This window comes from Medicago truncatula, chromosome 2 (genome assembly GCF_003473485.1).
Source record: "Medicago truncatula cultivar Jemalong A17 chromosome 2, MtrunA17r5.0-ANR, whole genome shotgun sequence".
Classification (NCBI taxonomy): Eukaryota; Viridiplantae; Streptophyta; class Magnoliopsida; order Fabales; family Fabaceae; genus Medicago; species Medicago truncatula.
In genome coordinates, this window is record NC_053043.1 from 46140041 (window position 1) to 46190994 (window position 50954).

At 33.1% G+C, this 50954-nt stretch overlaps 7 protein-coding genes across 12 annotated transcripts; 4 read left to right on the forward strand and 3 right to left on the reverse strand.

The window, feature by feature from the left end:
- Positions 1-6589: 6589 nt before the first annotated feature.
- Positions 6590-9324, forward strand: LOC11416076 (zinc finger protein BALDIBIS). Of its 2 annotated transcripts, none has more exons than XM_024775883.2 (4): positions 6590-6941; positions 7067-7209; positions 7370-7769; positions 8450-9324. In XM_024775883.2, exons 2-4 carry the CDS (start codon positions 7086-7088, stop codon positions 9168-9170), a joined length of 1245 nt encoding a protein of 414 aa, XP_024631651.1. In that variant the 5' UTR covers positions 6590-6941; positions 7067-7085; the 3' UTR covers positions 9171-9324. The 2 variants fall into 2 exon arrangements, with proteins under 2 accessions (XP_024631651.1, XP_039686759.1); XM_039830825.1 differs by having other exon boundaries at positions 6593-6958.
- Positions 9325-11581: 2257 nt separating this feature from the next.
- LOC11413997 (fasciclin-like arabinogalactan protein 12) lies at positions 11582-12698 on the reverse strand. Its single transcript, XM_003597162.4, has one exon. The coding sequence runs from the start codon at positions 12632-12634 to the stop codon at positions 11753-11755; it is 882 nt and encodes a 293-aa protein (XP_003597210.2). The 5' UTR covers positions 12635-12698; the 3' UTR covers positions 11582-11752.
- Positions 12699-14477: 1779 nt separating this feature from the next.
- Positions 14478-15608, reverse strand: LOC11436386 (fasciclin-like arabinogalactan protein 11). Its single transcript, XM_003597163.4, has one exon. It carries the CDS (start codon positions 15525-15527, stop codon positions 14673-14675), a length of 855 nt encoding a protein of 284 aa, XP_003597211.2. The 5' UTR covers positions 15528-15608; the 3' UTR covers positions 14478-14672.
- Positions 15609-16858: 1250 nt separating this feature from the next.
- LOC11411453 (fasciclin-like arabinogalactan protein 12) lies at positions 16859-17982 on the reverse strand. Its single transcript, XM_003597164.4, has one exon. The coding sequence runs from the start codon at positions 17920-17922 to the stop codon at positions 17170-17172; it is 753 nt and encodes a 250-aa protein (XP_003597212.2). The 5' UTR covers positions 17923-17982; the 3' UTR covers positions 16859-17169.
- A 5624-nt stretch (positions 17983-23606) lies between these two features.
- Positions 23607-31149, forward strand: LOC11414756 (beta-galactosidase 8). 3 transcript variants are annotated; one of them, XM_039830826.1, is made up of 19 exons: positions 23607-23730; positions 25967-26062; positions 26477-26589; positions 26667-26733; positions 26813-26905; positions 27010-27153; positions 27286-27374; positions 27467-27572; positions 27693-27780; positions 27979-28097; positions 28299-28460; positions 28664-28866; positions 28954-29048; positions 29298-29407; positions 29516-29632; positions 29727-29828; positions 29949-30160; positions 30254-30590; positions 30742-31149. In XM_039830826.1, exons 1-19 carry the CDS (start codon positions 23623-23625, stop codon positions 30865-30867), a joined length of 2487 nt encoding a protein of 828 aa, XP_039686760.1. In that variant the 5' UTR covers positions 23607-23622; the 3' UTR covers positions 30868-31149. The 3 variants fall into 3 exon arrangements, with proteins under 3 accessions (XP_039686760.1, XP_003597215.2, XP_039686761.1); XM_003597167.4 differs by lacking the exon at positions 23607-23730 and adding an exon at positions 25602-25891; XM_039830827.1 differs by lacking the exon at positions 23607-23730 and adding an exon at positions 25785-25835.
- Positions 31150-33244: 2095 nt separating this feature from the next.
- On the forward strand, positions 33245-35235 carry LOC120578264 (uncharacterized). The gene is made up of 2 exons (XM_039830830.1): positions 33245-33961; positions 34210-35235. The coding sequence occupies exon 1, from the start codon at positions 33252-33254 to the stop codon at positions 33879-33881; it is 630 nt and encodes a 209-aa protein (XP_039686764.1). The 5' UTR covers positions 33245-33251; the 3' UTR covers positions 33882-33961; positions 34210-35235.
- Positions 35236-43501: 8266 nt separating this feature from the next.
- Positions 43502-49954, forward strand: LOC11412797 (beta-galactosidase 8). Of its 3 annotated transcripts, none has more exons than XM_039830829.1 (19): positions 43502-43700; positions 43994-44089; positions 44558-44670; positions 44746-44812; positions 44891-44983; positions 45101-45244; positions 45353-45441; positions 45588-45693; positions 45818-45905; positions 46102-46220; positions 46444-46605; positions 46810-47000; positions 47087-47181; positions 47621-47730; positions 47864-47980; positions 48076-48177; positions 48299-48510; positions 48603-48939; positions 49431-49954. In XM_039830829.1, exons 2-19 carry the CDS (start codon positions 43994-43996, stop codon positions 49536-49538), a joined length of 2349 nt encoding a protein of 782 aa, XP_039686763.1. In that variant the 5' UTR covers positions 43502-43700; the 3' UTR covers positions 49539-49954. The 3 variants fall into 3 exon arrangements, with proteins under 3 accessions (XP_039686763.1, XP_003597217.1, XP_039686762.1); XM_003597169.4 differs by having other exon boundaries at positions 43508-43904; XM_039830828.1 differs by lacking the exon at positions 43502-43700 and adding an exon at positions 43708-43848.
- Positions 49955-50954: the final 1000 nt, after the last annotated feature.

Genomic DNA, 50954 nt, shown 5'->3' on the forward strand with positions numbered 1-50954 from the left:
AGGACCTGGAGCATAAGCACTTTTAAAGAGTGCTTTCCAAAAGAGCATGAAAAATTTGTCCAAGGAATTCTTCACCAGAAATTAGGCCACCAACTAAAAGACTGCTGAAAACTTAGTTTATATAGCTGCATCTCAGAAGACTATGGAGAATCATCAAGGCCAAATCCAAAAAGTTGTATGTGAAAGGCATGTTGGTTCTCTACCTAGTAAACTTGGGTAGGCATCTTCCTAGGATAAGAAGAAAGAAGAGCCAGTCAATGCAACTAGGCTCATGAATGGTAAGGAGATTGATAATGCTGAGAAGGAAAGGGAATTGACTGTCAAGCAAAGCCCCGCAACTAGAGAAGAAGATAGTCTTGATGTAGAGTTGTTCTATATGTGGAATCTAATGTGGTCAAGCTCTCTGTGATCTAGGGAATTGGCCAAGCCAAGCCTATTGATGTTAATCTTCGACTTGTGTTAACGAGTTCTTCGTCTTTTCTTATACTCCTTTTATCCCTTCAGTTTTTCGTGGTATTCGTACCATATTAGAGTGGTATTTATAACATATTGAGGGTGTTAATTCTTGAACGATTATCTATGTGCAGTAGGTAATCAGACAATTCGAACTAGGTTGTTTTAAATTTATCCTCAAGGTGGTGCGATTGATATAGTCTACCTTGCACAACTTTGGATAGTGCTGTGAAACATCTTAAAGAGAACGATTTAGTCGTGACTTATATTGGTAAACTCTTTGGTGGTAAAATCTCTTTTAAGGTACTTTTCTAAATTGAAAACCAACAGTTTTAAAATGTTTCGAAAATCACCATGATTGCCGAATAAATTACCGTTTCTGGTTCATCTGTTGACTTCAATAAGCCGTTTCAGTTTCAAGGTAATCACTTCAAACGCTGGCAACAAAAGATGTTGTTTTTCTTATCAACGAAAAAAGTTCTCAACGTCTTGAAGGAAGACATACATGTGATATCGGTGAGTTCGATTCCATCCGGATTGAATATTAATGGCAAAACAACAATGTATTCAGATATATCTGATCGTTCACGGAAAAACAAGTTGAGAAGGAAAAACAAGCCGCTAAAGAAATATCCCTCTAGAAATATAATTATTATCTTTGAAATTTTTTTATCTTAAATGGACTAACAAATTATTTATATATATGATTACTACATACTCTGTGATATTGCTAAACAGGCAACTAGACAAAAATTATGATACCAAGGAAGTTGGAGCCAAAAAGTATGTTGTCAACCGCTACCTGAAGTACCAGATGACTGATGACAAATCTGTGGAAGCCCAATCTCATGAAATTCAAAACATAGCTTACAAAATTGTGAATGAAGGTATGATATTAGATGAACAATTTCAAATTGCTGTTATCATTGACAAACTGCCACCTACCTAGAAAGGCTTCAAGAATCTCCATAGGCATAATACTAAGGAGCTATTTCTTGAAAGTTTGATTACCCACCTTCGAATTGAAGAAGAAGCGAGGAAATAAGATCTAAAAGAATAGGTGTTTGTTGTCATGAACAACAACACTAAAAAGAAATTTAAAGGTGTTGTTATGAAGCCTAATGACAAACAATTTAAGAATCAGTATCTTCCTGTGAATAAGAATTTCAATCGGAATAAGAATGAGAATCCCCAAAGGACCCAAAATCAACAACCACCAAAGAACTACTCTGTTCCGCAATTCAACTGTTACAATTGCGGATTACCATGTCGTATGGCACACAAGTGCAGGAATAGATCAAACAAACCAGCTCAGGTTCACCTTTCAACTAAAGATTCGTTCACGACTATGATAACTGAAGTCAACCTCGTTGGCGGATCTGATAGATGGTGGATGGACACTAGAACCTCTCTCCATGTCTACTTTGATCGTGTTATGTTCAAAACATACACTGCCACTGAAGATTAGAAAGTGTTGTTAGGAGACTCTCACACCACTGATGCTGCTGGAATCGTAGACGTGGAGTTGAAGTTCACCTCCGGAAAGACTCTAATATTGAAGGATGTGATACATTTTCCAAAAATTAGAAAGAATCTTGTTTCTGCTTTTCTTTTAAATAAGAAAGGGTTTACTTAATCTATAGGGTAAGCCACCGATGGCATGTTTAAAAATGGTATCTTTGTTGGAAAAGGGTATGCCACTGATGACATGTTTAAATTGAACATTGATATGAATAAAATTTATCCTTCTGCTTATATGTTGTGTTTTTTTTTTTTTTTTTTAATATTTGGCATGCAAAATTCTATCGCGTAAACAAACAAATTATTTCTAATATGAGCGGATTATGATTAGTTCCGAAAATATCAATTTTGTAGTCAAGCTAAAATAACACAATATTTGCATAAAATCAGTAACTAGAGAAAGTGAACCTTTTTATTTAATACACTATGATATATGTGAACTAGATGAAAACTTGACTACAAACGGAAAAATCTATTTTATCACTATTATTGATGACTACTCTGACTACACTTTTGTGTATCTAATGAAAAAATAAAAGTGATGTGCTTGATATGTTCAAACAGTTTATTAAAGAAATTGAAAATCAATTCAATAAAAGAATCAAGCAAGCGTATTCGTAGTGACAGAGGCACTGAATATGGATCAAACACATTCAATGAGTATTGTAAAAGCGCTCGGAATCATTCATGATACAAGTCCTTCATATTCTCCTGAAATGAAAGGTAGAGCTGAAAGAAAAAATAGAACCTTTACCGAATTAGTAGTTGTTATCATGCTTAATTTCAGTGCATCGCCTCATTGGTCGGGAGAAATTTTATTGATTGTTTTCCATGTGCTAAACAGAGTACCCAAAACTAGGAACAAAATTTCTCCCTATGAAATTTAGAAGAAAAGACAACCAAAATTCTCATATTTTTGAACTTGGGGTTGCCTGACCTATGTTAGGATTCCAGACCCTAAGAGAGTTAAACTCGATAGTAGAGCCTATGGATGTGTATTCATCGGGTATGTTTTAAATAGCAAAGCATATAAGGTTTATGACATAAATTCTAAAGTGATCATATAATCAAATGATGCTGATTTCTATGAAAATAAATTCCCCTTTAAATCAAGAAATCATGGGGGCGCTAGTAGGAACATTACACATAATCACATTTCTGTAATCAGAGATAGTGATGAAAACATTGGAAGAGATGTTAAAGAACCTTGAAGAGTTAAGAGAGCAAAAATTGCTAGAGTATGGACCGGATTATGTGACCTATACATTAGAAGAGGATCCATCTGGCCTCAAAGAAGCCTTATCTTCTTTGGATGCTTACTTATGGCAAGAAGCTATAAATGACGAAATGGATTCTCTACAGTCTAACGCAATGTGACACTTAGTTGACTTGCCTCCAGGTTGCAAACCAATAGGTTGTAAATGTATTATGAGAAAGAAACTGAAATCCGATGGAACAGTTGATAAATACAAGGGTCGCCTTGTAGCCAAAGGTTTCAGACAAAGATAAAATATAGAATATAGATTTTTTTGACACCTATTCACCGGTCACTAAAATCACATCCACAAGGGTACTAATTTCCTTAGCTACTATTCATAACTTAATAGTACACCAAATGAATGTGAAAACTGCATTTTTAAATGGTGAACTAGAAGAATAAATCTATATGGAACAACCTGAAGGTTTTGTGATCCATGGACAAGAAAACAAGGCCTATAAGTTAGACAAATCTCTATTTCGTCTAAACCAAGCCCCTAAACAATGGCATGAAAATTTTGCAAAAAAAAAAAAAAAAAATCATAATAGTATAAGAATCTCTTAAAAAAAATAAAAATTTTTCACAAAAAATAAATTTAATATGAATTTTTATATTTTTTACGGTTAAAAATTCATATTTAATTTATGTTTTGTTAAATTTTTTTATTTTTTTATTTTTACAATATTCTACATATTTCTGTACAATTTGATTAAAAAATACAAAAGTTAACTTAAAAATAGGGATCAAAAGTAGTGATTGGAAATTGGTTTTTTCTAGATTACCTTTGAAGAATAGTGGGTAATTTACCCACCAACCAATGAAAATGACCAATTTGTTGGTGGGGTCAAGATAGTTCATAGATACCACTTAAAAATGTGCTTATGTGGTTAATGTGTATTGGTTGAGGTAAATTACCCATCATTTTTCATGGGTACCCTAGTTGTCACCTTGTAAATTTTATAAGGACTAAAAGTTGAAGGAAAATTTTTATAGGGACGAAAAATATATTTAATCCAATAGATTTATTGCCGCCTATGAGTTTTTTTTTTTGGTTTTTTTAGTTAAGAGTTATTGCCTACGAGTCTATTTCCCAATAAATCTATTGTAGTTTGACCTTCACCTGTTGTGAAATAGGATTAATTCTAAAATTTTGCGTCATTTGATAGATTATTATTGGTAAAATTTAATGTTGGTATTTCTCTTTTAGATCACACACATATATATATATATATGAGATGTGGCTTTTTTAATTTAAAACTTTTTTATAAGAAAATGAATGGGAAGCAAAATTGATTCTGTACCAGTCAGTCATCTCGTCTCGTGTGTGTCTTTGTAGTTCTCAAACTTTCTTTCTCTGAGCTGACAATATTCGTTTTGTGGGCTCCACACTCCCAACCAGCATTGCCTCACGGTCACGGGACGGCATCAACCCCACTCTTCTCTCCCCCCATCATTTTCATGCTACTATTCCATTAATAATACAATTATGGCGTAATCATTTTCATAATTGGCTGCATAAGCCCCCTCCAAAACCTACTTGTGATGCTCCGATTGTAGGATTATAACACCAAATTAAATTTATATCTTAAATATCTTGAGGGTGCTTCTAAAACAAATAGACTTCAAAAACTGAAGTATTTATCTTTTTTATTGTGGAGTACCTATGTTGGTTTGGTTATGGTTTTTCATCTTTAATTTACTGGTTTAGTTTGTATTTGTTATTAACCATGATCGGGAAACAACATTTTATATTTTGGGTTGTTTTCCATTGGCTTATATTGAGTTTCTTTCTTTTGTTACCCTATTGTGTGTTCTTTTTCTTGTGCTTTTCTTTTTTGTAATGGGCTTGAGTATCTCATGTACTCATTTCTCAATTACATAATATTCAATTTGTCATTAACAAAATTATTGTTCAACAAACTAAAATATTTTAAAATTTTGACTATCTTTGAATATTGAGAGAGTTATATATTAATTATCAACAAAATATTTTAAGTATTTCATTCATTTCTTTGATACTATATTTTTTTATTATCATCAATCATTTACATCCATCAATCATAACAGTTCAATCATTAAAAAAGTATGCAAACTGTTGTTTGTGATTGATTGGAAGTGTAAAATTTTACACAAAACAATGCATCAAAATTATTTTCATTCCTTAATACTCCTAAATCATTGCCTAGTAAAACATGTGATAGATATGGAAGAGGCTCATCAAATGTAATAAGATGGTTTGAGCTATTAATTATCAACTTAACAAGGATATTAACGCAATATTACACAACTTAGTGCATAACTTTTAATTCCCATTCCGATGCTTTATTAAATAATATTAGGGAATATACTAACATGTGCTCTTAAAGTATTATTTAACGAATAAAATGAAAAGGTAACCGTTGTATAGAAAATGATAAATTTATAACTCGTATTTCAAAACAAATTTTCTTTAATGGGATATTTTACGAATACATTTAGATCACTTATTAACATGATTCGTATATACTTTCTTATCATTTCCATGTAGGCACATTAATACGATCTCTATTGCATAGATCATGTGAACTTGCTATAAGACTAATTCTCACTTTTTTTTCTTACAAAAATAAACGATATCCATTCATTCATATTGATAAAGTACATCGATACAATAAAAATTCAAAGTCATTAAAAACAAAAATGATGAATCTACGAACAAACTCACAACGTCCATGTTAATAGCATAAAATTACAAGGTACATATGCTTATAAATATGGTTATATTAAAGCCATCGAAATAGTCATGTTTCCGGATCTGCAACGTTGATGATGCAAAAGTCATTGATTGAATCTGCACTTGATCAATACTAATTTTTCAACCTGAATAAAATAAACACCGCACTAAGACGGAAAATAAAAAAACACATTGTACAAAGACGGAAAATCAAAATAAACAAAATCGTGCTAGACGATGAAATCACATAATAAACGAAAGAAAACAATTTGGAGGGGTGATTTCAGGTCAAAATTGACCCTACATCACCGATCTAAAAGAAGGAAAGTTGTGACAGCTAGGGTTTAAGAAAGGAAAAGAGAGAGAGAGAGAATATGAGATTAATCCTCACTTAATAGCTTGACATCAGTTTATTGTTTTTGTTTTTTTACAGAGGTATCTAACATAATCTCTACCATAGATTACAAGGTAATTTTGGGCAAGGTGAAGCAATGGTCCATTAACTTAGAAAGATACACTATGCATGAAATTAAGTAAGAACTTGAACCAATATATGCATGCAAGTGCTGGTCAGTCTAACTGAAACAACAGTAGCAGCTCATTTGATAGACTTGGTACGTAGAATTACACTGTTAATTTAGTTAGCTTATAGCTAGGTCCCTTCAAAAAAGGAAGAAGTTTATAGCTAGGTATACTAATAGTATACTATTTTTAGAGTAAGAAAGCGAGAGATAGAGAGAGAAAGAAAGATGGTATACGTGGTCCATCATACTATACTAGTCTATGGCTGACTGACAGTACTCACAGTCACAGCAGCCGCGTTGATAATTATCAGAGAAAGAAAGAAAGAAGTTTGTTCTATCATCATCTTCTCTCTTTTCTACCTCCTTCTCTCTTTGCTTGCTTGCTACATCAATATACTCTCAACTATATCCAGTTATATCTTCACCTATTTAGGCTCTCAAGTCTCAAGGCTTCTTCTTGTGCTACATAGCTGTCAGCTCTATTCACGTGTAACACCTATTTCAATAATATATAGTACTTTTGTCTCAAATAGCAAAATTGAATATATATTTATAGATATAATTCTACTAATTAATTTGTTATTCTGTTTTAATCAGTGGAGTTTCCATTTCAAAGATGATGTCTGAAGAAGCAGTTTCTGATACTTCCAACTTCAGAGGCACCTCAAACTCAAACCCTAATCCTCCTAACCCTAATTCAAATTCAGTTAAGAGAAAAAGAAGTCTACCAGGAACACCAGGCAAGTTGTTCACCTTCTTTTTTCTCAACTCACTTCATCTAGACGCATAATTTGTTTATGTATATAGTCTAAATATATTATCATAGATTTTTAATATTAAATTTTGTGAAAAACATTGATGAATTCCTTTCTAATTAACAAATAAATGACCATTTTGCAGATCCGGATTCAGAAGTGATTGCTCTATCACCAAAATCACTGATGACATCCAACCGTTTCATCTGCGAAGTATGCAACAAGGGTTTTAAGAGAGACCAAAACCTACAGCTACATCGACGAGGACACAATCTTCCATGGAAGCTTAAGCAAAGAAACAAGCTGGAGGTGATAAGGAAGAAAGTGTATGTTTGTCCAGAAAAGAGCTGCGTGCACCATGACCCTAGTAGAGCTCTAGGAGACCTGACAGGGATAAAAAAGCACTTTAGTAGAAAGCACGGTGAGAAGAAGTGGAAGTGTGATAAGTGTTCTAAGAAATATGCAGTTCAATCTGATTGGAAGGCTCATAGTAAGATTTGTGGCACTAAAGAGTACAGATGTGATTGTGGCACACTATTCTCCAGGTATAGAAGCATGATGCACTGTTTAGTGTTTGTTTGATATCACATAAAGTTTGTTACGAAATCACAGTGAGCCACCTTGATTCTGTAAAAGCTACACTTTTGTAACTTTCAGAAAATTAGGGTGTCAGATTGACGGTAATACTAAACATGCGTATATTTGGAAATAACAACATTGAATAGTAAAATATTGTTGATACTTCTGTAAAAAACGATCATTGTCGATCTAAACATGCATTTAAGAGGTCTATTGCACGATTTAATCAGGGTGTCAAATGATCATTGTCGATCTAAACATGCACTTAAGAGGTCTATTGCACGATAATTTTACAATAACTTTACAATCTATATTTCATTCCATTTTTTTTCCTCATGTCAATTAATGAAGTAGGATTAGATTATATAACATATTTAATTATTGCCTTTGCATTAATTAATCTCATTCTAAGTCAATTTATTAACAGATTTTTTGGTATAAATAAATTGAGATTCGCACGCAACTAGTTGCATGTTTTGAATCAAGCTGAGTTCGATTTGTTGACGCGCAAAAATGCATTTATTTTCTTTCAAAATTACAGTGACACACCGTGATTATGTATAGGGAATTCTTGCACTCTAGACATGTAATAATTTGAGAGTATGATAGGAGTTAATTATTTTTTGTGTGATGATTGACAAATCAGGAAAGACAGCTTCTTAACTCACAGAGCCTTTTGTGAATCCTTGGTGGAAGGAAGTGCAAGAATAGGTTCAGTTCCAGCAGTTATATCCAACTTTGGAAACAATCTTTTGATAAACACTCAAGCACCAAGAAATATTCCTCATGGTTTATTTGGGCTTAATCCGGAATATGGTGGATCAGGTCAAGAAACATTCATGGGAAATTTTCCCAATAATAACATCCCTCATCATAGTTATCTTCCAAATTCTAGTGCATTCTCATCATCAGGAGCAAACTCTGATTTAGAATTAGTACACACTTTTGGTTTATTACCACAAGGACAATGGATGAATTACAGATACAATGATCAACATGCAGAAACATCATTTACAAGTAGTGGGGTTCTAAAGTTAGAACAACAACAACAAGAAGACAAAATGCATGATTTGTCTCATTTGTATTCTCAGAACCAATTACAAGGATGTCCAAGTCACGTGTCAACAATGCAAAATACAACTACAAAGGTTATCAATGGTAATAATATTGTTGAAGTTAAGAAATTATTCAACCATGGAAACCATGCTACAAATTTCAATGAAGATCAGCTGAGCTTAACTAGAGATTTCCTTGGTGTTGGTGATGACTCATTGAAGAGAACCTTGTTGCAACAAGAGATGATTCCTAGGTTCAATCCAATAGGATCTGTCACGAACTTGCAAAGTGAGTTTGGTGGACACTATTGATAGTGAAGTTGTGTACAATAGATATATTATTATTACTTTGTTAGCAGCAGCAGATAAATAGAAAACATTGTGATGACTTATGTGGCATGCACCACTTGTACACTCAGATATAATTGTGACATGTTCATATAGTCTACACACACGAAAAAACTCATATTTATTGTCTTTCGCACACTCTCACATGAGGTGATACAATGTTTGTATGGAAAAAAAAAAAAAAATTGTTTAAGAAACATTATCCGATATTTAATCACTAAGCTAGAACTTAAAACGATATAATAGATAGTGTTATATATTGTTAACTCGGATTCTGAGGCATGCACAATATATATTGAGATATCATTATCAAGTCACGTGATATTCATAGAGAGACATCCCGTGATGGAGGTAGGGGCCATTGCATATCGGTCGTAAAAAACAAATAATATACAATCTCTCCTTTTATTTCTTAAATTATCTCTTCGTGTATAATTATATTTTATTTATTTATATATACACTATACAATTAATAATTATAATGTAGGGCCTCTAAGAAAAAAATTATAATGTAGGGCATATAACTTGAAACAGAAATAACGCGGTTTTCCTCCATGCTTTACAGTTTGTATAACTTGACAGACATGGGGCACTGGCCTACTTCATTTGTTTTTAGCCATTTAGATTGGTAAATTATGCTTTCTACCTAGCTTGCTTTAATTACATATATGAGATGCTAATATATATCACAAGAGTTGGCGATGGATATTTAGCAAGTGGATCAAATCCTTTTGAAGTAATATAATAAATAAGTTTCTATCCATATGGATTCTTAACCTCTACTTTGCAATTATAATGTGTTATTAGGGATGTAAAATTAGGGGTATATAGTTTGAATCACCAGAAAATAAATTACTTTGGATAAAAATCAGGAATTAAAAGGTGATTAGGGACCTGTTTGATTTAGTTTTTAAAAACTGTTTTCTGATTTTTAAAAATTAAAGAAGTGAAAACACATAGATCAATTTCCAAAACATTAATTTTATGGATTGAACATTTGTCTTTGATCAATTTCCAAAATTAGGGTTAATAATCATTTGTTTCTTAAAATCAAATCACAAATTCGTCAACTATAGAAATCATTAAACACATAGATAACCGAATAATTAGGTTTGCGATTGCATATATAAATGGTATCATTTGGCCTTAATAATGCAATCAATATTTTTTTTTGAGGTAGCCTAGAGGCTAGAATTCACTTTATAAGGTGAATTCCCCTCCCTATCCGTTTCTTGATCCCTCATTCCACGAATTCGTTGTTACTGATTCATTCAAGGACTGAAAGCTTTTAGTTTTATGAAAAGGCATAGACTCCCCACTTCTTTGTCTTATTAGCGCAGGTCTTCGTCAATGATGAAAGCCGCTGAACTTCAGACTCGAGTTGATAAAGAGGGCTAGGCCAAGGATAGGAGGGCTTTCAGGGACTGGGGAAGACGGGTGGATTATAGAGCGATCAGAGGTTTGTCCATTGGGATTGGGCATGGACGAGCCTCGACTGGGCCAGCATTGATGAAAAAAAACTTATCCCATCGCATCATTAACCGGTGTAGGATTAAAGATCAGGTCCGGGATTCGAGTCAAATCGACCTTCCCTCTCATCTCAGGGTGAGGCAAGGTAGCTTGCTCGTTCGTTGTTCAATATCTCGGCTGCTCAAGAAGTTGGACTAGCAGCTCCTCCGACCCGGAGTGGATTCTAGGGGAAGGGCAGAGCCTCACCTTGCAGTAAGTAGGAAGGTCTTCGTTGCTGGGACGGGTTAAAACTGGGGTTCGAACCCCGACCCCTGCATATAATAATACATTGTCCTTACCAACTGAGCTATGCTCAAGGGACATTGCAATAAAGATTTTAATAAAACTAAATGGTATCATGCAGAATTAAGAAAATATAGTATTTGAATCATAAAATAAGTAATAAATAATATTATTTGATGTTAGTAAAAAAATAAGGTAAAATTACACAATTCATCTCTTAACTTTATAATACTTTCATCCTTTATCTATTTTCTGTCTTGATTTAGTCCTTTATATTATAAAATATCAACATAGTTATCTTTTTGTATAAAAAATAATAATCAACAACTCGAAAAAGAAAGAAAAAAAAACTCATCAACTCATAAACAAACTCAGATCTTCATCATACAAACCCAGAAAATCAAATTTCATTAAAAAAAAATCTCATAAAAAATAATAAGATATTGTCATTTTATGTTATTTGATATTAATAAAAAATAAATTCACGCTACAACAACAATTTAAAACCACATTTGAACCGTTTTTTCATATTAGGGAAATCCAAAAATGCAAGGTAGGTTGAAGATGCTTTAAGCTAAAAAATATTTAGATTACCAAATTATAGCTAGCTACACGAACATGCATTTGAATCAAATATTAAGACTCTTTTATATATTAGAATGAATTCATACAAGAAATACAAATATTCCCATAATTTCACTTTCCATGCACAATAATAAACACTCAAACATCAATGTAACATAGTGTAGCTTGTTTAATATTGGTATATATTTAGACATAGATCATACGACCTATTAGTTTTTGTTGTAAAAACCTCCGATGAAGACAATTCCAACAACAAGTGCCACCCAACTTCCACACATGTCAATCCTCATAGCACTAGAAGTCACAGCAGGAACAACCTGCGAAGTTGTTGAATCTTCAGATGATGATGGTTTTTCTTTTTCAGGCGTCGGCGCCTTAGCATCAGCAATAGCTGGTGCTGGCGCCAAAGCCGGAACCTCAGCAACAATTTTCTTAGCAGGAGAAAATTCTGATGGAATAAGCACTTTACCAACTTTATAAATAGCAAGATGTTTATCGGTATATATGATTCCATTAATCGTTGTGTTAACACTTCCGGTTGAAATGTTCACATTTCCACCATAACTAATCACGTTAAGTTCAACTTTTCCAGGTTTGTTACCAGCAAGTGTTCTCACAGGGTTGGTTAATGTATCAAAGTTAGAGCTAGATACAAAATCAGAAATAACATGGAATTGAAGTAGTTCAAGTTTTTTTTCATTGGAGAGTGAGTTGAGGAACCCTGGTTTGAGTTCTGAGAAAGCTGAATCGTCGGGTGCGAGGATCGTTAAGCCGCCGGATTTTATGGTTAGGAGCTGTGAGTTGAGCTGGTTGATTAGTTGAGTTGTTTTCATGAGACGGAGGAAAATGTTGAATGAATTGGCTTGTTTTAGGATTTGAACTATGTCTGTTGTGGGGGTGGGAGTTTCAGGGGTAGTATTGTCATTTGGTGGAAATGTGGGGACTAAGGGTTTTGTTGGGGATGAAATTGGTTGGGTAGGGGGAGATTGAATTGGTGACGTGGCAGGAGATAATGCTGCTAAAGTGTTGGAACAAAAGAGGGAAATGACTAGTAGGGTTAGTGAGATGCATTGTTTTTTATTTGTCAACATTTTGGGCTATATTGAAATGATTGAATTGTGCTTGTAAAATGAGTGAAGGGTTGATGAATTTTAGAGACATGGATTATGTTGTTTTATATTGAGTTTTGTGGACAATTATTGGCTGGTGAGTGGTTTGGTTAATTGTGATTTATGAACTTAATAATATTGTTATATGATTGGTATATTTTGGTGTTGAGTCTACTAAGATTGATAGGTAGAGTGAGGTGCAGAGATCCATTAGATGTGAGAAAAATTGGATGTGTGCAATGTGATTTTGTTGTGTATATCTCTTTATTTGGTAAGGATATTAAGATGGCTCATCATTGAAGATTGAATCAGTGGAGCTATTTTAGTTTTATTTACTATTTTTGCTTGTGAGTGTACTCCATTTAGGGAAAATAGAGTGGGAGGTCAATTTGATGTAGGGGTGAGATGATAAAATATGAGTTAGATAGATGCATGCATGTGTTGCTTTTATTTAAAAGTTTATAAATCATTCTAAAATTCAATTACTTTTAAAGTTCTTTTTAATATTTATCAACGTAGTATAAAACATCATCTAAAACTCACACACACAATTGTGAGGTTTTAGGTGAAGATCTCAAACTTAACAATATCGACGTTGCTTTTTAAACTAGATTTTATAGGCTTTTAAAATTCTTAATTAAAATTAAAAGAACTTCCGTATTTTAATGTGTCATCATTTTGTTTTTTATAACACATTTTGCATGTTTCTCACTGTATTTTCTTAACACAAATATTATATGGTGTTATATATCACTCTTCCAATTTTTTTCAGAATATGTGTTGGAAGTTGCTCTACCAATTCTAAGATACTAGTATGTTATATGTATTTAAAGTTTTAGTTTTTACTAGATTTTTCTTTAATTGTTAATGTCATGAAATTATAAAATTAATTTATGGCAAAATTAAGTTCGAGACAAGTGAGCTATATTCCCAATCTCCACTTTTCCATTTCCGCAGTTGGCTGAGACAAGGATGTAATCAACGTCCACTCAACAAAAACAAGAGAGAATGTATATAAATTGAATTTTGAGACAATGATTTTCTAACTTCTTTTGTTTATGTTTCATCAACATTGTTTCAATAGTAAAACCCATGCGGAAGCTCATGAATGTAAACTCAACTCAACCTATTTTAAGCAATTTCCAATTGGATCTCTAGAAGGACCTGCATTTACCGCAATCATCAAGTTCTTGCAGTCAGGCATCATCGATCATCCAATCTTAATCAGACGATTTTTAATTTATGATTTTTAAATATGCCGAGTTAAATCAGACGGTCAATGATTTTATAGGCTTTTCTATAAACTACTCTCTCTCCCTCCCATAATTACCCAAAATCAATTTACAAAGAGAAAAACAACAAATGCAAAAAGGAAGACATTCTTGTGAAATTGCTTTGTACTAAAAAGAATCAATTTAAATAACACAACTCCAAAATTATATTTGTTAATATTAGATATGAATAATTTTTTGCCGACTTGTTTAGAAAATTATGAATCCCTCAACAAAAATTTACAATCTTTTTAATAATATGGACGAATTAAATATGAAGTTTTTAAGCACTAAAAGATCAAGAAACAAAAGAACAAACTTTTAGATCTAGAAATCAAATTTTGAAATATTTTTATTAGAGGCTCCTATCATAACACATTGTGTATCCACAAAATTTGGTAATATTCCAAAAAATCCTCAAATTATGTTAATTTTAAGAGGGACTAAAATTGTTGATGTAAAATATTGTATGTAACTATAAGTTGTTTGAGCTTTACATTGGACTTCAATCAATGCTATCCTGAAGTTTTTCTCATCCAATATATCTATAGCGATTGTTTCAATTTGATGCATATATAGATTAAATCAAATTACTCAATGGATATTCAAATTCAAACATTTTTACAAGGAATAAAATGAACATGGTTCAAACCAACAACAGAACAGAACTGGAAAAAAAAAATTAAAATATGGTTAATTGTTTGAAATCATTCATATGCAGCTGCCAAATGGGTGATGTATGATGATCTTCAACTCCATAACATTGCCACTGCAACAAAAGCTACTCCAATAGATATATAAGCTGTTCCTTGAATTCCAAGTAAATTTGCTCCAGAACTTTTTTTATCCTGTGTTGTTGTATCATCCTCATCTTCTTCAGAAGAAGACTTTGTCTTATCAGCTTTCGGTGCTATTGCTTCCGCAACAGGAGCAGCAGCAGGTGCCTTAGTCCCAAAGAAATCAAGAGGAAGCAAAACCTTATCCAAACGATATATAGCAAGCTTGTTATCTTGATAGACTACACCAGTAACACTAGCATTAACCACACCAGTTGAAAGACTAACACTGGTACCAAACGATTCGATGTTCAATGGAAGCTTTAAAGGGTCTTTACCAGCCACTGTCTCAACAGGGTTACTAAGAGAATCAAAGTTATTGCTATCAACAAACTGTGGAAGAATGTGGAATTGTAATAGTTCGATTTTTTTGTTTTCGTTTAGCGAGTTGAAGAACCCTGCTTTGAGATGCGAGAAAGCTGAGTCATCCGGTGCCAAGATTGTTAATCCGCCGCTTTTTGCTGATATGAGTTGTGAGTTTAGGTTGTCCACGATTTGTGTTGTTCTTAGGAGACGGGTTAGGATTGTGAATGTTTTCGCCTTTTTGAGGATTTTTGTTATGTCGTCCGGGGTGGAATCTGAGGTGTCTGGTAATGTCGGGACTAATGGTTTTGTCGATGTTGGTGACGCTGCTTTTGGTGCCGGGGCATGTTTCGGTGATGCTGCTTGTGCTGGTGCTGTTGCTGTCGCTGTTGCTGCTATGTTGGGAGAATACAATGAGGAGAACATGAGTAGAAAGAGTGAGAAGGAAAAGATAATTTGATTCATATTTGGCTTGATGATTGAAGATTGTGGAGGAATGTAAATGATTGGATTTTTTGTTAATTTGTATGTTGGATGTGTTGATTGGATGGCAAGGAGAGGTGGATTTATATTGAGGCCAAGGAAATGATGGGTAGGTGTAATGTTATAGTTCTATAGTTGTGATTTTGGTGGAATCAATAATCTGTCATGGTGAATAAGGATATTTTATCTTATTATTATTATTATTATTATTGGTATTGCATCTCTTTTGGTTACTTGAATTATCGTGTGAAGTTTTTATGTGGTGACCCGTTAACTTTGAAATGAGATTAATATTATTGTTTCTCAAATCATATTGCAATAAATGTAGTTGGAATCAACAGTATAGAGGTTATAGAAAATGTATAACTGACCTGTAAGATAAACTTTTTTTGGACAAAAATTGGCTTGTGATATTATTCGTCACTTGTTTTGCATATATTTGTGTTTGGTATTTAGCAATAAGTGGAACACAAGTAAGTGGAGTTGAAAGGGCAGTGAGTGAAACCAAAAGTCCGGTGAGCGGAGCAGAATTGAGTCGTAGTATTTAAACTCATGTTATAACTTGTAACTCCAAGTAACGTTTGATCAAAATGAAACCAAACACTATTATCGGATGTAGGTACAATGGACCGAATTCCACAATCAAATTGTGTGTCATCTCCATCATTTTTAGTTGTTCATATTTTGTTTTCCGATTTGTTGTTGGTCAACATACTGTTTTGTATAGGAGTCATAAGATGGTTTGGTGATTCGCGAGGGAAATATAGAAATTTGAGGTGATACAATGTTTTTATGTATCAGTAACCTCCATATATTCCAACTTCTTGTTTATATGTCTGCCAAACAAACAATCCATAAAATCACGGTGGAAAATCACGTTTGGATAGAAGCTATGTTTTCCAGCTTCAGCCAAATCACGGTGAAAGTGCATTGGGAATTGGTTTTGGGCTTCCAAACACAATGTAAAGATTTATAAACAATGTGAGGTGAAAATGAGGTATCTTTGCTTTGTTTGAGTTCAAAGAAAAATACAACTTCTAGAGCAAGAAAATGGGGACCATTTGATAAGTCTTCAACAAGACCTGACAATGATACTCAAAAACACTTAAGGAGCAAAGTGATCCCTGTCATAAGTCCTTAACAAGACAAGCAATACTTTTCATTTTAGAATTAATATCAAATTACAGTCCTCATCAACTCCTTGTAGTTTGTTTCTACAGATTTTTATTTTTTTAACGATTCCCTTCTTTTCTTCTTGAAAATATTCTTTTTTAGGACTTTAAATTTAACATTATGAAGGCAAGTTCATCAAGTGCAACTTAGAAGAGTACACAAAATTTCCCATTATAATATCAGCTTTTACTTTGTGAAGGAATGACAACCAATAAAGAAGGAAATAAAGCCTTCAAAATTGAATACAATTTTCACCACAAACTTACTTGACTCTTCAGCAAAAGGGAAAGCAAAATAAATAAAAATTAACAATCATTGGAAAGTGCTACAAAATTCCCAACCAATCCAACACATAAAAATGAAATTCATGAAGAAAACAACAATGTACCCCCCAAATAGCAGAATTTCCTGCATACTTAGTTTGTAATTTTTTTCAGACTTCTCATAATAGTCACAATGAAAATAAAGTTGCAGCAATAACCATATAAACTGCAAATATCAACATTATTCCATTCTTGTCCTTCAAACTCATAGCAGATGATTTGTCATTATCATCTAAAGATGCAGGACCCTCTGCAGATTTTTTCTTGGAATCTTTACTCTTTTCTGGTGCCGGAGCCGGTGGAGGAGACTTGGGAATGAAGAAATCCTTAGGAAGAAGAACCTTATCAACTTGATAAATAGCAAGTTGATGATCAGAAAAAACACTACCACCAACAGTAGCATTAACAACACCAGTTGTTAAATTCACTTGAGTCCCTGAACTTGTTATATTCAATGCTAATCTCTCAGGATCATCACCAGCTTGTGTTCTAACTGGGTTGCTTAAAGTATCAAAATTTGAGAGTGCAACAAATGAGGGTAGTTCATGGAATTGAATAAGCTCATTCTTTTGTTGATCATTAAGGGAATTGAGAAAACCAGGTTTGAGGGTTGAAAAGGAATTGTCATTTGGTGCAAAGAGTGTTAGTCCATTGTTTGAGTTTAGGAGTTGTGCATTGATTTGTGTGGCTACTTGAGTGGTTTGGAGGAGGCGGATAAGGGTGGTGAATCCACCGGCTTTTTTGAGGATTCGGATAATATCTGTTGGGGCTGATGATGGTGATGGTGCTGGTGATTCAGATGCTGAATTTATGGTGGTGGGATAGAAGAGGACTATTAGGAGAAGTGAGAGTGTGAAGAGAGGATAGTTCATCTTTACCATCTTGAGTTTGTTGAAAGGGGAGAAGAGAATGGAGAAGTGGACCTTGAAGTGGGAATGAGGGAGTGAGTGATCAAATTTATTGAGGATTCAAAGGGGTTATCTTAAAATTAGGTGGAATGTTTAATTACTAAAATTTAGCTGTATAATAATAGGTTTTGTCCGATATACTCGTAAATTAAAGTGTAGCGATACATTTGTTTTTTAAATTAATAAATTAACGATTATTTTTATGGAATAAAGAGCGATTTGTGAACTTTTATATTTTAAGAAAGAGGAGTGTTATAAGAAAAACATCATTTCATTGTTTATAAAAATTATGCTAAACATTTTACATTTTATGGTAAAAAATAATCAATGTTCATTACCATGAGTAATAAAAATTCATAAAAAAATATCAAATTTTATAAATTTTGTTTAAAATCTATAACAAAGGAATCAAAACTTCTACTTTATAAATTTTCTTTAAAATCTATAACAAAAGAGTCAAAACTTCTACAATTGTTTTTTTAATTTTATTTTAAAAAAGCAAAATAAAGGGCTCTAAATGATATATGTTAACATTGTATTTTAAACATGAGCCTACATTAAATATTTTTGAAAAATAATGAGATCCACTTATTTGGGATAAATATATTTATATTGACCATGTATAAAAGTAAAATAAACAATAAACACATTTTAAAATGTATGACTAATTTTTCGTTTAATTGGAAACAAAAAAAAATTCAAACATTTTTTTATGGGACGGAGGAAATATTATTAGTATTATAGATATTTGGTTGGACATTATTGAAAGGTGGTGTGTCAAATGAGAGATATGAGACATTTCTGTAGTAGCCACTTGGATTTTGCTTAGGAAGGTAGCAAAAACAGAGAAATCTCAAGTGGTTGTGTGGCCAAAAAAGGATGAGTATGATTGCTTAGCATTCACTTATAAGTTGAAATTGTTCTGAAAGAGAAAAAAAAAGTGAAAGAATCAAGTATTTGCTGCTATCTTAAGGAACAAGTCCTATATTTTATTTCTTTATTTACTTTTTCCAGTTTTAGGAAGTTTGATGATGATGATGATATTTTGGGTTGGTTGAGTTGGTTTTCCGGATCAACTTTTTTAACCCATTTTCTTTATTTATTTTATTTTATTGCACTATGTGATCATATAAGGTATATATACTTTGGCTCATTTGAGGTTCATAATCACAAACCATATGGTATGTGCATTGCCATCAGTCTATAAAACATTAATTAGGCTAAGCTTAAATTGACTACAAGCTATATTATACTTAGCAAATAATATTAAATCTAAGACCAACACATATACATTTTGACTTTTCAGTAATTTATCCTACTTGCATGAGTTGTTGAAAGGTCGAGTTTAAGGTTGCTTTGAGATAATGATCCATTGGGAAAGATATAATGAATCACTATTAAACCTAATAAAATTGTAGCATCTAACGGCTAAAGTTAAAAAATATATATATATATATATATATATATATATATATATATATATATATATATATATATATATATATATATATGGTCTACCATAAACTAATTATAGTGGTGGTTTATTAGCCAACCACATTTTTTTTTTTTTTAAGGAAGCGACATTCTCTTTTGTTCATCAATTTCATTTTCTTATTTCACCATTGAGCATTTTCTTTTACTTTTAATTTTTTTTCTTCATAAATATGAAAATTCAATGAACTATCCATTGAAAAAATAAAAAATATATGAGTAAAGTGGCAATGTTTTTTATAAACAAAAAAGTATAATTAAGATGATTCAATATGAGACTAAAAATTCATGTATCGAACAATGTTTTTTCTTCACTTTATGTTCTCAGCTACTATATATGTAGCTCTATCGAACAATGTGAGGTGCATTTTCGTCATGCTGGTATGGTCTATTTGGTATGGGCGCAAACAGAAGATTTCGGAGGGTGTTTAAGAAAATTCATTTTCCATTATAGCTTGTGGTACAAATAGTCTTGAAGAATGTAACACTTTTTTTTTTACCAAAAGAAGAATGTAACACTTGAAAAATGGAGTATGAATTCATCTCAAATGCTTGAGATATTAGACCTCCTGTTAGGAATTAAATGTGAGTAATTATGTTTTACATCGGCTAAAAATGGAGAAAATGTTAGATTTATAAGAGAGGGGACCCATATACATGATGTCTTAAGGTTTTAGGTGGAGATGTGGCGTCTAAGTCTCTTGGTGGTCTTGAACGTTTAGCTCATTGCCGCTCCCGTCGCTCCCAGGACTCCCCTACAATTGGTATCAGAGCCCTCATTAGGCTCGATGGGGAGCGGAAGTGGGATCCTAGCCTGGATCAGGCTAGTGATGTGGGTGACTCACACTTGAGGGGGGGCTATTGTTGGGAATCAAGTGTGAATAATTATGTCCCACATCGGCTAAAAATGGAGGAAATGTTGGATATATAAGAGAGGGAACCCATATACTTGATGTTAGATTTAGGTAGAGATGTGGCGTCTAAGTCTCTTGGTGGTCCAATAAGTTCACATGCAATAATGCTATTGGCTAAACAATTTATTTTTTCAAAAAAGTTAGTTTCCTGAATGCACAGTAGAAGTGCCTCCAACAAATCAGTTGCTCCCGTGTCAAGGTCCTGCGGTGGTGATGGCATCTCTGGCAGTAGTGATGACACTTCAACCTCAGCATGTTTAGTCTATGAACTAAGAGCTCGTTTGGTGCGGATGATAGGATAGAGATAAGATATGATAAGAAACTGGATAAGGATATGATATGATAGCAACAAGATAACAATTATCCTATCACATGTTTGGTGCACACATGATTAGAAAAGTGATAATATTACTTTATCATATATGACAACCGTTGGATCTAAAAGAAGGGTATTGATTAATTTCTAATTTTTGAACTACTCATCTCTTTCGTTCTCAACTTCGCCCCCTTTCTGCTCTTTTTCTGGTTCTGTAATTCTATTTCGTTTACATTCTTTATAGAAGCAATTACTTCTCTGATTCATCCATCTAGAATCTATGTTGATTGTATAGCTCTTGGTTTTTTCTAGTTGTTAATTGTGTAGCTTTTTGCCCATCCTTGATTGCCATCGATGCACTTTTAACCACCAGAATTTGTTGATTTCCATGGATGCACAACAAATTGGATTGGGTTATTATAGAAATTACCTTAAGGATTGATAGAATTGGATTGGGGATATAGAAATTTCATGGATGCACAACGAATTGTTGATTTCCATGGATGCACAAAGAATTCCATGGATGCAAGAGGGAGATTTGGGATATAGAAATTGAAGAATCGTTTAAAAATTACTTGCAGAGGGACGAGAAAGGAAGAGTGTGGGAGTTCAACATGGTTCTTTGTGGAATAAAAAATACGCTTGTTTATCCTATTAGGTTGCTAACCCAGCTAAAACTAAGGATTAAAATAACAAAGGATTGATAGGATAGGATTAACAATAGGTTTAGTTTATCATTTTCTATTGGTGCACCAAACAAGAGATTTAAATAGGATATAATAGTGTTATCATATCATGTCTCGTTATCATGCGCATCAAACGACCCCTAAAGGTTGGCAGAGTTTTGTACCCGCCTACCATGACCACAAGGATTATTTGTTGCATGCTCTCTGCTTATGGAACTATGCAAGGCCTCTTGCCCATGTCTCATCCTACCAACAACGTTGTCAACCATATTTAAAACAACCAACATGAAAAAACAAAATTATCATTTAAGCATTTTGTCAAACACTTAGAGAACAAAAGCTACATTAACATTCTTAAACAAAATTTAAATAACACATTTCACTAATTGCAAACAACTAAATGTGTGTCTATATATATATATATATATATATATATATATATATATATATATATATATATATATATATATATATATATATATATATATATATATATATATAATACTTAAATTATTCATATTACTAATATTTTGCTAATCAAACCTAAAACAATTTATATTTCATCATCAACTAAACAAACCTAAAGTTCTACAAAAACAAAATCCAAGAAAGTTCACCCCTGTTGGGTTTTAGAAGAAATGTGTCAACAAATACGATTTTTTTGACATTGGTTTGTCAATGATAAAGGATCAAATGAAGAATAAAGTTTTTTTCCTCTCTCAAAGTTCAAGTTTGTAAAGTTTCAAAACAACTAAAACGAGTATAGCTTACTACCTCTATGGTCTGATGTAAAAACAAGGCTTAATGGGAGGAAAATTGTTGTTGACACATATGCAAAGGCTGATAAACACATGTAAAAGACGAAATTACCCCTCGACAGTTAACTATCGAGGAAAACTAAAACCGGCTGCAGTTAACTACCGAGGAAAACCTTGGCAGTTAACCATCCTGGCTTTGTTTGCTTTGCTTGTTCCTTCATAGGCAGAATTGTTTTCCTCGGTAGTTAACTGCCGAGGTTTTCCTTGGTAGTTAACTGCCGAGGTTTTCCTTGGTAGTTAGGTTTTAGTTTTCCACGGTAGTTAACTACCGTGGGGTATTTTTTTCTTTTACATGTGTTTCTCATCCTTTACATATGTGTCAACAACAATTTTCTAATGGGAGTTATCTCCCGAAACACACCGAACACAACTCCCGGTAAATTTATAAGGGTAAATTGGGAAATTTGAGGGTGAGCATATAAGGGGGCTAAAAGAGCAATTTCCCACACTAACAAGGAATTCTAATTAGATGATGTCAAAGGATTACAATATGAACAGAACTTGTTATGACAATCACAATTCATGATACTTGAATGGGTTTCCAACCTTCAACCTTTACGTGAATTACTAAACTTTTAATCACAATTCAAAATAGTTGAATTTTCATTTAATAGTTCAATGGCACTAAAGTGCGGTTCACAACTTCTCTAGCAGTTGAGATTTGTTTTGATGTACAAGTGAATCATGGTCGTCCAATAGAAGCACAGTTCGTGTATGTATGTGCCAACTATTTTCTTTCTCCTGACTTTGTCATTGATATATTTCATGCCTCATGCAAACTTCTTTTATTTTCAAGTCACTATTCGACATTTACTCCGTGGCTTTGCTTATATTCTATTTCATATATGTGATCCTTTCTTTTTCTGCTACGTGGTCCACTTGTTGAACCCTAACCACACAATTACTCACTTGGTTCCACCACGTTGGTGCAAATCTCAATCGCTAGAGAAGGTGTGAAGAACGGCACGTAAGTGCCATTGAACTATTAGATAATGGGAAAATTACACTCACCTCCGCTGAGGTTTATGAAAATGACACTAACACCCCTTCTAGTTTCAAAACTTACATTAACCTCCCTTAAGTTCTCATATAATAGACAATCACATCCCTTGTTTGCTAAGACAGTTAACTTTCTGTTAATTTCTTTAGAGAATTTTCCACTAATATTTAACGGTGGTTCTTCATTATTGTTGTAGTTTGCTTCCTCTCCGGTGATCCTATTCATGCTCCTTCTTCTACCGAAAGCTACTTTCACCTGCATAGTATAACATCTTCATCATTGGCACTATTATAATACCATGTATGCGTTTCCAAGTTCCAACGTTAATTAAAAACAACTTTGTTCTGCAATGCATATTTTTAAGTGAACGACGACAAATCAACAATGTGAACGATGGTGAGAACCATGACATGAGCGATAGGATAGTAATAACAACGACAAGGAAAGGATGAGTGAGGAAGATGGATCAATATGTGTGAAAATTAACGAAAAAGCAACGGTGTTAACAAGTAAGGGATGTGTTTGTCTATTTCATGAGAATTCGAAGGAGATAAGTGTAAGTTTTTAAACTATAGGAGATCTTGGTGTCATTTTCATAAATCTTAGAGGAAGTGAATGCAATTTTTTCTGAAATAAAAATTTCCAACAGAGTTAACTGTTGTTGGTTGTCGGCGTTTGTAGTTAACTGTCGTAGAGGACTTAGTAAAAAAAAATAGCCATTTGAGGTGTTTTGGTCTTTTCAGATGATTTGGAGAAAAAATGAGAGCGTAAAGAGTAATTTTTCAACCTATTGACCACGTAGCACAGTTCAAGCCCAAACAAAATATTTATCATTTGTTAGTAATTTTTTTTGTGGTGGCCGGGGTTTGAATCTATCAGTAATTCTGAATATATTTATCTATACCACCTGTCGCTATAAAAATAAAAGATCAAGTCATTAATAAAAAGGAAGAATATTTGTTGAAAAATTATAGGGAAGAATATTTATAGGAATTAATTTTAGGGTCTCACCTTCCTTCTCTCGCAATTCTCTTACCTAGTACTTGCTAAATATGCATGAGAATTTCAGTTATCATAAACAAGAGCATTTAAACAGTTGATAATCTTGAAAATTTATTTATATTTCTTACAGTTAAAGCACAAAAATAACTAAAGTAACAAATAGACGGAAAAAAAAACTAAGCAATGAACCTATCAAAGATGGCATATTTAGGTGGGAATTAGAGTTGCGGGTAGAATTGAAGCAAGTAATCAATCGTTGAATTATGGTGTGTTCACTCCAACAAAATGGCATAGTCCTATAACAGTCGTTGTCACTTTTTGGATAAGAAGGAAAAGATTATTTAACAATTTCGTTTTTTATTTAATTCGTTAAAATGATATTGCTGTTCAACCCCCACATAAACACATTTTTAAAGTTGTTTTATGATGTAACAAATGTAGAGAATCCAATTTGATATCCCAAATGAGGGCAAAAATCCTATCTATTTTTTTTTATTTTTTAAAATTAGTGTTTATTATAGTTTTAGAATGAATTAATGCACATATTTTAAAATAAATTAATACTAATTAGATATTTTTTTGACAGACTAATTAGATATATTTATGTATTAAAAAATTATAATAATACTTTTAGATAATTTAGATGACGAGTTCAGTAGGAGAATTTATTAATTATTTCCATATCTCTGAGAAATTTTAACTCTCAAATGACCCTATAAAGACAAGGCAAGAAAATTTATTTGCTAGGTCTACAAGTGTAGGTTATTGTCACTGCAAATAGAATAAAACAAATAAATATTTTGTTGGCTTCTAGCGTGTAACTGCAAATAAATATATGTATTATAATTTATAGGTTTATGGATATTTTCCTCTATTTAATTTCACCTTTTTTAGTTTAGTTAAAAAATTGATTATGCAGTGTAGAAAATGAAGTTAGAACCATTGCTAAAACCATATTGGTAACACCGGTTTTCCTAACATTTTCAGGATCTAAATAGTAACAACTGTTTCTGAGTTACAATTTTCAAGTGTTACTAAATCTCATATATATGTTGTAGTGGCATTAGGCCATCCGTGGTTCTATGACATGAGCTTTTATGGCAAATTCAGAGTCACATTTACTATAAAAAATGTTGCATTTTGCCAAGGATCAATGACCGGAGCATGCACTCCTGGCAAAAATGTGAGGGGTCATGTCAGGAGAATATGCTCCTGACAAAATGCAACATTTTTTGTAGTGATTATTTGCTAAGCTATATAGACCATATACATTATTTATTCATTGAATTTAAAAAGTGAAAAATTGTTTATAATTTGGACTTGACGGAGTATTACCTTGTTTCTCCTCATAGAATGTACATTATATATAGCTAGTTAGCTACACATGTTATATTACTCTTGTTCTTCTTCAAAGCATCATCACTTACATTTCACACCCACGTGACCAAAAAATACAAACACATGCGTAACAAATAAACCAAACCAAAGTTCATTCATTCCTTCTTTCCCTAGTGAGTTTCTTTCTCTATTTTTGGTTCATTCATTCTTCCAAAATAATTACCATGAGAGCCTTTGAAATTGTGTTGGTTCTACTTTGGTTCCTACCAAAAATGTTTTGCACCAATGTGGATTATGACCATAGAGCATTGGTCATTGATGGTAAACGTAGAGTCTTGATTTCTGGTTCTATTCACTACCCTCGTAGTACTCCACAGGTTTTATTTTATGTCTCTCTTTGATTCTGTTTGTGTGTTGAATTTAAACAGTGCTGAATTTGTTGTTGTTTATAGATGTGGCCAGACCTTATTCAGAAATCTAAAGATGGAGGACTTGATGTTATTGAAACCTATGTTTTCTGGAACTTACATGAACCTGTTAAAGGCCAGGTTCTCTTTGCTTCATTTCTTCTCTCACATTCTTACCATTTTCTTTGAGCATTGTATTGAATTTGTTCATGTGTGAAGGAAAAGTTTGCATTGCTTGCAGAAAAAGAAAACAAGTGTCTATGTTAAGCCGAATTGCTAATTGTTGAAAGCATGACTGAACACATTTTTAGACTCGTTTGGATTGACTTATTTGAGTTTATCTACTGACATAATCTCTCCAAGATAGATAATGAAAATAATAATTATATGAAAACAATATGACTTTGTTTTATCTTTTGTAAATAGAAATATCATATACGTAAGAACTTATATGTTGTAAGTGCTTAATAAAGTAGTTTATCCAAACATGGTGTTGATCTACTGTAAGGTTAGAAAGACTATTATAATTCACTGAAATGAAATGGATTTTTGCAGTATGATTTTGATGGGAGGAAGGATTTAGTGAAATTTGTGAAGGCAGTGGCTGAGGCGGGACTATATGTGCATCTCCGCATCGGTCCATATGTTTGTGCTGAATGGAACTATGGGTAAAGTTTGGTTGGTAATTTATGTGTGATATTTTTCTGGGGTGTTCATCTAATCGAGGGCTTTAACTTCTTAACAGTGGTTTCCCTCTTTGGCTTCACTTCATTCCGGGGATTAAGTTCCGAACTGATAATGAACCATTTAAGGTAGAGGTAACCATAACTCTGTTGCTTCCTACTTTTGTCCTTAAATCTGAGTTCACTTGCCAAGAAATTTTGTCTTCAGGCCGAAATGAAGAGATTCACCGCTAAGATTGTCGATCTCATGAAGCAAGAGAAACTTTATGCATCACAAGGAGGACCTATAATTTTATCTCAGGTTTTTTTATCACTAAATACAATTATAGCGAGTATATTTTTGTAGACATATTAAGGTCAAAGTTAATATTTGTTAATGTGAGAGTATTTGTGCTCTATTGCCAGATTGAAAATGAGTATGGAGACATCGATTCAGCCTATGGTTCTGCTGGTAAATCATACATCAATTGGGCAGCAAAAATGGCTACATCTCTTGATACAGGTGTACCTTGGGTCATGTGTCAGCAAGAAGATGCTCCTGATTCAATCGTAGGTTTTATGTTTTGATATGTCTACGCTAATTGTTTTCTGGTTTACTAGGTTGCCTGTCTTCTGGAAAAGAGAAATCTTAGTATGTTGTCTGCATTCATCTTACTTGACTTTTACTTTAACTGCATGCAGATTAATACCTGCAATGGATTTTACTGCGATCAATTCACACCAAACTCTAATACAAAGCCAAAAATGTGGACTGAAAATTGGAGTGCATGGTTAGCAACTTAGCATCCCTCTTTATATAAATAATTTAATCGAATTGTTTTTGTTATTTTCCAAATCTTACTCGAATTCTTTGGAATGGTAGGTATCTTTTATTTGGTGGTGGGTTTCCTCACAGACCTGTGGAAGATCTTGCATTTGCTGTGGCACGCTTTTTCCAACGAGGTGGAACATTTCAAAATTACTATATGGTATTGCAACCTGAAATGTTCTTCACAAGTTCAATTTACTATATGGTATTGTTCTTAAGGCCAGTTTTTAAGAGGAATTAGTTGATACTGTATCATTTTTTATTGCCTGCTCAAAAACAGTACCATGGAGGAACCAACTTTGACCGAAGTACCGGCGGACCATTCATTGCTACAAGTTACGATTTTGATGCACCGATTGATGAATATGGTATGTCCTTCAGCCTACATACTAAATATATGTTGTTCATGTTGTAGCCATCACAAAATGTACCACCGGTAATACATCGAAGAAGATAAATTAATAATATCACATGCATAGTTTATTTCTTATATGCACAAGAGAAATTACACTGGACAATTGTGTTTTTTAATATATATTTTTTAATATATTTGCTATATACTGCAGGAATTATTAGGCAGCCGAAGTGGGGTCATCTTAAAGATTTGCACAAGGCCGTAAAGCTTTGTGAGGAAGCGTTAATAGCTACAGAACCTAAGATTACTTCTCTTGGTCCAAACCTAGAGGTAGAGGCGGTTTATATTGAAATTTTTGCCCGTTTATCTTATTTCGCGTCTTAGGATAGAATTTATTTTGTAACTAAAACTCATCCAGTTTGTCAATCTTTCTCTGGAAAATTCCCTGCATTGAGTACAATTTTGCCACAACCACTATTTTAGGCACTAACTAGATTAGGTCTCAACAGTCTTTTACTATTTAAAACGCAGGCGGCAGTTTATAAGACAGGATCTGTATGTGCTGCCTTTCTCGCCAACGTGGACACTAAAAGTGATAAAACTGTAAATTTCAGTGGCAATTCATATCACTTGCCTGCATGGTCTGTTAGCATCTTACCAGATTGCAAGAATGTAGTGCTTAATACTGCAAAGGTTTGTCTTACCTTCATTTGTGTTAAGTTGCTTCAATAACGCAATTATTTCAATCAAAATAGATAGTTTAATTGAATAGAGTTACTAAAAAAGTGTAATCCATATTCATTTTGTGAATATTCTATCTATACCAAGGTGTTTTCTCTTATTTATTAGTCCAAAGTAAGTAGAATGTAATAAAAATAACATGTTTATTATGGCAGATTAATTCTGCATCTGCAATTTCAAACTTCGTAACTAAATCTTCAAAAGAAGATATCAGTTCTTTAGAAACTTCTAGTTCAAAATGGAGTTGGATAAACGAACCTGTGGGTATTTCGAAGGATGATATATTTTCAAAAACTGGATTACTTGAGCAAATAAATATCACCGCTGATAGAAGTGACTACTTGTGGTACTCATTAAGGTATACAAGCCTCCAAATTTGAAAGATATTTTCCCTGAACGATGATTCTGTACTTCTCGATAACACTTCTATTATATTCTTTTGAAGCGTTGATCTTAAGGATGATCTTGGTTCTCAAACTGTACTTCACATTGAATCACTCGGCCATGCCCTTCATGCTTTCGTAAACGGAAAGCTTGCAGGTAATTATTCACTAGAATTTTATGGTTCTAATGTTTTGAAAGTCTCAAAGAGCCTGTATTATTGAAACTCAAATGAAGTCAAGGTTGATTTTAAAACAAGTTAAAAATATGAGTTGATCATGAATATTTTTTTTTTAGGGAGAGTTGATCTTGGATGTTCCGTCCAAAAATGTTCATAATTTATTGTTTCCATTAAGTTCTTGAATTATTAAATTATAACTTTCGATGATATTATTGATGAATTCTTAGGGAGTCACACCGGGAACAAAGACAAACCTAAGCTTAATGTGGACATCCCAATCAAAGTAATTTATGGAAATAACCAAATTGATCTGCTGAGTCTAACAGTTGGACTTCAGGTTCAGATTTTCGTGTTTGTAGTTTCCAATTATGCATAGAATGGCTTGCTCCTCCAAAGATTTCTCTCATTACTATATCTAAGCTAACATGAACCATATGCACATCAGAACTATGGAGCTTTTTTTGACAGATGGGGAGCGGGGATCACCGGTCCAGTAACATTGAAAGGTTTGAAGAATGGCAACAACACTCTTGATCTCTCCTCTCAGAAGTGGACATATCAGGTCAGTCTTAACTTTTGATCAAAGACTTGATCAAAGACTATTTATTAGTCTTAATGGAGATTGATTGTTAATGGAGTTAATTCTATTGATACAGGTTGGCCTAAAAGGTGAAGATTTAGGTCTGTCCAGTGGAAGTTCCGAAGGTTGGAACTCACAGTCTACTTTCCCTAAGAATCAACCATTGATTTGGTACAAGGTAATTTTATTTTCAATTTATTGTTTCCCTTTATATAAGTTATGGAATTTCAAATTAAAAGAATGCCACTATATGAAAAATGTTTTTTGGTACTAACCAATGTCATACATGTTGCATTAGACAAACTTTGATGCTCCATCCGGCAGTAATCCAGTTGCGATTGACTTCACGGGGATGGGAAAAGGTGAGGCTTGGGTAAATGGACAAAGCATTGGGCGATACTGGCCTACATATGTTGCTTCAAATGCCGATTGCACAGACTCATGCAACTACAGAGGACCTTTTACTCAAACCAAATGTCACATGAATTGTGGAAAACCATCACAGACATTGTAAGTGTTGCAAATTTTCAATGAAAAAGAGTTTAAACATGAAAAAAAAATCTTGATCTACGATGTGACTGAGACATTAATCCCATCTCGCAGATACCATGTACCACGATCGTTTTTGAAACCAAACGGCAACACTCTTGTATTGTTTGAGGAAAATGGCGGTGATCCAACACAAATAGCTTTTGCTACAAAACAGCTAGAAAGTTTGTGTGCCCATGTATCTGATTCTCACCCACCTCAAATAGACTTGTGGAACCAAGATACAACATCATGGGGAAAAGTAGGGCCTGCACTGTTGCTCAACTGTCCTAATCATAATCAGGTAATCTTTTCCATCAAATTTGCAAGCTATGGAACACCACTGGGGACATGCGGAAACTTCTACCGCGGACGCTGCAGCAGCAATAAGGCGCTGTCAATTGTAAAGAAGGTGTTTATCTGAATTCTTGTTCCCTTGCTAATTTGTTATGTTTCACTTAGGTTTAGATTAACTATGTTGGGTTATTTGTTTGTGTTTCCATATCTATTTTCTTTTGAACGAAAGTTTTTTTTGTAACATACTAAAATCATCTTATTAACAGGCCTGCATTGGATCAAGAAGTTGTAGTATTGGAGTATCAACCGATACATTTGGAGACCCTTGTAGAGGAGTGCCAAAGAGTTTAGCTGTTGAAGCTACTTGTGCTTATAGCCATACAGATTTGTAGCATGTTAGTCGAAGTACCACTTGCAATAAAAGAAACAAATATTGTCTTCATTATATTGTGAGCATTTGGAAAAATTGAAACTTCCATTATTATGGAATACAAGTGCAATTTAGGAATACAAATACAAAAAACTCACATTATGGCAAGTTTAAGAAACTTATAGCACATTGAGATTTAAGAAAATGGTTGTAATAGGAAACATTATGGTGGACTCTTTTTAGTCTTGGATACACAAATATAATAATATAAAATAGAAACCTGAATACAACATGTTAATTTCATAAACGGAATTGGCTTAATTTTTGTGTCATGTCAAACTCAAATTTTGACTTGGTTGCAATTTTTTTTTTATTATAACATTTATGGTTGACCCTTCTTTCTTGCAAATTGTCTGAGAAAGACTACTCTGATTTTGCATAACTTTAGTATTTGGATCTATAGATGTGTCACTGGATTTGCAATCAAACATTGCAGTCTCCTCCAAGATGTCAAGAGCATACTTTCTTTGAGAGATGGCAATGTGCACTACAAGAATGGTGGATTTTCCTACAAAAGTTTCCGACGAAATTTCCTAGAAAGCGTTTTCCTACGAATTAGCGACGAAATTTTCGTCGGAAAGCAAATGTCAGTAAAAAGCAGCTTGTGAATGGCTGACTTTACCTAGGAATAATTTCCTAGGAAAGCGGCGGCCCCCACATGCAGAAAAAGGGTGTGTGGAAGCATGTGATTGGCCTAATTTACCGAGGAATATTTTCCTAGGAAAGCTGCGGCCCCACATGCAAAAAAAGGGTGTGTGGAAGCATGTGATTGGCCTACTTTACCGAGGAATATTTTCGTAGGAAAGCTGCGGCCCCACATGCACACAGCCGTTGGATAAGGGGTGTGTGTATGGTTGTGATTGGTGGAAATTACCTACGAAAATTTTGTCGGAAAACACGGGACCCACATGCTAACTAGCCGTTTGTTACCGTTGCAGCATTTGTGTATATAAATATACAACACTCTATTTTCTTCTTGACAATCTTCATTCTATTCTCATTCAAATTTTTTTAATATCACTCAAATTTTATTCTCCATCATTTTATTATCATTATTTCTCATTCAAATTTTTTTAATATCACTCAAATTTTATTCTCCATCATTTTATTATCATTATTGAAGTTTCTAACAAAGGTAATTATTGATATTTTCTTATAATTGATTTCAATTTTACATGTGTTTGAATTTATAAATATTTAATGTAGTTATACATTAAAATAAGTTACATTCTTTTTTATAGTTATGTTGGTTCTGATCCATTTTGAGGTTGGTGTTGTTGTTCGTTGCCGTTGATTTTGTTGTCTCCGCTTAATTCGTCGACTTATTATTTGAGGTTGGTACATTTCTAACTTATTTTAAATAATTATTACAATGGTATTAGTACTAAATATTAATTATTAGAAAAATAGTTACTAAAATTATTATATTGTAATTAATAAAAACGTTAGCGGGATTTTTCTAAAAAAAAATGTTAGTTGGATTAACTTCTTTAAAAAAATATTTAGTGGGATTAAATTAAATTTCAACTTATTAGTGTTAGAGAGAGTATAATAAAAAAAGTGTTAGTTTGTAGAAAAACTTGTAGTTTAGTTAAAAATGTTTACTTTTGAAAAACTTGTGTTAAATTTATATATATTGTTAATTTAGTTATTAAAATATGTTGCATTATTTTTTGTAGTTTCCTTGTTTTCGATCCATTTTAAAGTTGGTGTTGCTGCTGGCTGGTTGTTGCTTTTTTTTTTTTGATCCACTTGTTCATTGGCTTGTTATTTGAGGTTAGTATCTTTTATTTATTTAAAATTTATTCAATGGATTAATATTAAAAATATTAGATATTAGAAACATAGTTAGTAAAATTAAATTGTAGTAAATATGTTATTTAGATCAAATTTGTTTTACGTAAAATAAATGTAGCTAGTAAAAATGTTACCGTAGTTCTTTAAAAAAAAGTTAAGTTAGTAAAGAAATATGTATAATTAAGTTTGTTAGAAAAATAATGTAAAGTAGCAAAAAATTATGAAGTTAATTAATATGACATATGTGAATTATTTTGTGGGAATCAATTCTGGCGTCCGCGCTTAACATTTATTTGTGGTTAGTAATTTGTATATGCACGCAATGTTTATTTCATACAAATTTTAGAAAATGTGATATAGATTAGAAAATGTTATATATTTTAGTCATAAAATATAAAATATTATATAATTTTTATGCGATAGCATGTTTATTTTGTACAAATTTCTAAATATTTAGGTGATTAGAAAAAAATTGTTATTTATATTAAAAAAATATTTACGTATAAAAATATATGGTACTAATTTGAGTCAACTGCAGCGACGCGAAAAATGGATCAACATATTTTCCATCGTAGTTGGATGTACGATAGAAAATATCCGGGGAAAAGGAAACTTAAGGCGGCTTTTGTGGATGGAGTTCGTGAATTTGTTGCTTACGCCATGGCGCAAGATGCCTTTCAATTGGAGGGAGGGATAAGATGTCTGTGTGTTAAATGTACGTGTAGGTTGATTCGGAGCCCAAAAGATGTTCTAAACCATTTAAAGGACCTTGGTTTTATGGAGAATTATTATGTGTGGATTTATCACGATGAACAAGAGCCTACAAATAATACCGAGTCTGATGTTAATATGCACGCTTCAAGCAGTGAGGCGCGTATGGAGTGTGAAAACTTTGGCGTGATGGAAGATATGGTCGGTGATGCACTTGGGGTGAACCTGTCTTACAACGAGGGTGGTGAAGAGGAAACAATCCCGAATGAGAAAGCGTTGAAGTTTTACAAGATGATGCAAGAAGTAAACAAGCCGTTGTTTGAAGGGTCGTCTGATTCTAAGTTATCAATGAGTGTGAGGCTTTTAGCTGCCGCGTCAGATTGGAGTGTAGCCGAAGAAGGCTCAGAGTATACAGATATCATGAGGGACGCAACTTCCAAACCTAGCTTCTCACAATCGGTCCAATAGTTCCAATCGGTGCTACAATTGCTCAGTTTCCAACTCACTCAGTCCACAATCCATCACCGTTGATTTTATTGCCCTAAAAGGTTAGTGAATCACCTTTGCTAAATTGATTTTATTGCTGCTAATTTGTGATTTAAAATATTAGGGTTTTCTGATTTGGTCTGGGTTCTTTTGATAAGTTAACAGGTTTGGATACACATAAAATTTGATTTGGGTTCCCTAATGTTTTTTTGAACTTTAACTCAAATAGCATTGTGAATGTATTTTTTTGCTTATAAGACCTGTGCTAATTTGACTCATATCGCATTTACCTATGCTATGATAATTGCAGCCTGTGTGGTCGTTTTTTGTTCTTCTTCTAGAAGTCGTGTTCGCCGTGTTCTCAATCGCTCAAGAAACCACCGCCGCCGCCGTGTTATAACTAGTTTTGAACTAAGTTAAGTTTCTCCTGTTTATTTTAATATATAATCCTGCCATATGGATATGTGTGGTGTGTGTGGAAGTAATATAGTTTTTCTGTTTTTTATGAGGTAGATTAGAAGAAGATATGCATCATAATTTGGATCAGTATTATGTCATCCATTCATGAGATTATATCTGCCATTTGTTGGTTTTGATTCAGATTTGTTTTTGAGCATTAGAGTCTGTTATTTTCTTGGTGCTTAAAGAAATGTGCTAGAGTTGATGTATGAGCGATGAGCTAATTGTTGTGCATTTTATGAAGTGTCAAAGGAAATTTAAGAGATTGTAATTACTCTTCATTGTGAAGATTGAAGATTGTAATTAATCTTCATTACGATGAGCTAAGAGTTTGAATTAAATGTATTTTGATTTATCTAATTTTGAACTATGTTTATAGGAACTTGGATCAACTTGAGGTGTTATCGAAGAAATAGAAGAAGCTTAATCAAAGACTATAAGAGCCAAGGCGTCTTCACAATCCATTGCTGCAACTAGGTTATCTGATTCTGTTTTTCAATTTTATTTATTTATAGAAGTATTGTATGATTCTGTTTTTAGCTATCAATAACTTTTGGTGCTGAGTTTGGTGATGGAGTACCATTGAATTAGTTGATCATTTTGATTATTGAAATTCATTCTTTACTCACTAGCTTGATTTAATTCTCTTTATTTCATTTTGGCTATGTTTTGAAAATTAGGACAGAATTGTAGTATAAGCTTATAACACAATTTTTGGTTGAAGATTCTGACTTTTCTTTATCTCTAAGTTGAATTCCACTAAATTCTTGAGATAGATTGGTTGATGTTACTGTCAAATAAAATTCTTGAGGTAGTGTTTTCGCTGCTCCCTTTTCCACCATGATATAGCCATGTCGGTGTCCTAGGTTTTTTTAGATTAGCAGTGTCCGTGTCGGTGTCCTAGGTTTTTTTAGATTAGCCGTGTCCGTGTCCGTGTCGTGTCCCGTGTCCGTGTCCGTGTCCGAGTCCGTGCTTCATAGGGTTTTCAGTGTAATTCTACAAAACCAATCCAAAAGTTCAGTTTTGTTCGTAAACAGACTTAAACTCCTCTATTTAATTAAAATATCAAACGGTGTCCGAATTGAGTAAACGAACATTCCCTGGAAAGCTTAGAATGTCAAGAATATAAATATAATTTTACTTTTGGTGTTTAAATATCCAATTTGTACAGTTTTACTAATGAACTTGTACAGGTACAGAAACATGTTAGCAGTTTTACCAATTTGCTGCAAAAGTCAGAATTTCAATCTATTCCTCTTTTTTCTTTCTTTCACTTACTCAATTGATCATACTTCTACATTTCTTAATCTATGACATTATTACCATGACATAATAGTATAAAAGTAACTTTATGCTGATTCAAATCTGTTAGTGTGCATTTAGGTTTCGTCATTAGGTGTCGTCGTCGTGGTTAGGTAAGAGCCATGAATTGTGCATTTAGAAACCAACTTCCAAACCTCCTTGTCAACCATAGCCATATTAAATACCTTAAAACTTTTAAAACTCATCCCATTGAACATGTAAGGATTTTGAAGAATGCAAAACTCCCTCTAAGCTAACAAGTTCATTACAAGAATGATCATATAGAAATAATAAGCATATTTCTTTGTATCCTGATAGATTGCTCATAATCTTCTCAGAAGCAAAACAGCAGATACAAGGATTGCTTTCTTATTGTCCAAGCCTAGGCTACCCTATTTCAGTCTGCCTTTCTTGTTGGTTGATGTGTGCCTTTCCACCAACTCTTGATTTGCAAGTGCAACAGCCTATTCAAAACGAAAATTACGCCCATGACGGAGGCAAAGTATTGATCTATAAAGGGCAGCAACATGTAGGAAGAAGATTATTGTAATTATGAGATCATCCAAGAGACCAACTATTCCGAATATTCCTTCCGAGATGATGTCAATAACACTACAAGAAATGTTGCATTTTGTCAGGGGCAGAAGTCCTGGCAAAATGCAGAAAGCCTTGGCAATTGGACATTTGCCAGGAGCAGAATCACCAGCAAATCTGCTCATCGCAAATGAACCTGTCAGGGCTTAAGCTCCTGGCAAATGCGCTCCTGACACAGGCCCTGGCTCAACCCCTAGCAAATTGTGTCAGCTTGCATGCAGCTTTTCTGGAGTTCTGCAGGCATTTGCAGACTGTGTCAGCATCACATCAGTCATCATTTTCAAAACATGCCAGGGGTTTACCCCTGACAAAATGTGTACCAATTTTAAAAATTAAAAAACATTTTTTAATTGTTTAAAAAATCAAAATATTAAAATTTAATAATTAAAATAATTTCAAAAAACAATTTTAAATTATTTTTACGAAAAATAATTAAATTAAATTATTAAAACAATTTTAATAAACGTTTTTAAATTGTTTTTTTTATTTCATTTTTTTAAAATTGTTTTTATTTCATACCATAAAAAAGAGATTCGAAAAATTCAGCCATTAATTAACATCATTCTAAAAAAATCTATTTTACGTACCGATCACCAAACATAAAACAAAACACAACAGAATCATTTGGCACACAAAAAGTATAGTACCCTTGAGATAGATTACATCAACGAACCAATTTGACTATGAACAAGCTATAAAGAAATAGTCCATTGGAAAAACATTTCATATATTTAAACATTACACAATGAAGTATGCTTACATGGAAATACTAAATTACATAGTGGCTGAACCATAACCAATACATTGGAAATAACGTTTCATTGGACTATGACAATTACTATAAGAGAATGATGGCATAGTGGCATGACAATTACTATAAGAGAATGATAACAGTCATACACTTACCGGTTACAAACTACAGTTCATTGAGTAGTAGTACAATGCTAGTATGAGTTCAAATATATTATGATGTCCATTGATTTATATTGTCTGTGGCTTAATAACTTGAATCAAAATTATAGAACAAAATCAGCAGCAGCAAACAGTGGCATCTAAGAAAATAACAGTTTAAAAAACAAGAATTACATGGCATGTCCTGCCTTTAGATGACATTAATTAAAGTATGAGAAACTACTTACATCAGGGGTGCATAACTGTGTTGCGATGTGTTCTATGTGGGAAGATGGTATATTCCCGTTTGAATTTCAATTCCCTCCAAGCATTTTGCCACAACTTTCATGAGGGGTTGCCTCCGGTAACTTTGCCAGGAGTTTCCCCTGACATAGCTTCTGCCGAATTTTCCAGGAGTTCTTGCTCCTGGCATTATTCCCTGGCCATATGCAACATTTCTTGTAGTGGGTTGAGGATGTATATAACAATCAGTATCATAGTAATGACGACACGAGCTCTGAAAAGAAAAGGAAGAAATGTGCTAGGCTCAATGAAATCCTTGAAAAGAGTACGCAAGAGAAATGGAAGATCAAGGAGTCTTTGAGTAATGGGAGCTTTAGATTGATCACTAAAAATACAGTTGTAAGTCTGAATTCCAATCAGAACTTCAGGGTCATGACGATACTTGTTGCCATTATCGTCGTAGTTGTGGTTTTCAGTAGGAACCAAAAGGGTAATGGGTCGATGACAGTGTGGACATTTACATGGTTCAATGTCTGGAGATTGTTCCCAATCAACCATTGTACAGGTTCCACAAAACCAATGAGAGCATATGTCTGTAGCTTGACATATTATCTGGAATTTTACGTGACATTTTGAACATACAAATTTCGATGGTGGACCTTCTTTCAATTTCCCTTTCTCTTCTATCTCAGCCTCTAACCCTAGGTTTTCCAATTTATCCTTCTCTTCACCCAATTCTTCTATCTTAGCCTCTAATCCTAGGTTTTCCAATTTCCCTCTATCTTCACCCATTTCTTCTATCTCCGCCTCTAAGTTTTCCAATTTCCCTTTCTCTTCACCCATTCTTTCTCTATTTACTCTTCTTTTTTTTTTCTTTTTCTTTTTTTTTACGAAAGAGGGTCCTCAGCTCATTGTTAGTTAGGATTAAAAACATATACTTCTGAATATACTTTTTTTTTTTTACAAAATCAATAAATACTTTTTTTTAAAGAAAAATAAATAAATACTTAAGAGCTTCATTATTCATAGACTTCCCAATTCAAATGAAGAAATTGTCAAATCCACATTAAGGAACAACATAAAATAAAATAAAAAATAAACTAACAAACATTATATCTACGAAGAAGAAAAAAAAGTAGGGCTAAACTATTTTGCCATCCTAAAAGTAACTTGAATATTTATCATGTCATAAAAACCAATAAATAGCCAAGAGATGAAGAGTGACAAAATGAAGAAAAACTAAAATACCAAGTGATAATGAACAACCATTTTTCATAAACTTCTTCATGAACAGCAAGGATGAAACAAAATGAAAAAAGAAGCATCATTTATCCTATTTTCCTAATTCACATAAAAAAATGCCCACGTACACATTAAGGAATAAAAGAAACTATGAAAGAAAGTCTGACAAATAGACAAACAACCATCATATCGATGAAAAAATATTGCTTAAATACTTGACCAATCTAAGAGTAACTTGACTCCCTATAATGTCATAGAAACCAAATAATAATCAAGAGATGAAGAGTAAAAGTGAGTAGAATAATAAAGAGTTGAAGAGTAAAAGTGAGTGGAATAAGAGTAATACAAAATTGAAGATGAATTATCCAATTATTGCTTGAAAGGGATGAACAACAAAACCCAAAATTTGGTGAAAGAAACTACATACTTATACACACAATCTTTTTCAATGTAGGACAAATAGTCTAATTAGTAGAAACTTTAAATATTGATATCATATTAGTGGTTCTATGTATAATGAGTTATGGAATACAAAAAAAATTAATAGTAGTTCAAAGGTTAATGTGATAAAAATCAATGCATTGGAGTTTATGATTCATAAATAAACACGTAAAAATTGTGTGGATCTTTTTTAAACGTGGCACATCATCACAATTCTAGCTTATGGATAGCTTAAACTTGGACCATAAATATCTCATCAATCACCTAGAGAAGTTTTTAAATCGTTAATATAAACTAATTTCAAAATTAAGTTGTTGGGTTAGTAACATCCACAAAATCAACTCTAAACCTAGCATAATTAAGTATTTTAAATTTATTCTTACCATTTACATTACACTAAATTTTGCGTCAACGGTTTCCAAATGCTAAGTAACGTCACATTTTCCTTCAAAAAAAGTAACGTCACATTTATATACACTTTTAAAAGGCATTTAGCTTCAATTTTAGCGTCCACTTTTGAAGATGTTAATTAGCATCGGTAGGAAGCTAGTGTTTGGCCTCCAAGCTTTTATTGTCATTAATTTTTTGGCCTCTATATTGACTCTAAAAGGCTATTAGCGTCCATAATTTGCCTTTTTGCATCCATTTTTATGATGACTCTAAAACGTAATTTTCTTGTAATGCAGATGCAGAGAAAAAAAAAAAAAGTGGAAGAAATAACAATTTTTTTGAATTGTGATAGGGTCGAAGGAATAAGCAAGTTGAAACCTCAACACAAAGAGCTTTTAAAAAGTGTGGTTGCCCAATCAAAATTAGATCAACACCGTTGAAAAATGGTTTGGGATGAAAAGTTGAGGTTAAATGTGGAATTCACAACCATATGCTACCTAATAGAATGGAAGGTCATGCATTTACAGGGCGTCGAACAATAGAATAGCCTGAAGACGTTAGGATTTAACAAATCTTCATGTTCCACTAAGACGGATACCTCTATTATTGCATTAATGAGTTTTCAAGCCTAAACTATTAATTTTTTTTATCATATGTTAGTTCTTAATATATTTATTTAGGATTAAATATGTTTTTTTGTCCCTATAAATATATCAGTTTTTCGTTTTAGTTCCTTTAAAAATTTCCTTCAACTTTTAGCCCCTATAAAATTTTGAATCACTACTTTTAGTCCTGAATTTTAGGTTAATTTTTTTTAATGAAATTGTGCAAAATTGTGTAGAGTATTGTAAAAATATATCCCAGAAAAAATTAGAATTTTTTAACAAAACTTAAATTAAATATGAATTTTTAACTGCAAAAATGTAAAAATTCATATTTAATTCATGTTTTGTTAAAAAAAATCTAAATTTTTTGGGAGAGATTAATTCTTATAATATATTAAATTTTTATGCAAAATTTTATTCAAAAATATGAATTCTACATATGATTTTACTGTAAAGAAAGGACCAAAAGTGGAGATGGAAAACTTTTTGGAGACTAAAAGTTGATCAAGAAATTTTTTAGAGAAACTAAAATGGAAATTTGACATATTTATAGGGAGAAAAAACATATTTAACCCATTTATTTATTTATACTACCAATGATATTTTTCTATAAAAATAAAAATCACCAAATCCTTAAAAAAAGGAAGAATATTTGTGTTTTTTTAACCAAGAAGAATATTTGTTGAAAAAATATAGGGAAGAATTTTTATAGGAATTAAACAAGAGGATATAACAATTAATAATCCTGAAAAATTATTAATATTTCTTAGAAATAAAGCACAGAAGTAACTCAAGTTTTTTTTTTTTTACGGGACAAAATATAACTCAATTTTTAGGAGAAAATATAATTAGGAGAGATACAAGATGGAATCTTAATATGAATATGAAAACTAGCATGACGCGAAGCCATTTAGCAAAACTATGAGCGACTTTGTTGGCTTGTCTCTAATAAACCTAACATTAGAGGTTGCTAAATCAGAAGCAAACAGACGTTTACAGCCATTGATACTGCACTATAATTAGAAACGCCGCTTTTACTACCATAAAGACTATCCACCACAGTTTTGGAACAAAACTCAAAATCCACAATACCCAATTGTAGATCACGCACCCAATACATTGCTGATAATAAACCTAAAGCCTCGCCCAAATCCACTTCAATGAGTGGAGTCATCCATTCAGTTTTAGTCAACACAAACCTACCTTCATTATCTCGACTACACATACCAAGGCTAACCTGATTCAAAGAATGGGAAAAGGAAGCATCTACATTACATTTTTACCTACCTGAACTTGGTTTATGCTACTGCAGATCTCCTTGAGGAGTGGGATGCATGGTAGTATGATTTCAAATATGTTGGACATTCATCCAACTAGTAAGAAAAGATCTTGTATGTTCACATATTATTACTATGTTCCAAATATTCCATAGAGTCACACTAAAGACTTGTTTTTGCTGTTGATCCAGATGGGTTAAAATAGCAAACAAATTTGTCACGAAACTTGTATATAGATCAAAGAAAGCCATCGAGAGACTCCATAATCCGGTGTGCTGCCAACAAAGCATACTTTTACTATATATGAAAAACAAATGAGTACTATCTTCAGCACTTTCTTCACACACCGCGCACTAATCAGGACATTGAACACCTTTTGATTGCAACCGAACTCTTGTAGGCAAATAGTTACGACATGCTCTTCACCATAAATTTTTAACCTTTGGTGGCAATTTATGCTTCCAAACACAATTCCAGTTCCTGGCGCACGATGTTGTAAAGTTGCAATGTTGTGATTCATAATGTCCTTGTATGCACTCCTAACTGTGTAAGCACCATCCTTCTCTAATTTCCAAGTAGGCACATCATTAATCACTGAAGCCAACAATGGAATATTAAAAATACTTTTGGCTGTATTAGTATAAAAAATATATATTAATTAGTTCCATGTTTCATTGCTTCTGAGGTGTAACCATCAAGTCCGCAAAAATTATATGTGGTCACTCCAAATGTTGAGGAGTGGAGTGGTCGGCAAAATACGATCAGCGTTACAAAGTCAAGGATGGTCCTAAACTAGTATTCGTTCTCTTGTACCAATACTCCAATGCAAATTCCTTCGAATTACATCTTTCACATTCCAAATACTACGCCAAACATAACTAGGATTATGGCCAATACCAGCTCCAAAGTAATCACATCTAGAAAAGTATTTTGCTTTGAGTAAACGTGTGAATAAAGACTCTGGATTAGAAACCAACTTCCAAGCCTCCTTGTCAACCATAACCATATTAAATACCTTAAAACTTTTAAAACTTATTCCATTGAACATGTAAGGAGTGAAAAGTTTTTCCCAAAATAGCCAGTGTAAGCCTCGAAAATTTGTTGAATTATGACCCCCGAAAAAGTTTAACATTCTCTCATTTTCATTAATGAGTGATCATGGGATGAGAAAAACACTCCTGACATGTGAAGACACATACTACAATACTGATTTAATAAGGATTTCCCTTCCAACTTGGGAAAATATAATTCAATTTTTTTTTTTTTTAAGGATACTCAATTAGTTAGTTTAATTTGCATAGAGAAAGAGAACAAATAGAAAGAAAGAAACTAAGCAAAGTATTAATATTAAAGCAATGAACCTATCAAAGTTAGAGAAAAATAAAGAAAAGGAAGTACTCATTTGTCAGATTTAGGTGCGAATTAGATTAGATGTGGGGGGTAGAATTGAAGCAAGTTATCAACCGCTGAATACAGCTTTGTTTACTCTAACAAAATGTCACCATCCAATAATAGTCGTGTCACTTTATGCTTCAGGACCACAAAATGATTTAACAATGTCCCTTTTTTCATTATATTATTAAAACATCTCATAATGCTTATTATGTTGAGTTTAATGGATATGATTAGTCGGTTGGACCAACACTTACAATCAATAAAAATCAACTATTTCTTCACATCATACCATTAAAGTGAAGTATACTTTAGTAATTTGATGAAATACAAGGTTGCTATCAAACTATGGTGTAAAATTATTTTAGACGTGGATCTTATTTTCTATTAATTTTTTTTTAGGAGATGATGATATTAATTCTTGGTAGTCATACTCATACCGGTGAGTTAGTTGGGCTGCTCAATGGCACTGCTCAACTGCCCCTTAATTGGAGTTTTTTTTTTTCTTCATAATTAATATGCTAGCCGATTTGCTTATCAAAAAAATAAATGCTAGCCATTTCATGTTATTCTTATAAATATAAAATATAAGGAAAAAAATACAATGAGTGTGATGTGTATGAGTTGGTTAAACAATAATATATACAGTTAAAACATAGATCAATACTATAAACAATATACTTAGAGGTTTTGTTAATGCAGTAAAAAAGACAAGATAAGTAGCCTAGGAAGACAACAATGTCACCACCGACAACCTTTTTGTTTGTCAACAAACAGCTTACACCTGGCATTTCCTTCTCCTCATAGAATGCACATTACACATGTTATACAGTACTTGTAGCACCTTACTCTTGTTCTTCTTACAAACCATCATCACTTACATTTCACACCCACGTGACCAAAAAACACAAACACATGTGTAACATATAATCCAAACCAAAGTTCATTCATTCTTTCCTTCACTAGTGAGTTTCTTTTTCTCTCTTTGGTTCATTCATTCTTCCAAAATAATTACCATGAGAGCCTTTGAAATTGTGTTGGTTCTACTTTGGTTCCTACCAAAAATGTTTTGCACCAATGTGGATTATGACCATAGAGCATTGGTCATTGATGGTAAACGTAGAGTCTTGATTTCTGGTTCTATTCACTACCCTCGTAGTACTCCACAGGTTTTATTTTATGTCTCTCTTTGATTCTGTTTGTGAGTTTTTGCATTGTATTTGATTTTAAACAGTGCTGAATTTGTTGTTGTTTATAGATGTGGCCAGACCTTATTCAGAAATCTAAAGATGGAGGACTTGATGTCATTGAAACCTATGTTTTCTGGAACTTACATGAACCTGTTAAAGGCCAGGTTCTCTTTGCTTCATTTCTTCTCTCACATTTTTACCACTTTCTTTCTTATTCTACTTGCTTTCAGCATTTCCTATGTTAATATGTGAAAGAAAAAGTTTGAATTGCAGATAGAATTAGTAGTTTAAAAAATGTATATGTTAAGCTTAATTGCTAATTGTTGAAAGCATAAAATGTTGAACACCTTTTTGGGACATGTTTGAATTGACTTATCTGAGCTTATGTACTGACATAAGCACTTCTAAGACTCTTTGAGAAAGACTATGAAAACAACTTATTTATATAAAAGTAATTTGATTTATTTATGTTTTGTCAATAAAAATAGCTTATATAGAAGCACTTATATGGTATAAGTGCTTAATTTAAGTTGTTTATCTAAACATGGTCTTGATCTAGTTTCGAATGAAAAGACATAGATTAAGGTTAGAAAGACTATTATAATTCATTGAAATGAAATGGATTTTTGCAGTATGATTTTGATGGGAGGAAGGATTTAGTGAAATTTGTAAAGGCAGTGGCTGAGGCAGGACTATATGTGCATCTCCGGATCGGTCCATATGTGTGTGCTGAATGGAACTACGGGTAAAGTTTGGTCCTTTCTGTGTATTATTTTTCTGTGGTGTTCATGTCTAATTGAGGGCTTTAACTTCTTGACAGTGGTTTCCCTCTTTGGCTTCACTTCATTCCAGGGATTAAGTTCCGAACTGACAATGAACCATTTAAGGTAGGCTAACCTTCACCCTGTTGCTTCATGCATTTGTCCTTAAATCTGAGTTCACTTGACAGGAAACTTTGTCTTCAGGCCGAAATGAAGCGATTCACCGCTAAGATTGTCGATCTCATGAAGCAAGAGAAACTGTATGCATCACAAGGAGGACCTATAATTTTATCTCAGGTTTTTAATCATTAAATACATGGTCTTTTTGAAGTATATAGTTAATATATTTTTGTAGATATTAAGGTCAGAGCTCATATTTGTTAATGTGAGAGTATTTGTGCTTTCTAATGCCAGATTGAAAATGAGTATGGAAACATTGATAGTCACTATGGTTCTGCTGGTAAATCATACATCAACTGGGCTGCAAAAATGGCTACATCTCTTGATACAGGTGTTCCTTGGGTCATGTGTCAGCAAGGAGATGCTCCTGATCCAATCGTAAGTTTTATGTTTTAATATGCCAACGTCAATTATTTTCCGGTTTATGGTTTACTAGATTGTCTATCTTCTGGAAAGGAGTAATCTTAGTTTGCTAACCACTCGCAGATTAATACATGCAATGGATTTTACTGTGATCAATTCACACCAAACTCTAATACAAAGCCGAAAATGTGGACTGAGAATTGGAGTGGATGGTTAGCGACTTACTGTCCTTTTTTATATAAATCATTTCAATAAAATATGTTCCTCCAAACGTGTATAATGGATTGTGTATCTCCTTTCTTGTTCTACTTGTTCTTTTTGTTATTTTCTCAATCTTTTGAATTATTTGGAATGGTAGGTTTCTTTCATTCGGTGGTGCTGTTCCTCACCGACCTGTGGAAGATCTTGCATTTGCTGTGGCACGCTTTTTCCAACGTGGTGGAACATTTCAAAACTACTATATGGTATTGCAACCTGAAATGTTGTTCGCAAGTTCAATTTTATATGATAGTATTACTTCACGGAAAAATTGGCTCTAAGAGGAATTAGCTAATACTTTATCATTTTTTATTGCTTGCCCAAAAACAGTACCATGGAGGAACCAACTTTGACCGAAGTACCGGCGGACCTTTCATTGCTACAAGTTATGATTATGATGCACCGATTGATGAGTATGGTATGACTCTTTCAACCTTAATACGAGTATATTTTGTTCATGTTGTAGCCATCGCAAATGCACCACTGGTAATACCTCGGTCCTCGAAGAAGATAAATTAATAATATTACACGCATAGTTATTTTCTTTTATTTAGAAGAGAAATTACACTGGACAATTTTCTGTGTGTGTTTAATATCTCTACTATACGCTGCAGGAATTATTAGGCAGCAAAAGTGGGGTCATCTTAAAGATGTACACAAGGCCATAAAGCTTTGTGAAGAAGCACTAATAGCTACTGATCCCAAGATTTCATCTCTTGGTCAAAACCTAGAGGTATAGGTGGTATGTATTGAAATTTTTGTCTGTTCGAAACATCTTACTCCACGTCTTAGGATAGAAATATCTGGATCATTGTAACTAAAATTCTTCTAGTTTGTCAATCTTGTAAGTTACTTTCTCTGGAAAATTCCCTCCATTGAGTGCAATTTTTCCACAGCCACTATTTTCGGCACTAACTAGATTAGTTCTTAACAGTCTTTTACTATTTAAACCGCAGGCGGCAGTTTATAAGACAGGATCTGTATGTGCTGCCTTTCTCGCCAACGTGGATACTAAAAATGATAAAACCGTAAATTTCAGTGGCAATTCATATCACTTGCCTGCATGGTCTGTGAGCATCTTACCAGATTGCAAGAATGTAGTGCTTAATACTGCAAAGGTTTGTCTTACCTTCATTTGTGTTAAGTTGCTTCAATAACAACAATTATCGCAATCAAAATAGATAGTTTAATTGAATAGAGTTACAAAAAAAGTGTGATTAATATTCATTTTGTGATTATTCTATCTATAGCCAAGCTGTTTTCTCTTATTTGTTAGTCCAAGGTAAGTAGGATGTAATAAAAATATCATTTTTTTATGGCAGATTAATTCTGCATCTGCGATTTCAAACTTCGTAACTGAAGATATCAGTTCTTTAGAAACTTCTAGTTCAAAATGGAGTTGGATAAACGAACCTGTGGGTATTTCGAAGGATGATATATTGTCTAAGACTGGATTACTTGAGCAAATAAATACCACAGCTGATAGAAGTGATTATTTGTGGTACTCATTAAGGTACACAAGCCTCCAAATTTGAAAGATATTTGCTTTGACCGATGATTATGTACTTCTTGATAACACTTCTCTTGTATTTTTTAAAGCCTTGATCTTGCGGATGATCCCGGTTCTCAAACTGTCCTGCACATTGAATCACTTGGCCATGCCCTTCATGCTTTCATAAACGGCAAGCTTGCTGGTAAACATTTGTTAGGGTTTTTATGGTTTTTTGTATTCTGGATCTCTCAGAGAGCCTTTGTTTTATTGAATCTCAAACAAAACTGTTGAAAATTAAAAAACTTCCCACATAGGAGCCTTTGTTTATAAGTCATCAAAAGTTTGAGACCACTGGTTCAAACTTTTGGACCATGGGCCTCTACACTATAAACAAACTAACCAACTATGTTCCTACACTCCAATTGGGTGTGTGCCATAATCCAACAAATACCAAGGTTGATGTTAAATCAAGTTGCTCATGGAAGTTCTTCTAATATCATATGCTCTTTTAGCAGATGTCCTAGGAGTGTCCTTTACAAGGAACTAGTCTAGCTATTTCTTTTTTCCTGTTTCTTTTCCTTTAGCTCATGTAACAAAAAAAAAAAAGTAACTATTCTGTGATATTATTGACAACTTTTCAGGGAATCAAGCAGGAAACAGTGATAAATCTAAGCTTAATGTGGACATCCCAATCGCACTAGTTTCCGGAAAGAACAAAATTGATCTACTGAGTTTAACAGTTGGACTTCAGGTTCAGCTTTTCTTGTTTTTAGTTTCTAAATATGCATTTGCTCATTATATTCCACCGTGCATAGACTGGCTTGCTCCTTCAGTGATTTCTCTCATTACTATATCTAAGCTAATATGAACCATATACACATCAGAACTATGGAGCCTTTTTTGACACAGTGGGAGCAGGGATCACCGGTCCCGTGATATTGAAAGGTTTGAAGAATGGCAACAACACTCTTGATCTCTCCTCTCGGAAGTGGACATATCAGGTCAATCTTAAATTTTTGATCGAAAACTATTTATTATTCTTTCTTTATCACTTTAATGGAATACATTGTTAATGGAGTTAATTTTTTCGATACAGATTGGCCTAAAAGGCGAAGATTTAGGTCTGTCTAGTGGAAGTTCTGGAGGGTGGAATTCACAGTCTACTTACCCTAAGAACCAACCATTGGTTTGGTACAAGGTAGTTTTATTTTCAATTTATTGTTTCCCTTGATATAAGTAAGGGAATTTCAAATTAAGGAAATGCCACTATATGAAAAATGTTTTTTTGCTACTAACCAATGTAATACATGTTGCACTAGACAAACTTTGATGCTCCATCCGGCAGTAATCCAGTTGCGATTGACTTCACGGGGATGGGAAAAGGTGAGGCTTGGGTAAATGGACAAAGCATTGGGCGATACTGGCCTACATATGTCGCTTCAAATGCCGGTTGCACAGACTCATGCAACTATAGAGGACCTTATACTTCATCTAAATGTCGCAAGAACTGTGGAAAACCGTCACAGACATTGTAAGTGTTGCAAATTTTCAATAAAAAAAAGTTTAAACAAAGAAAATAATCTTGATCTATGATGTTACTGAGACAATAATCGCATCTTGCAGATACCATGTACCACGATCGTTTTTGAAACCAAACGGCAACACTCTTGTATTGTTTGAGGAAAATGGCGGTGATCCGACCCAAATATCTTTTGCTACAAAACAGCTGGAAAGTGTGTGTTCACATGTATCTGATTCTCACCCACCTCAAATAGACTTGTGGAACCAAGATACAGAATCAGGGGGAAAAGTAGGGCCTGCTCTGTTGCTCAGTTGTCCTAATCATAATCAGGTAATTTCATCCATCAAATTTGCAAGCTATGGAACACCTTTAGGGACGTGTGGAAACTTCTACCGCGGACGCTGCAGCAGCAATAAGGCGCTGTCAATTGTAAAGAAGGTGTTTATCTGAACTCCTGTTCCCTTACTAATTTGTTATGTTTCACATTGGTTTAGATTGACTATGTTGGCCATGGCTAATAGTTTACTGATATGTGAGTAGGTTGCTTGAGCTGATCAGAATAATAGAAAATCAACTAACCAATTAATTGTATTTAAACACAAGCAGTAATATGTAACTCTAAGCTTGAACAATAGAAAACACTACAACCACTTTGCAGCCGTAGACAGACACAATTTGCCGAACTCGGTGATCAAATCTTGTTTGTTTTTGTTGGTTTTAAAGAGGTTAGCGGCTGAAACACACTATGCACAGAAAAGTGGAGAATTGTGGGTTCAACCCGAGCTCTAACATATCAAATGTTCCCACATCCTTTTACCATATGAGTTGTACTTACGGGACAATCACTTGTGTTCTTTGTTTCCGTTTATCATATCTGTTGTCTTTTGAACCAGAGTTGTTGTAACATACTAAAATCATCTTATTAACAGGCCTGCATTGGATCAAGAAGTTGTAGTGTTGGAGTATCAACTGATACATTTGGAGACCCTTGTAGAGGAGTACCGAAAAGTTTAGCTGTTGAAGCTACTTGTGCATAGACAAACATGTAACATGTTGCTCTAAGAGCAGTCCTCAATTGTGTTCAACTCTTATCTTCAATTCATCTTCCCTATCTAAATTAGAATTGTATTCTAGGAACATCCCAATTTTTTATTTTTCACTTAGAATAGTGCTGTACCACTTGCAATAAAAGAACAAAAATGTGGTCCATATGGTGATCTTTGATACGTGATAAAACGGTGTTCTTTTGTTGTTCTAGTAGTGAAAAGGATGGTAATGGTCCCATATATACTTGTAATACAAGTTGCACTCAGTGTGAGGAACCTGAACAGTGAAAAGTGGAAAATTTGGACTTTTGGAGTATGAACCAAGTTGGATTATTAGTTGGAAAATGATGTATTTGAAATTTTACTTCTTGTAGAGGAAGGTAACGAGATAGAGGAGATTCAATTAATCAACATTAGGCAAAATTTGTGTTGAGTTCTGTTAATCATGTTTCTGTAGATATCCTAACATTTGAATGAAAATATAATACATGATTTATTTGAAAACTTTATATTTTTTTATTTTAATCACCTGTATTATTTTTTTAAAAAAATGGTGACTTCTTTAATAAATATAATAATAAAGAATAATCAATGTTTATTTTCTTCAAGTATTTTACATGCATATATATATAAGTTTTAATATACTTTTTTTTAACGTATCATATCTTAAATTTAAAAAAAAAATTGTGTATTTGCGTACCCATATTGTATGCCCAAATGCCCTTAATTTGGAAATGCTAGCAAGTGTCATAAGGGTACTTGTTTAGAAGTTTAAAGTAAAAGTTTTATCTTAGAAATTGTGTATTCAATACATTGAAACAACAAAAAGTAATTTTTTTCAACAAAAAATTTATCAGTTATTTCTATTTTTGAATCTTTAACAAGTGTCTTTAAGGCAATTGTTTGCATAACCCTAATATTAGTTCTATGAAGCAGATTTTTTTTTGTTCATAATCAATATGTAGAATTTATTCTTTTTTTATTTTTAAATACAAAGAAAAAGTGTTCTCAATACTTTTTGTCACATGAGCTGCAGAAATTTAACGATCCAAATTGAGTCAGTTGGTAAAAAGATGTTTCATTTAACAATCCAAATTGATTCAGTTGGTAAAAAGATGTCTCATATGCTAGAAGGGTATGAATTCAATTCTCGCAGCTATAATGAAAAATGGATGGGTAATTTATAAATACCCCTAGTGAACCCGTCATCTAAGTTATCTAAACTTTTTTTTATATAAAATAAAGTAAAAATATGCAATGTATGTAAATAATGTGATAATAAAAAAGTATAATAAACGTGTTTGAGTTGATTAAACAATGTTAAGTTTGTCCTTACGAGCTTAGTTTAGTTGGTATAGACAATGCATCATAATATATGTAAAATACGAGGTTCAAACCCCGACCATC

Bases quoted from the DNA above. Each gene is read 5' to 3' on its own strand.
- LOC11436386 (XM_003597163.4), bottom strand. From the start codon at position 15,527: ATGAATCAAATTATCTTTTCCTTCTCACTCTTTCTACTCATGTTCTCC.
- LOC11416076 (XM_024775883.2), top strand. From the start codon at position 7,086: ATGATGTCTGAAGAAGCAGTTTCTGATACTTCCAACTTCAGAGGCACC. The intron at 7,210-7,369 runs GCAAGTTGTTCA...ACCATTTTGCAG, and splicing joins AAGTCTACCAGGAACACCAG to ATCCGGATTCAGAAGTGATT. The intron at 7,770-8,449 runs GTATAGAAGCAT...TTGACAAATCAG, and splicing joins TGTGGCACACTATTCTCCAG to GAAAGACAGCTTCTTAACTC.
- LOC11412797 (XM_003597169.4), top strand. From the start codon at position 43,752: ATGAGAGCCTTTGAAATTGTGTTGGTTCTACTTTGGTTCCTACCAAAA. The intron at 43,905-43,993 runs GTTTTATTTTAT...TGTTGTTTATAG, and splicing joins ACCCTCGTAGTACTCCACAG to ATGTGGCCAGACCTTATTCA. The intron at 45,245-45,352 runs GTAAGTTTTATG...AACCACTCGCAG, and splicing joins GAGATGCTCCTGATCCAATC to ATTAATACATGCAATGGATT.
- LOC120578264 (XM_039830830.1), top strand. From the start codon at position 33,252: ATGGATCAACATATTTTCCATCGTAGTTGGATGTACGATAGAAAATAT.
- LOC11411453 (XM_003597164.4), bottom strand. From the start codon at position 17,922: ATGGTAAAGATGAACTATCCTCTCTTCACACTCTCACTTCTCCTAATA.
- LOC11413997 (XM_003597162.4), bottom strand. From the start codon at position 12,634: ATGTTGACAAATAAAAAACAATGCATCTCACTAACCCTACTAGTCATT.
- LOC11414756 (XM_003597167.4), top strand. From the start codon at position 25,739: ATGAGAGCCTTTGAAATTGTGTTGGTTCTACTTTGGTTCCTACCAAAA. The intron at 26,734-26,812 runs GTAGAGGTAACC...TTTTGTCTTCAG, and splicing joins CTGATAATGAACCATTTAAG to GCCGAAATGAAGAGATTCAC. The intron at 27,154-27,285 runs GTAGGTTTTATG...AACTGCATGCAG, and splicing joins AAGATGCTCCTGATTCAATC to ATTAATACCTGCAATGGATT.